This window comes from Acomys minous (genome assembly GCF_964271855.1).
Source record: "Acomys minous genome assembly, chromosome: 3".
NCBI classification, from domain to species: domain Eukaryota; kingdom Metazoa; phylum Chordata; class Mammalia; order Rodentia; family Muridae; genus Acomys; species Acomys minous.
In genome coordinates this window covers 116,031,373-116,103,461 of record NC_140485.1, presented here as the reverse complement: position 1 = coordinate 116,103,461, position 72,089 = coordinate 116,031,373, and the positions used below count along the sequence as shown (strand labels likewise).

At 41.0% G+C, this 72,089-nt stretch overlaps 5 protein-coding genes and 1 pseudogene across 6 annotated transcripts; 5 read left to right on the top strand and 1 right to left on the bottom strand.

Annotated features, from left to right (window-relative positions):
• Positions 1-6,368: 6,368 nt before the first annotated feature.
• On the top strand, positions 6,369-7,445 carry LOC311595104 (trace amine-associated receptor 7b; the record flags this gene model as incomplete). The annotated part of the gene is made up of 1 exon (XM_084777474.1): positions 6,369-7,445. The coding sequence occupies one exon, from the start codon at positions 6,369-6,371 to the stop codon at positions 7,443-7,445; it is 1,077 nt and encodes a 358-aa protein (XP_084633600.1).
• A 13,201-nt stretch (positions 7,446-20,646) lies between these two features.
• LOC311595099 (trace amine-associated receptor 7e-like) lies at positions 20,647-21,723 on the top strand (the record flags this gene model as incomplete). Its single annotated transcript, XM_084777469.1, has 1 exon — positions 20,647-21,723. The coding sequence occupies one exon, from the start codon at positions 20,647-20,649 to the stop codon at positions 21,721-21,723; it is 1,077 nt and encodes a 358-aa protein (XP_084633595.1).
• Positions 21,724-31,443: 9,720 nt separating this feature from the next.
• On the top strand, positions 31,444-32,520 carry LOC311595098 (trace amine-associated receptor 7c-like; the record flags this gene model as incomplete). Its single annotated transcript, XM_084777468.1, has 1 exon — positions 31,444-32,520. The coding sequence occupies one exon, from the start codon at positions 31,444-31,446 to the stop codon at positions 32,518-32,520; it is 1,077 nt and encodes a 358-aa protein (XP_084633594.1).
• Positions 32,521-44,186: 11,666 nt separating this feature from the next.
• LOC311593834 (trace amine-associated receptor 9-like) lies at positions 44,187-44,751 on the top strand (annotated as a pseudogene). Its single transcript has one exon. The product of its transcript is annotated as a trace amine-associated receptor 9-like (transcript).
• A 5,742-nt stretch (positions 44,752-50,493) lies between these two features.
• Positions 50,494-51,528, top strand: LOC311595107 (trace amine-associated receptor 8b-like; the record flags this gene model as incomplete). Its single annotated transcript, XM_084777477.1, has 1 exon — positions 50,494-51,528. The coding sequence occupies one exon, from the start codon at positions 50,494-50,496 to the stop codon at positions 51,526-51,528; it is 1,035 nt and encodes a 344-aa protein (XP_084633603.1).
• A 13,689-nt stretch (positions 51,529-65,217) lies between these two features.
• LOC311595108 (trace amine-associated receptor 8b) lies at positions 65,218-66,552 on the bottom strand (the record flags this gene model as incomplete). Its single annotated transcript, XM_084777478.1, has 2 exons — positions 66,546-66,552; positions 65,218-66,314 (listed from the first exon to the last, which is right to left on the bottom strand). Exon 2 carries the CDS (start codon positions 66,250-66,252, stop codon positions 65,218-65,220), a length of 1,035 nt encoding a protein of 344 aa, XP_084633604.1. The 5' UTR covers positions 66,253-66,314; positions 66,546-66,552.
• Positions 66,553-72,089: the final 5,537 nt, after the last annotated feature.

The window sequence follows — 72,089 nt, the reverse complement described above, 5'->3', positions numbered from 1 at the left end:
CCTGGATTCATGGCCCAGCATCTATGGCATCTCACAGCCATAGGTCACTATAGTCCTGTGTGTAACTCTGGCGCCCTCGGGCACTTCAGTCTCATGGTATACAAACATACATGCAAGGAAACCATTGCTATAAACAGTACAGAAATAGAGAAAAATATTGAGACTTGTTGAATGGAGCGCCCTTTGAGGCATTTTTTTCCTTAGCCTCAGTTCTTCAGAGCTCTTGGGAAGCAAGCTGGGGAAGGCTTGTCCCAAGAACCTGGTGACATAGAAGGCTGAGATTTGTGTTGGGGTGGATGTGGCCACCTGTGAGTTCTTGGGCAGAGAGCAGCCAGGTCCTCAAGTTCTCCTCTGCAGGGAGGGCACTCTTTGTTTCTGAGTCCTTCTGTGAAGATTCCAAACCCTGGACTTGAGTAAGCACAGGGTAGCTGAGCATATTTAGCCAAAATAAGACAGCTGAGAGACAAACAACTAGGTTTTAATTCGCTATCTTCCTTGAGTTCCATCTACCAACAAGAGTTCAAAATAAACTCGTGTCTTTATAAAAGGGGCAAGGACAAGGGGCTAAAAGAAAAGAAGAGACAGGAGAGCATCCCTAACTCAGGGACCCCTGGTTTTTAAAGGCCTGGTATGTAAATTGCAGGAGGTGTGCCCAGGGCATCCAGGGGGAGGGGCAGGGTGGGGCCTGCCTCTGGGATGCATTCTGGGCAGCTTTGAAATGTTTCTCTGAAAGGAGGCAGCATCTTGACACCTTTTGGCCCTAGGCCTTTGTGGTCTTCTGGCAGCAGGAGAGAGGTGCTCTCCTTCTTCCAAGCCTAGAAAGCTGGCCTACCACAAGGATGAGCCTTGGACCTCTGCTGGCTGGCAATGGTCCACAATTCCCTCTCTCTTTTTTCCTAAGGGGGAAAAAAGTGTCATCATTGTGTTTCCAACCCTGGGGATTGTTTGGTATGGACCCAGGACCCAGCAGGCAGTGACCTCAGCAATATTCTTCATCTGTTGTTTTAAAAATTGGATAAGGCAGGGTGTGAGGAGAAACAGATTTGTGAGATGCAGAAAGATTATGTCAAGCTGAACTGGGAAAGTTATTCATGGGCTCAAAGAACTGCTTAGACCCACTAGTAGACAGCTTCTGCCTGTGCTCGGTGCCCACTGCTCTTTTTACAGTTTGGTACTTGGATCTACCTTGTGTTGGCTGTCTCCATTCTTTAACACACGGGCTCTCAACCTGTGTGTTGTGACTCCTTTGGGGGTCAAAGCACATTTTCATTGGGGGGGTCACATTGTCATACGTCCTACAAATTAGACACTTACATTACGATTCCTAACAGTGGAAGAGTTATAGGTAGGAAGTAGCAGCAAAATAGTTTTACAGTTTATCTCCACAAATGGGGAACTGTAGCAAACATGTGTCAATCTTCCTTGTGTGTCCTGCTCTTGCTTGTACATCTGTGCACCGCATGCATTTTGGTGCCCGTGGAGATCAGAACATGGTATCAGATCCCGTGGGACTGCAGTTACAGAGAGTGGAGAACTACCATGTGAGTAATGAGAACTGGACCGAGGTCCTCTGAAAGAGCCACGAGTGTTCTTAACCCCTGAGCCATCTCTCCACCACTTAGAGATTGTCTTTGGTGGAATTTTTTGTTTACATTTTCCCTGAAATTTTGTGTGTCCAATGTCATAATATGCAGTAATGCTGTCTTTATTTTCTACAAACAGCAATACTGATAAAAATACCTCAAGGTAGAATAAGATATGGAGAAAAAAATAGATTATTTAAGAAATGATATTGTAGTATAGTGCTGTTTAAAAACTTAGGAAGTTACCTATATCTTTCACACAATTACAATTAATTCCATTGGATGTCAAATATTAGAAGAAAATGTTGGTTTTATTTCTTAAACAAAATGTTAATTTATATTATGAAGTATAAACAGATTTATGATACTAGTCACAGAAATGGAAACTAAGGAGATATACAAATATGGAAAATTATGACCTATAGAAATGGCACATGAAAAATCCAACACCCATGCATGTTTAAAGATTTGGAGAGATCAAGCATACAAGGCACTTACTTAAACATAATAAAGGCCATATACAGCAAGCCAATAGCCAACATCAAATTAAATGGGAAGAAACTCAAGGAAATTCCTCAAAAATCTGGGACGAGACAAGGGTGCCACTTTTTTTCATAGCCTTTCAATATAGTTCTTGAAATTCTAGCCAGAGCAATAAGGAGATTAAGGGATCCAAAATTAACTCAAAAAGTCAGTAGCCTTTCTATATACAAATGGCAATCATGCTGAAAAAAAAATTAGGGAAACTATACCCTTCACAATAACCACAGCCAATATAGTATCTAGGAGTAACCCTAACCAAGCAAGTGAAAGACTTGTTTGAAAAAAACTTCAAATCTCTGAAGAAGAAGATTGAAGATGACATCAGAAGATGGAAAGATCTCCCTTGTTCATGGATCAGGAGAATTAACATAGTAAAAATGGCCATCTTACCAAAAGCAATTCACAGATTCAATGCAATTCCTATCAAAATACCTACACATTTTTAAAGACATTGAAAGATTAATTCTCAATTTCATATGGAAAAACAAAAACAAAAACAAAACAGAATAGCTAAAACAATGCTGTACAATAAAAGATCCTCCGGAGGAATCTTCATACCTGATCTCAAGCTGTTCTATAGAGCAACAGTAATTAAAACAGCATGATACTGGCATAGCAATAGGCTGTTTGACGAATGGAATTGAATAAAAGACCCAGAAATAAATCCACAAACATATGGACACTTGATTTTTGACAAAGAAGCCAAATCCACTCAATGGAAAAGGATAGCATCTTCAACCAATGGTGCTGGTCTAACTGGATGTCTACATGTAGAAAGATGCAAGTAGATCCATATTTATCACCATGCACAAAACTCTAGCCCAAGTGGTTTAAAGACCTCAACATAAAACCAGAGACACTAAATCTGTTAGAAGAAAAAGTGGGGAAGAGCCTGGAACTCATTGACACAGGAGACAACTTCCTAAACAGAACACCAACAGCCCAGGCTCTAAGGTCAACAATTAACAAATGGAACCTCATGAGGCTTAGAATCTTCTGTAAGGCAGAAGACACTGTCAACAGAACACAGCGACAACCTACAGACTGGGAAAAGATCTTCACCAGGCCTACATCTGACAAAGGACTAATATTAAAAAAAAATATAAAGACCTCAAGAAATTAAACACCACCAAACCAAATAACTCAATTAAGAAATGGGGGCCTGGAGAGTGGCTCAGTTAAGAGTGCTTCCCTCTCTTCCAAAGGTCCTGAGTTCAATTCTCAGCAACCACATGGTGGCTCACAACTATCTACAGCGACATCTGGTGCCCTCTTCTGGTGGGCAGGCATACATGAAGGTGAAACACTGTATACTTAAATAAATAAATCTTAAAAAAAAAAAAGAAAGAAAGAAAAGAAAACGAAGAAGAAAAAAAGAGAGAGAGAGAGAAAGAAATGGGGCTCAGAACTAAAGAGAGAATTCTCAACAGAGGAATATCGAATGGCTGAGAAACACTTAAAGAAATACTCAACACCCTTAGTCATCAGAGAAATGCAAATCAAAATGACTCTGAGATTCCGTCTTATACCCACCAGAATGGCTAAGATCAAAAACTCAAGTGACAGCACATTCTAGGGAGGATGTAGAGAACGGAGGAAACTCCTTCATTGCTGGTGTGAGTGCAAACTTGCACAACCACTTTGGAAATCAATCTGGCACTTTCTCAGAATACTGGAAATAGGGCTACCTCAAGACCCAGCTATTCCACTCCTTTGAATATACCCCAAAGATGCTCCATGACACAACAAGGACATATGCTCAACCATGCTCATAGCCACATTGATCATAATAGCCAGAACCTGGAAACTACCTAGATGTCCTTCAATCATAGAATGAATAAAGAAACTTGTACATTTACACTATGGAATACTGCTTAGCTATTAAAAACAAGGAAAATCCTGAATTTTACACGCAAATGGATGGAACTAGAAATCATCATGCTGAGTGACTTAACCCAGGGCCAGAAAGATACACACGGTACATTCTCACTTATAGTTGGATACTAGCCCAACAGAGATGTCCCCTGAAAGTCTTCACTTCGGTCCAGATAGGGATAGATACTGGGACTTCCTACTGGGACTCTAGGTGAGAGAGGTATGGAAGAATGGGGAGATAGAAGAACCCAGGGGTCCAAGAAACCTACAAGAATACCATTAAGGCTGGTGGTTCTGGACCCAGGCAGGTCAGCTCAAACTACTGTACCAACCAAGGACAATGCATGTAGTAAACCTAGAACCCCTAACCAGATCTAACCAATGGACAATAGTGTGGAGAGCAAGGACTGACTCAGACATGAACTCTGGTGCCCCCTATTAGACTACTTCTCCTTGCTTGGGAGACCTGGTGACACTCAGAGGAAGGGTAAGCAGGCTACCAGGAAGAGAACTGATATACTGTGATCTTATAGTGGGGGAAGAGGTCCCTTTCTGTCACAGACCTAGGGAAGGGCAATAGGATGAAAGAGCGAGGGAGTGGAACAGGAAGATACAAGTGAGGTGTTAACAACTGAGATGTAATCTGAATAAATTACTTAAATAAAAATTAGAAGAAGAAAAAAGAAAAAGAAATGGTACATGATCCCTGAGATGTATATTAAAAGAAAGTGGTATGTCTCTAAAATTCATACAATGAAAACAAAATAAATGCTGCCCAATCATAAATTATAAGCAAAATATCTCCAATAATAAGATGGACAGTTTACAATTAAACAGATGTTGGAATATTACTTCTTATCATCATGCTTAGCATGTGCATGCATGACAGCATATGTGCCCATGGAAACCCGAAGAGGACATTGTGAGGTTTCAACAATTACTATCCCTTGTTCTTTGAGAAAAGGTCTCCCGGCTGAGCCTATAGCTTGCTAACACTTCTGGTCTAGCTAGGCCACTTGTTCTGGGCATCCACTGAATCTTCCTTCTGCACTTTGGAATTAAAGGAGAGTAGCCATGTGCACCAGGCATTTACAAGGGTCTGAGGGCCCACACTCCCATCCCCACATATACCCTACCAGCACCTAATTTTCTAGCATCTCCTAGCCATGTAAGCATGGTTTTATTTTGAGTAAGTCATAAATGTAAGTCAGAGTGCACAGCTGTTTTCTTGTTAAGGTAGGCAAATATGAATGATATTATTTTGTGTATAATAATGATTATGAGGATAATGGTGATGATGATGATGATGATGATGTTGTAAATAGTAATGCCAGTGAGACTACAATTAGTTTAAGGGAGTTTCATGTTAGTATGTGCTATAAATGAAAAATTGCTTAACATTCTTTAAATTTTTATGTGAAATATTTAAAGTGTATTTTATAATTACATACCCAAAACTAGTACTAAGACTGTCCAGACATTGAAAGGAAAAACCTTTTCTGCTCTTACCCAGATTCTATAACAGTATTCTGGGAGGGAAACACACATTTTACAAGTAAGAAGGAAGCACACACTAGTAGCCCACACTCTGAGATTCCTGCCACATCGGATCTGTGCAGTGTCTTCCAGTGATTCCAACCGCTAGAAAGAAAACACAAAGAGAGGAAACTCCTACTTGTTTTAACATCCTGCTTGCTTCATTCCATCAACAAATTCTGGCAGTAGATGCACGCACTATTCCAAACAAAAAAGATTAAAGCTGAAAGTGGGGGAAAGTATGTGTCAGGACTCTGCATTTATTTCTTTAACACAAACTAGTGCTTGAAAACAGAAGGAACTGTATGAAGGGATTGTGACTCCTTTCTCTACAGAGTCATTGATAACATTTCTCACAAAGGGGAAAGGCCGTCTCTAGTAAAATAACAAAACCTCAACTTCTGAGCAAAGTTCTGTTGGGACAGGAATCACATCCACCTACATTACAGGGAAAGGTTATTAGATCCATCAAATTAGAAGGTAGAGGGTGGTTGTGCATTAACAACCTGCTATTGACAAACTCTCACTTACCTCACCTTACACCAGGGGATTTCAGTCCCAGGGACACTGTATTTGTCATCATTAGGCCAGAGTGCTTAGGGTACTAATGTAGGTTAGCTAAATAATACTGAAAATTCAAAGGTGAGATTCAAATTTGCATCAAAGAACACACTGGTGCTTTTGAGATGCGAAGAAATGAATGAAGGAGAGAAAACAGATTTAAAAAATTAGGAGGGGGTTAGTGTGAATTAGAAAGATCATTTTAGGATGTGAAAATGCACTAGCAATGACAATCTGTATTTTAATTCTGAAGATTTTGGAATAGCACACATGGCAGCAGAAGATGACAGTTTTCCCTGGGATCAAGGCAGCATCCTGAGCAGAGACCTGCTCTCTGCCACATCTGCCCAGCTGTGCTATGAGAAGCTGAACACTTCCTGTGTCAGAATCCCATACTCCACAGGCCCTCGCCTCATCCTCTATGCAGTCTTTGGCTTTGGGACTGTGCTGGCTGTGTGTGGAAACCTCCTGGTGATGACATCAATTCTTCATTTCAGGCAGCTGCACTCTCCTGCCAACTTCCTGGTGGCATCCCTGGCCTGTGCTGACTTCCTGGTGGGACTGACAGTGATGCCCTTCAGCACAGTGAGGTCTGTGGAGGGATGCTGGTACTTTGGGGAGAATTACTGTAAATTACACACTTGCTTTGATGTATCATTTTGTTACTCTTCTATCTTCCACTTGAGCTTCATCTCTGTGGACAGATATATTGCAGTCAGTGACCCCCTGACCTACCCCACCAGGTTCACTATATCTGTATCTGGCAAGTGCATCCTGTTCTCCTGGCTCCTGTCCATCATCTATGGATTTTCCCTCCTTTACTCAGGAGCAAATGAAGCAGGGCTAGAGGATCTAGTCAGTGCCCTCACCTGTGTGGGCGGTTGTCAATTTACTCTAAATCAAACCTGGGTTTTCATCCATTTTACATTATTTTTCATTCCTTCACTTGTGATGATAACTGTCTACTCTAAGATTTTCCTCATTGCTAAACAGCAGGCTCAGAAGATTGAGAAGATGAGTGACCAGACTGCCAATGCAGCAGAGAGCTACAAGGACAGGGTGGCCAAGAGGGAGAGGAAGGCTGCCAAAACCCTGGGAATCGCAGTGGCTGCCTTCCTCCTTTCCTGGCTCCCATACTTCATTGACACCATCATTGATGCCTTCCTAGACTTCATCACTCCCACGTATGTGTATGAAATACTAATTTGGATTGCTTATTATAACTCAGCCATGAACCCTTTGATTTATGCATTTTTTTATCCTTGGTTTCGTAAGGCCATCAGAATGATAGTCACTGGCCAAATCCTGAGAGAGAATTCCTCCACCACCAACTTGTTTCCTGAGTAGATTCTTGGTTGAGTTGGGGAGTGAAAAGAGATTCACAAAAGAACATAATTTAATTACTGGGGGAAGTGTGTACCCAGAATGCTTCTGTAAAGTGATGAATTATGCTTTGCTGTGACTCAAGTGTGTAAATTCAGGTGATAGTTTTTATTTATTAAATGTAAGATTAATTTCTAAGTGTAATGGAGTCAGAGGACCCTAGCTCTAAGCATTTTCCACTGTGTTTTGTGTTGGTTAGTCTTGCTTGGTTTCCGTGGATCCATGCCTACTTGCCAGTTTTCCTGACTTTGTACAATTCTAATCGTTGGCTCTTGTAAAACATATTAAATCTCAAAAATGAATATATATTCTTTAAATCCTTTCACAGTATGTTTCTAATAAACACAAATGAACCAGTGAGACTCAGGGGCCCTTCTTGCTCATAGAAGAGAGATATATTGGTCTCTGTTATCTGAGGCCTAGATTTGTGCATACAAAAATGTGTTGTGTAAGGTCAGGATATATAAACCAAGATATCTATGCATTAACTAACATCTACTCAGTTGCTTACAGAGGAAAAGAAAAGCTTTGTTACAGATAGAAGCATCTGTTCAGTGACCTGCTCTCTAGGGAGGAAGCACACAGAGGAATGGTCTCAGTCCCTTTACAAGTTATAAAATGTTTAAATCAAGGATTTTAAGTTGGTCCTTAGTTAATCACTATGATTTATACATGAGCTGATCCTTTACTCCTTTTGTAATGACTTTAAAGATTTATACAGTTTTCAAAAGATGTGCATAAAAGTGAAATTAATAGTGTGTTCAAGAAGAAGAAAACATGAAGATAAAGGGAAAACTATGCTGTTGCTCAGAGTCTGAAAAACACATCTTATTCAGGTTTGCAGATATCTTTTTAATGCTTCCTCCTGTAAAGATTTGAATTCCTTGTATAATTTACTCTGGATAAAGCCAATAGGCTATGTTTGCAATGTTTTTCTTTATTATAAACTAGAGGTCAGGATATAGCAGAGGAATAATCAACGCCCACATTCCACTCTTTATTAGTTTGTTTGATAAATGAAATTACAAAACTCCAAACCTTATGCTGGAGAGATGGCTGGGCAGTTAAGTGCATTGACAGATCCTCCTGATGATCAGGATTCATGGCCCAGCATCCATGGCATCTCACAGCCATAGGTCACTATAGTCCTGTGTGTAACTCTGGCTTCCTCAGGCACTTCAGTCACATGGTTCACAAACATACATGCAAGGGAACCATTGTTATATATAGTACAGAAATAAAGAAAAATAATGAGACTTGTTGAATGAAGCGCCCTTTGAGGCATTTTTTCCCTCAGCCTCAGTTCTTCAGAGCTCTTGGGAAGCAGGCTGGGGAAAGCTTGTCCCAAGAACCTGGTGACACAGAGGGCTGAGATTTATCTGGGGGTGAATGTGGCCACCTGTGAGTTCTTAGGCAGAGGGCAGGCATGTTCTCAAGCTGTCCTCTGAGGAGAGGGCACTCTTTATTTCTGGGTCTTCTGGGAAGGGTCCAAACCCTGGACTTGAGTAAGCACAGGGTAGCTGAGCATATTTAGCCAAAATAAGACAGCTGAGGGACAAACAACTAGGTTTTAAAAAATATTTTATTAATTTATTAATATTAAATTTCAATTGTTATCTCATCCCTTGTATCCTTGCATTACTCCCTCCCCCAACTTTCCCCCTACTCCCCTCCCCTATGACTGTGACTGAGGGGGACCTCCTCCCCCTATGTATGCTCATTGGGTATCAAGTCTTATGAGGGGTGGATCTGGGCCCAGGGGTCCTGCTCAAACTATGGCACCAGCCATGGACAATACGTGCAGTAAACTTCACACCCCTACCCGGATCTAGTCAATGGACAGGACATTCTCCACAGTTGAGTGGAGAGTGGGGACTGACTTTCACATGAACTCTGGTGCCCCATATTTGACCATGTCCCTTGGAAGGGGAGGCCTGGTGGTGCTCAGAGGAAGGATAGGAGGTTACCAAGAAAACAACTAGGTTTTAATTCGTTATCTTCCTTGAGTTCCATCTACCAACAAGAGTTCAAAATAAACTCGTGTCTTTATAAAAGAGACAAGGACAAAGGGCTAAAAGAAAAGAAGAGACAGGAGAGCATCCCTAACTCAGGGACCCCTGGTTTTTAAAGGCCTGGTATGTAAATTGCAGGAGGTGTACCCAGGGCATCCAGGGGGAGGCGGTGGGGGCGGGACCTGCCTCTGGGATGCATTCTGGGCAGCTTTGAAATGTTTCTCTGAAAGGAGGCAGCATCTTGACACCTTTTGGCCCTAGGCCTTTGTGGTCTTCTGGCAGCAGGAGAGAGGTGCTCTCCTTCTTCCAAGCCTAGAAAGCTGGCCTACCACAAGGATGAGCCTCTGGACCTCTGCTGGCTAGCAATGGTCCACAATTCCCTCTCTCTTTTTCTTAAGGAAAAAAAAGTGTCGCCGTTGTGTTTCCAACCCTGGGGATTGTTTGGTATCAACCAGGATCCAGCAGACAGTGACCTCGGCAATATTCTTCATCTGTTGTTTTAAAAATTGGATAAGGCAGGGAGCGAGGAGGAGCAGGGTTCCAATGCCTGGTCATGGCCGAGGCGGTGAGGGGGCAGCATCAGGTTACAAAAGGGTCTGAATACCATGTGGTGGGGAAGTAGGAAACATAAAATGTGTCGCGGAGTCCCGCTGGAGATCTCTGAGCACCTTACACTTTGCTCTACCAGTCCAGATTCACTGACATAAAAACAGCATTCTTTTCTTTAATATCATGCAGGTTCCAGACTGCTATGCGGCGGTCATCGGTCCAGCGCTCTCCTTATGGAGGGCAATTCCTGCCAGGGACGGACGTAGTCTGGCATTGAAGTGATTCTGAACTGGCTGTGGTGGAAGCCATTGCCTGATCGAATCTGTCCTGGAAGTCATTGGCCAGATGATGACGGGTTTGGGCGAGGGCCACTCCAGCAGTCCCAGTGGCAACCAGGGAAACTGCAAAGCCCAATCCAAAGAGGAGGGGGTAAAGCTCTCTCTCCTCTGTTGGCTCCCATCCAGTTGTAAGGCATGTTCTTCAGGCTCATAGAGATAAGCCTGGGGAACATGCGTTACAGGGCTCAGAAGCCCTGAAAATAGGATTAAGGCAGGACCTGGTGGTCTCTTTACACCAAAGCATGGCAGGAGGGTTAACACCGATAGGCTCGGTGACTGTGATGCTGCTGGAGCACGTAGGATGACGGTCTGAGGAGGTGCCCTACAAAGCAGAGGGGCGGAGGTAGGTTGAAGAAAGGGATGCCTTGTGCCTTTTTAGTGGATAGGTATCTCTGGGCTTCATAAAAGGAGGAGTTAATTGAATCAGCTGCTAATAACAACCGGGTAATAGAAATACAGAGAAAGCACTGAGACTAGTTGGGGTGAACGTTAAGGGAAGGAGCTCAGCGGCATATTGAATATACTGTGTCTGGAAAGCGTGGTCTGAAGCTCCTTCTGGGATTGACCTTCCTGCTTGAGAATGTTATCGCAGCTTAGGCCTGATTGGGAGGTGGAGACAAGCTGGTGAGACACATGAAGGTCAGCTATAGGTTGTTTGGCATAGCCATCAGTGTCGGGCTAGCCCATGACACCCAGCCGCCACCGTTCATCCCAAGGGTCACCGATAGGAAGCTGGAAATGAGTGTTAAGATTGGTGAACACCCTGTCATCCTGACCGGACGACTCAAACCTGCAACTCCAACATCTGCAACCTCCACATGTGGAGACTTCCTGGAGGCGGGGAAAGCAGAGGAAACTGCCGCAGGAAGTGGAGGGGATGGATCTGAGGTGTAGAGGAATTTTAACCCAGGTTTGGCATCTTTCCAGTGGGCAGTCAAGTCACAGATATCTTTACAGAAGACTTTATTGTTTCGTGGAAGGTGACATCTCTGTTTTGTTTTTCATCTTTCATCCATCAGAGAGAGCCGGGCCATCTTCTCAGTTGGAGGGCTGGTGTCGGGCATTTCTGGCAAGTAGGTCTAAGCAGGTCCTGTGGAAAAACGCAAGCAAAACCCCTTCCGGTTTTAAGGAGTGGGTCTGGTCCCTTCTAGATCCCATCTAAGGGATCTGGCCATCTTACTAATATTGGAGGGGCTATGTCTGGTGTACGCCAACGGATGGAGAGAAGGCGTGTGGTTAGCTCCCTACTTTAGGGGAGGGATCTTTAGTCTCCATCTTGTGTGTGAGTAGAAAAATATCTGTGCAGGACCCCAGGCAGCTGGGTGTCTATATAGGAGGTTGTTTAAGACAAGAAGGTAATGCACAGGCTGGTTGCATAAGCATCTGATTGGCACTGCATTATGTAGACTTGGAAGAAAGGCAAGACAGAGGGTCTGGCAAACCATCAAAGCATCTGTTTAGTTAAAGGGCAGCGGGATTTTTTTCTTTGGCCTAGGTTTTTATAAAAATATAAAAATGTAAGATATAAAGAACCATCAATACTTTGTTACATCTAATTGTACGGTTCTAGTTTTATTTTAATATAAATTTGATCTATCACAAATACAAAATGGCTTTATCATTTTATCTCTCCTCTCTGTTTAGTTACCCGCCATCAATTCACTACCTTTGATAAATCCGCTAAATAGAATCCATAGCCTATCACTTGGGTTATGAATGGACTGTTTTAGCATCACTTTCCCGTAACTAGGCAGCCTTGTCTGGCCTCAGTGGTAGAAGAAATGCTTATGAGACTAAAGCTGTTAGTACATGCACAGACTTGGGGGGGGACACCCCCTTTTCTGAGGAAAAGGAGAGGGGGGAAAGGAAGAAGAAGGGGGAAGGGAGGGACCTGGAGGAGAGGAGGGAGGGGGCTGTGAACAGGGTATAAAGTGAATAATTTAATAAAGTTAATAATAAAAAAGACTTCCTAAAAAGTTAGTATTCAAAGGTTACTTGTTCTAGATTGTAGAATAGAAACAATTGCATAACTTAGGGACTTTCCAGTGAGCATCTCTTCTTAATTTAAGTTTACTGTGAGATGTGGGAACTGAGCTTACAAAGGCAAACTCTAAGAACCTACCTGAAACTATAGACTTTCATGAATCATATGCTTTATGATACTGTATAGTTTTAAGTTCTGAGAAATGTAGTAATTGTAATTAAACAGACTTACCTTTGTGAAAGGTTTAATAGGCTAGGTCTGTATAATGTGTTCCAATATTATTAATAAATTCTAATATTTTTAAAGTCAAATAAAAGATATCATTAAATTACTGAAACACAAAATTATTATTTTTGTAATATTTTTTATTTTTCTAAATATACATTTATATTATTATACATATATAAACTACATGGAGCAAGAAGAACCACCAAACAATCAGGAATTATATGAATGTTACATTCATAGTGTTCTGGTTATTTGTATTTGGCAACCTTTAGAGAACATTTTCCTATCTTGGTGAGTATAAAATTCTGAATGTATTCAATATCTATCATATCTCATCTCTATCAACTTAAAACATCTATCTAGAGGTAAAAACATCTTAACCCCTAAACAATTAAGCTTAATTGTGAAACTAAACTATTTGATCTTCAAGTCCATCAAAGACTTGAGAAGAAATAAAATTAATTACCTGAGTAAACAGGAAGTTCAGGTTAGCAGCTTCCAAAATGAAAAAAAAAAAAAAGACAGAGACAGTTTGCTGCCTGAACGTCAGCCTTAACTCTCTGTAACATTAGAACATCATCTTCAGCCTTCTGGACTAATGTATAGACAGACATATTTGTGAGGCAGGAACTATTGAGGACTTGCTTACCCTGTCTTGCCAGAGTTTGGCCATCAATTCTACCTGCATGCAAACTTGCCTATTTTTAGGCAGCATTCTGTCAGTGGTTGAAATGAGGACATTTTCCCCAGAGGCTTGTTTGTCACATTTGATGCCATTTTTATAAGGAGGTTCTTTGATGTTCATCATCTTCTTTGAGGTAGGCTTGGTGTTGTCAAGAGTTAACCTGTTGTATTGTCAAAGAATCCTTAAAAGAATAAAAACATCTTTCTGACATATTTTGTAGGACTCTGAGGTTTTTGAAGGCCTTATCTATTTTACCTTGTTCGTCTAGGGACTCATACCTATCTGTTACATCTAGGATGTGTATTCTCATGATATAAAAAGACTAGTAATTGACATAACCATGATTTGATCAACTGACAATTAACTTGTCGAACTCACTTGTTCTAAACAGCCTGCAATAGTACTCTCAAGGCATTGGAGGTAAACCTTGTATTCTACTTGGGTGGTATGGGAGCAATACCGCATATTAGAGTAGAGATATATCTAATGTGTGTGAAAAATAATCTTAAATTTGAATTCCATACCAATGTATTAAAATTAAACTTATTCTGCCTCAAATACAAATTTCTATACCAATGACATAAAAATAACCTTATGAGTAACAGTTAAGGCCTTATGTTGAGGAGTCGACTCAATAATCTACTTTTTGTCCTATCATCCCTGTATATTTCTATATTCCCCCTTCTTTCTTTTCAGCCCCTATCTCCAAACCTAGGAAAGAAAGATACTGGAAAAGAGAGACATCCCTGAATCCAACCTCATTTTCTCTCTGGTTAAGACCAATAGTAACTTATAACCAACACCCAATGAAAATAAACATCTATAGCCCAAGAAAGCGACCAAAAACCTACCCAATCCCTCTGATGGGAAATGGGGCATCATTCTCTTAGGGTTTCGTTGTGATGATTTGAGACAAAAAATACTTTGTAGGGGCCCAAATAAAATTAGGGAAAGTGGTTAAACAAGCTAGGAATAGCATTTGTGGCCCAGTTTCTAAATGTTGTGTAATTCCAAGCTTAATAGAAGTCCTGGAAACACAAAATTTATAAAGTGTTTGCATAAATGTAATATAATTTAATTTAAAACTTCAAAGTCATTTACATTATAAAGCATTATCTTTCATGTGTATGCTATCCACTTCCAGACCAGGGAATCATATCTCTTAGTTTCAATCTCTTCAGTTCCTCTCTTTATAATCCCACTCAATGTCCAGAATTGAGTAGAATGAAACAAAAGAAATATTGTTACTATGAAAATGACATCCTCTTGCCTACAAGTCATGTGGTGAGATGTATGGACATCTCAATGTGGTGTCAAAACAAGTGTAAGCTCTGTGGTGTGGTACATATCGGATTCCACTGGGAGAATCCTGCCCTACTTGACCCCAAGGCAAGTGGGTGAGCCTTTTTAGTGGCTCTCCATCAATTCCTGTTGGCAGTTGATGACAGAAAACTTTGTGGGATTTCCATATGGTCATGCTGTATAAAGAACTATGCCTTTGAAGATTTTTTTTTTTGACAAGAGGGTATGAGTTTTGGCTCTAACAATGACTCCTTGTTCAGTAATATGCCTTAGTTTTCCCTGTGTGTATTTGGAGCAGAAGGAAGATAAACCTGGAAAGGACATTTGAGTGATGGGAAGAAGCCTACCCTAGCCCTCTCTGACATGTCCTTGCATGTATGTCTGTGCACCACTTGCATTTTGGTTTCCATGGAGATCAGAAGAAAGTATAAGATCCCTTGGAACTGGAGTTAAAGAGAGTTTTGAACCATCATAGGTCATAACTGAACCTAAGTCCTCTGCAAGACCAACAAGCATTCTTAACCACAGAGCCATCTCTCCAACACCTAGACATTGTCTTTTGTCAAGTTCTTTGACATTTTGTATATCCCATGTCACAATCTATAGTGATGTTGTCTTTATTTTCTACAAACAACAATATTCTGCAATGTTGGAAATAAAAAACCCACAATGTGGAATAAGACATGGAAAAATAGTAGATTATTTATGAAATGATATTGGAGTATAGAGTTGTCTAAAAGTCACTAAGTTACCCATATCCCTCATAAAACTATAATTAATTCATTTGGATATCAAGTATTAAAAGAAAATGTTTTTTCTTGGACAAAATATTAATATTATAAAATATAAATACAGATTTTGGGATAATTGTCACAAGAATGGAAACTAATAAGATGTATAAAATTTTGAAATTATGGCCTATAGAAATTACACATGACTCCTGAGATATATATTAAAAGATAACAACGTGCCATATAAAATCCATTGAATTAAAACTAAATAAATGCCCCCAACCATAAACTATAAGCAAAATATCTCCAACAATAAAATGGACAGATTATAATTAAACAGAGAATGAAACATTACTTTTATCCAAGTGGATTAAAGACCTCAACATAAAACCAGAGACACTAAGTCACTTAGAAGAAAAAGTGGGGAAGAGCCTGGAACATATTGGCACAGGAGACAACTTCCTGAACAGAACACCAACAGCGCAAACATTAATGTCAACAATTAATAAATGGGACCTCATGAGGCTGAGAAGCTTCTGTAAGGCAGGAGACACTGTCAAGAGAACAAAGCGACAGCCTACAGACTGGGAAAAGATCTTCACCAACCCTACATCTGACAAAGGTCTAATATCCAAAATATATAAAGAAGTCAAGAAATTAAACACCACCAAACCAAATAACCCAATTGAGAAATGGGGCTTGGAACTAAACAGAGAATTCTCAACAGAGGAATATCAAATGGCTGAGAAACACTTAAAGAAATGCTCAACCTCCTTAATCATCAGGGAAATGCAAATCAAAACAACTCTGAGATTCCATCTTACACCCATCAGAATGGCTAAGATCAAAAATTCAAGCGACACCACATGCTGGCGAAGATGTGGGGAGAGAGGAACACTCCTTCATTGCTAGTGGGAATGCAAACTAGTACAACCACTTTGGAAATCTATCTGGTGTTATCTCAGAAAACTGGGAATAGGGCTTCCTCAATACCCAGCTATTCCACTCCTTGGAATATACCCAGAAGATGCTCCAGCACACAACAAGAAAATTTGCTCAACCATGTTTATAGCAGCCTTATTCATAATAGCCAGAACATGGAAACAGCCTAAGTGTCCATCAGTAGAAGAATGGATAAAGAAACCGTGGTACATATACACTATGGAATACTACTCAGCTATTAAAAACAATTTAATAGCTGTCCTGAAATTTGTGGACAAATGGATTGAACTAGAAATGATCATAATGAGTGAGTTAACCCAGAAGCAGAAAGACTCAAATGGTATATACTCACTTATATCTGCATATTAGCCCAAGGGGCATGTCCCACAAAAGCCTTCACTTACCAGGAAACTGAGACAGAGGGGAGGACATTCTATTGGGACTCTAGATGAGAGAAGCATGGGAGAATGGCAAAGTAGAAGGATCCAGAGGGTCCTAGGAACCTACAAGTAGAACATTACGATAGGCAGATTTGGGCCCAGGAGTCCCGCTCAAACTAAGGCACCAGCCAAGGACAATACAGGCGGTAAACCTTAAACCCCTACCCAGATCTAGCCAATGGACAGAACACTCTCCACAGTAGAGTGGAGAGTGGGATATTACTTTCTCACATACTCTGGTGCCTCACCTTTGACCATGTCCCCTGGAGGGGGAGACCTGGTGGCACTCAGAGGAAAGACAGCAGGTTACCAAGAAGAGACTTGATACCCTATGATCATATAGAGGGGGAGATAATCCCCCTCAGGAACAGTCATAGGGGAGGGGAATAAGGGGAAAATGGGAGGGAGGGAAGAATGGGAGGATACAAGGGATGGGATAACCATTGAGATGTAACAAGAATAAATTAATAAAGAAAGAAAAAATAAATAAAAATAAAAATAATAAATAATAAATAAAAAATAAAATAAACATTACTCTAAGAAAAACATTACTTCTTATCATTATGCTTAGCATGTGTATGCATGTCAGAACATGTGTCTGTGAAAACCAGAAGGGGCCATTGTGAGGCTTCAAAAATTACTATGCTTTTTCTTTGAGGCAAGGTCTCTTAGCTGAGCCTGTAGCTTGGTAACACTTCTACTCTAGATAGCCCATTTGCTCTGGGAATTGACAGTCTCCTCCTTGTGATCTCTGGAATTATGGGTGGGCAGCCATGTCCACCTGGCATTTACAAGGGTCTGAGGGTCCACACACCCATCTCCACGCGTGCACTGCCAGCACCTTATTTTATAGCATCTACCAGCTATGAAAGCATGGTTTTATTTGGAGTAGAATCATAATTTAATGCGAAGAATGTTTCCCTTTTGCTCTTCTGGTAGGCAAATATGAATACTCTATTCTGTAGATGATGATGATGATGGTGGTGGCGGTGATGATGAAGATGAAAGTAATGCATGATGGCTGCAGTTGTCTATGGCGAAGTTTCATGTTAGTGTGAGCTAATGAAAGCAAAATGTTTCAGAAATTCTTTAAATTTTAATGTGAAGAATTTAAAGCATAATTTACAAGTCAATACCAAAAAACAAAGGAAAAAAAGAACCAGTACTAACAATGTTCAGACATTCAAAGGAAAACCCTTTTCCAAGCTTAGGCAGATTCTTTAACAGTATTCTGGGAGAGAAACAGAGCACAGGGAGAAGAAACTCCTACTTATTTTAACATCCTCCTCGCTTCATTCCATGAGCAAATCTGGTAGTAGTCCCACTCAGTCTTCCAAACCAAAAAGATTAAAGATGAAAGTAGGTAAAAGTAAATGTCAGGACTCTGCATCTTACTTCTTTTTTTTATTATTTTGTTTCTTTTTTTGACATATACATTTATATTATTACACATGGGTAAAATAAACTATATATAGCAGGAAGAACCACGAGACAATCAGGAATTATATGTTACATTCATAGTGATTTGGCTATTTGTATTTGGCAAACTTGAAGTAAAAATCTTTCCTATCTTATTAGGTCTAAAATTCTGAATGGAGTTAATATCTATCATATTTCATCTCTATTAACTTAAAACATCGATCTTGATCTAAACAATCTTAACCCCTAACCTACTAAGCTTAATTGAAAGACTAAACTATCTGGTCTTCAAACCCATCAGAGACTTGAGAAGGGATAAAGCTTAAATACTTGAGTGAACATGGAGTTCAGGTTAGCAGCTTCCAAAATGAAAAAATGACTGAGACAGTTTACTACCTGAACAGTCACCCAACACTCTCTATAACGTTGGAGCATCATCTTCAGCCTTCTGGTCCAATATATCTGACAGACGTATTTGCGAGGCAGGAACTATTGAGGACTTGCTTACCCTGATCTTGGCAGAGTTCGGCCGTCGACTCTACCTGCATCTTAACTTGCCCATTTTTAGGCAGAATTCTGCCTGACAGAAACAAGGGAGGGGATGGGATTAGGAGGGGATGAGGGAGGAGCTGGGATCTGGAGGTGATGAGGGAGAGGGCTTCAATCGTGATGTAAAGAATTCAAACTGCAGAACAAGCAGGTAACTAATATTGCTAATCCCACTACAGCTCTGAGACTGGCTGAGATATGAAGGTTTATAGATAAGGTTTTGTGTTGGTCGCAGATTCTTTGTGACTTATAATTAGAGGCCATTCTTAGTATGGCATGAAGGAAGATTTGCAAATGTCTTACTTCTGCTCATACAATGAACAGAGAACCAGCCTTAATTGCTCTGTACATCCTGCACACCTCATACTATCACAATGTTAGAACTGTTTAATGCCTGTGAGAAATTATGTTTTCAGAACAAAAGGACTGGACACCGACCCTGGATCAGATCTGACAGGATTCATTCCTCTCAGCATGCTGGATGCTGCCATCCTGCATCCTCCATGTTCCAGCCCCAGGCGCTTCAGTTGCTGTTAAACATCAGAATAGGAAAGGACAGCTTTCAGGACAGTGCTGTAGAAAGCTTCTGATCCCAATTGGTCCAGCAGTTCAGACTGTCCAACACAGGACTCCTAGTAGGCCTGGAATTTCACTTCTTTTGAAAAAAATGGATAAAAAAAATGCTACTGCTGGCTTACTTAACCATTTCTCCAATTTTTGTGGGCCCTCAAAGGAAGTATTTGCCACAAATCAGCCTGAAGAAAACTTAAGAGAATGATGTCCCACTTCCTCTAAGGTGGATTGGATAGGTTTTGGTTTACTCTTTTGGTCTATGGATGCTTATTTTCATTGGGAGTTGGTTATAAGTATTATTGGTCCTTTACAGAGAGGAAAGTAGGTTTGACTCAGGGACATATCTCTTTTCCTTTATCTTTCTTTTGTAGCTAAGGACATAGGAGCTGAAAAGAAAGAGGGGCATATAGAAATATAGGGGGAGGATAGAACAAAAGGTAAATTATTGAATCTACCCCTCATCTCAAGGCCCTAATTGTTACTCACAAATAAGGTTAGTTTTAATTCATTGGTATTGAATTTTGTATATTAGTGCCAATCATAAACTAGTCTAATTTTATCACAAGAATATATATTCTAGGTCTAATAGGTAGATATGAGTCTATAGACATATGAAGATAAATAATTAAAGAAGGTCTTCAAAAACATTAGAGACCTACAAAATATGGCACTTAAAGATCTTTTTTATTACACTAAATATTTTTCTGACAACAAGACAAGTTAACTCCTGGCAATACCCAGCCTGCCTCAAAGAAGACGACTTGCATCTTGTTTCTTTAACACAAACCAGTGCTTGAAAACAGAAGGAAGTATATGCAGGAATTTTGACCACTTTCAATGTAGAGTCATTGATAACATCTCTCACTAAGAGGAAAGGCCATCTCTAATAAAAGAACAAAACTTCAACTTCTGAGTAAAGTTCTGTTGGACAAGTATCACATCCACCTACATTATAGGGAAAGCTCATTAGATCCATCAAATTAGAAGGGAAAATGTGGTTGTGCATTAACAACATGTCACTGACAAGCTCTCACTTACCTCACTTTACACCAGGGGAATTCAGTCTCAGGGAAACACTGTATTTGTCATCATTAGGCCACTTTCCTGAGGGTTAGGAGTGCTTGGGGCATTAATGTAGGTTAGCTAAATAAGGCTGAGAATGATAATAAAAGGTGAGATTCAAATGTGCATCACAGAATACACTGGTGCTTATGAGATGTGAAGAAATGAATGAAGAGGAAATTTTACTTGAATTTAAATTTAAGTAGAAAAATCTATTTAAAACAGAGTTAAACAGCATTCTTGTAATTAGGAAGGTTACCGTAAATTAGGAAGATCATTTTAGGATATGAAAATGCACTAGCAATGACACATTATCTTTTTTTTTCTCCTTAGGATTTGGGAATAGCACACATGGCAGCAGAAGATGACAGTTTTCCCTGGGATCAAGGCAGCATCCTGAGCAGAGACCTGCTCTCTGCCACATCTGCCCAGCTGTGCTATGAGAAGCTGAACACATCCTGTGTCAGGGTCCCATACTCCACAGGCCCTCGCCTCATCCTCTATGCAGTCTTTGGCTTTGGGACTGTGCTGGCTGTGTGTGGAAACCTCCTGGTGATGACATCAATTCTTCATTTCAGGCAGCTGCACTCTCCTGCCAACTTCCTGGTGGCATCCCTGGCCTGTGCTGACTTCTTGGTGGGACTGACAGTGATGCCCTTCAGCACAGTGAGGTCTGTGGAGGGATGCTGGTACTTTGGGGAGATTTACTGTAAATTACACACTTGTTTTGATATGTCTTTCAGTACTTCTTCTATCTTCCACTTGAGCTTCATCTCTGTGGACAGATATATTGCAGTCAGCGACCCATTGATCTACCCCACCAGGTTCACTATATCTGTCTCTGGCAAGTGCATCCTGTTCTCCTGGCTCCTGCCCATCATCTATTGCTTTTCCCTCCTTTACTCAGGAGCAAATGAAGTAGGGCTGGAGGATCTAGTCAGTGCCCTCACCTGTGTGGGGGGTTGTCAACTTGCAGTGAATCAAAACTGGGTCTTCATCAATATTGTAATATTTTTAATCCCCACGCTTGTGATGATAACTGTCTACTCTAAGATTTTCCTCATTGCTAAACAGCAGGCTCAGAAGATTGAGAAGATGAGTGACCAGACTGCCAATGCAGCAGAGAGCTACAAGGACAGGGTAGCCAAGAGGGAGAGAAAGGCAGCCAAAACCCTGGGAATCGCAGTGGCTGCCTTCCTCCTTTCCTGGCTGCCATACTTCACTGACTCCATCATTGATGCCTTCCTAGGCTTCATCACGCCCACGCATGTGTATGAAATACTGGTTTGGATTGGTTACTATAACTCAGCCATGAATCCTTTGATTTATGCATTTTTTTATCCTTGGTTTCGAAAAGCCATCAGAATGATTGTCACTGGCCAAATCCTGAGAGAGAATTCCTCCACTACCAATTTGTTTCCTGATTAGATGTTTGGTTTAGTTGGGGATTGAAGAGAGACCCACAGCAGAACATCATCACTGGAAAAACTGAGTTCCCAGAATGCTCCAGCAAAGTGATGATTTATGCTTCAGCGGTGACCCAGATTCGTAAATTCAGTGTCTGTCCTCTTCAGCAAATGTGAAATTGATATCTAGATGTAACAGAATCAGATGACCCTGGATTCAACCATTTTTCACTGATGTGTGCTGGTTAATGTAGCTTCATTTCCCTGACTCCTTAGCCAGTAGCTCTCGTTCCTGCTTTTTTTAAATTCTAAACTGTTGACTCATGTTAAACTTTCTAACCCTCATATTTGAACATATAGTCTTTAAATCCCTTCATAATATGTGTTTAATATAATTCAAGTTAAACAGAGTTCCTTGGAGGCCCTTTTTGCTCACAGAAGGGGGATAGATGGCTTTCTGTTAACTGAGGCCCAGATTTGCACATTTAAAAAATGTGATTTTTGACGTCAGGTAGTAAAAGCCAAGATGCTTATATATTAACTAATATATATACTCAGTTGCTTATAGAGGAATATGAAAATGGATAGTAACTTCTGCTCAGTGACCTGCTTTTTAGGGAGGAAACACACAAAGGAATGGTCACAGTCCTAAAGCTTTCCAAGGTGTAATGTGTTCAAAGCAAGGATTTTAAGATGCTCCTTCTTTATTTACTACGATTTATAAATTAGCTGATTTTCACTTACTTGTTAAGCTTCTTAAGATTTATTCAGGTTTTCCTACATTTGCACTAAAGCAAAATTAATCATGTATTCAGAGGAAAGCTGGCTGAGCAAGCAAGCAGGTACCACGGTCTCTGCATCAGCTCACGGTTCTCGGAGGTTCCTGGCCTGTGTGAGTGCCTGCCCTGCTCTACCTCACTGATGGACTATTCACCACAAGTGCAAACTGATGACAAGTCTTTCCTCCTGAAGTTGCCTTGGTCATGTGACTCACCATATCAGTGATGACTGAGGATTTAGTGATCGCCGAAGCAGTGAAGACCCTGACCAAGACACCTTTCAGACACTATCAAACACTAGGCGTGGCATTTCCCCATGTCCCTTCCTCGATCACCATACTTTTCTGAATATTTTTATTCACACTGGAAAGCAGAGCATGAGTCTGAACGTGCTAATGCATAATTAATCTCTAACAGTCTCTCACCTGTGCTGGCTTCTTGTACATGAGCCCTTATTTCAGTGAACAGGTGCTGAGCTGCCCAGTATCAAACACACCAACTCTGGAAACACGAGACTGAGGGAACCTAAGCCTTCAGAAGACTGCATGTAAAGTTGCAGCATGTTTACTCTGTGTTGTGCACTGCTTTAATCACAAACAGCTCATTTACTTTCACCACAAACCGGTAAATCAGTAGGGCTGTTCCTCCGTTAGTGAGTGTGTTTAGGTCAGAAGAGGTCAAGTCTCAAGCCGAATACCACCATACTCAGTGTGAGCCCTCACCACCCAGGACTCAGAGAGTAAGGGGTCTGCTCCTATATATTCCTTCCATCACAGAGGAGACGAGGCCCTGTCAGTGATGACAAGTTCTTTATAGGACAAATTTTAGACCACATGAATTTCACATTATTTCAAGGGAATATATGATTTTAACCAAGAAAATCACAATTAAAGATCTATATGTGTGTATGTATGTGTGTGAATATGAGCATATGCATGTGTATGTGTTCATGTGTATATTTACATATGTATATATGTGTGCCTTTGTGTGTATGTGTGTGTGTGTGTGTGCGCATGTGTGTGTGTGTGTGTGAGTGTCTGTGTGCTATTCTGTTTTTTCCATTAATTTGAGCACCTTTGCTCTTTTTGATCCTACAAGTTCAATTATTAGGGCGTTTCAGTGAGAATATAAGGACGTAAGTAAATTAAAGGACGTAAGAATGTAAGTGAAACTTTGCATTTAGTCCATGTGATATTTAGGTAGTGCACACTGACTCAACAATTTGAGTGTTAAGATGAGAAATAGCTCCATCGCTTATTTGAAAGTGTCTAGGCCTTGAGCCCCCACATGATCTGACTCCTGCCTCCATATTTCTTAGGCTACTGCCTGGTCCAGAAACTCACAGGATCTGAGGGCCACGCTGTGAAATATCATAGATTTGGCCTGGTCATCGCCTATGTTTTGCTCTTCCCATTTCGGAATATGGAGTCTGCATATAACATCTGCAATCAAGTGATGATATTTTTATTGGACATTTTCATTACAATAAACTTAAGTTTTCATAATGAAAGCCCAAATATATAATTTAAGCCCAAGTATAATATTTAAGATGTATTTTTAAAACCCTAAAGCATCTGTTATTATTTCTTATGTTAAATAAAGAAATGAGATATCTCAAAGCCTATGATAGTATGCAGTGGAATATTTAAATTACTAAGAGAATGAGCAAAGAACAAGTTTTAACCATCAAAATCTTTTTTGCCTCTAGTTGTACCATGAACCTGACCGGGCATATGTATCTCTGGTTTTATATTAATCTAAATTTGATCTATCATAAACATAAATGACTTTGTCATTTTATTTCTCTGCTCTGTTTACACTCCCTCCACCTATTCACCATCTTTTATTAATCCATTAGATAGATCCCAAATCCTATCAATTAGTTCATATATGTAGAAGTCTATTCAAGATATAACTTAAATTAAAATTTCAAAATCATGTGCATTTATCACATTTGAAGTAAAAAAAAAAAAACCAAATAATGTGAATTTTTACACTCTCTTTCCTGCACATGCCATCCGGTTCCAGATAAGAGAATGATATCTTGTATTTTTTTCATTCTATCCACTCTGTCTCCTTTTTTCCAACATAATATTTTTTATTGATTCTTTGGGGATTTCACATCATACACCCCCATCCCATTTGTTTCCCAGTCTTTCCCAGCCCATCACTCCTGCCACCAGTCCTTGCAACCTCCTCCCAAATGACAGAGAGAGAGAGAGAGAGAGAGAGAGAGAGAGAGAGAGAGAGAGAGAGGGAGAGAATTTGTATTATTTATATATTCAATGAAGCATGACCGTATTCTCAGCAGCCTGTCCCTTCAGTAGAGCTACAAATTGTGATAGGAAACTGTGTGTCCCTCTCCACAGTAAATGGCTTCCACCAGTGGTGCTGCAGGATCCTACCCCCCAAATAGACATGTATGTCAGCCTTTTCAGCGGATCTTTCCCAAATGTGGTTGGCAATAAGGCCAAGACAGAAAACTTTATGGGATTTACATAAGGTCGTGTTGTCTGACGGTTCAAGCTTTCTTCGGTAATGACACCTCCTTAGTCAATGATATTTCTCCACTTTCCCTGTGTATATCCGAAGCAGAAGGGAGGGAAAACTTGGAAGGAAATTTGACTGACAGGGAGAAACCACCACTAGTCCTCTCCGTCATGTCACAGAGAAGAGTGAACTCCATATGATGTGGAAGGCAGGGAGCCTTGGGAAGGCTTGCATGGATTCGGTATGTGAGCTGACGCCACAGGAAGAGGTCAACTTGATGCTTTTATAACAGGAGAGTTATTGTGCTTCCATTGTGTGTGGAAGATGAGACCAACATGATTTGAGGTGTAATGCAGAAATGAAGTCCACGACATGAGGCCCATGACAAAATAGTTATAAAATTATTTCATTCATTTTCATCTTCCCTTTTACTCCTCCTTATGGGACAGCAGCAGAAAAGGCTACAGTAAAAATGACTGTAAAGACAGACAATCATTTTCCTCAAGCCCACTGAAGAAAGGATGACAGAGACACTCCAATGTGAACTGACAATTTGAACTGAAGTTGAAAGAAACCCAAGTTGTCAGTGCTCATGGTGACTGACAGTTGACTTTACCAAAGGAGGAAAAGGGAAGACTGGCTGCAGAACATTTGCTGACTGTTGTTGGAGCAAGCATGATGTCACACTGTCTCACACATGTCTCCAAGAATTCCTCAGTCAATTATAAGAAATGTTTGAGAGATGCAGAAAGATTATGTAGTAAATCAAGCTGAACTGGAACAGTTATTCACGGGCTCAAAGAACTGCTTAGACCCATTAGTAATAGACAACTGCTGCCTGTGGTCGGTGCCCACTGCTCTTCTTACACAGCTTGGTACTTGGATCTACCTTGTGTTGATTGTCTCCATCCCATAATCCAGTGCATCTCAACCCGTGTGTTGTGACTCCTTTGAAGGTCAAAGTACTTTTTCATTGGGCGTCACATGCCAGATAGCCTGCAGATATTTATAGTATGATTCTCACAGTAGCAAAATTACAAGTAGGAAGTAGCGACAAAACCTTTTTATGGATTGGAGTCTCCACAACACGATGAACTGTATTAAATAGTCATAGCATTAGGAAGGTGGAGAATCACTTTATTAGGGTCTAATTCATAAGGTGGGGGAAAAACTTTCTCTAATTCCTCACACTATCTTCTTAATTTGCACTGTGCTATGACCACAGACCATTATTACCACACAGTTGTCTAAACAGGAACGGTTCACACTCTCCATTACTTGGATGATTTCAAGTTAGTAAATTTTTACTAATGTATTTCAGGAGCCAAAAAACATGTAAACTAACGCTCCATGTGCAGACATGAGCATGAAAATTAAGTTCACCCCAGAGCCGTGTGTTGCAGGAGAATTGTGCTTTCAGCATTAGAAACTTAACCCCCAAGGCAACAAAACTGCTGTCTCATCTTCATCTGACTCTTTGCAGGCCTATTTACTGAAAAGGCTTTTGCAAACAACTGTTGGAGTCACATTTCTGTAAGACTTTTTACAGGCCTTGGGCATATCTCCCAATTACATCCTGCCTCTGTACTAGGTGACGTGCTCTTCATTGAGCTAGTCTAAAAGCGAAGGTCAAATGAACCTAGATGCCCCTACTGATGTTAGACTGTGCAGTGAAAGTGCAGAGGAGTTGCATTATAAAAGCATTGAAGTGATGTTTTGCCTTGCCTGTACCTGACCATCCTTGTGTTTAGTACACTGTCAAAGGCATTGGCTTTCCCTTCTCTAGTGCCTACTGCATCTGTCATCACTACCACATGATGCAGTTACATCATTCCTTACAGTGTACCCAAATGAATCAAGTCATCATGCAATGAATCTGCCTGCATTCTTGTGTTTATTAATGCACTGTTCACAGTATGCTAGCCTGGGATCAGCCTGCTTACCAAAGACTTGAAGAGTGAATTAAGAAAGCAATATATCTATATCATCTATCTATACCTATACCTTTACCTATACCTATACATATACCTATATCTATACCTATTCTATCTATCTATCTATCTATCTATCTATCTATCTATCTATCTAGTCAGGTATAATTCAGTGGCAAAAATAAAATGAAATTACTTGTGATTCCAACTCTTGGAAGGTGGAGACAGAAGTGTCATCTTCAGGTTGTAAGACTGTTTTAGATAGATTACGCACCATGAAGCTTTGCATCAAATACAAACATTATCTTACAGTAGTTAAAATATATGGAAAGCTTTTGCAGAAGACTGAGCTCAGCTTTTTGCACCAACATCAGGCAGCTCCCAACTGTCTGTAGCTCAAGACCCAGTGGATTCTGGCTTCCTTGAGCACCTACATGCACACGCATGCACCCATGCATATATGCATATGTAAAGGCCAGGTATGGGTCTTCCACTTCAGCACTGTGGGACAGAGACAGGTGGATGTAAAGGGTTCACTGGCTAGCCAGTCTAGTACATGAGGGAATGGAAAGCTCCAGGTTTAGTCAGAGACTCTCTCAAAAGTAAAGGGAAGAGCCTTATGGTCAACATGTGTCTCCGGCCTTCACACCACACCTGCCCACATGGAGAGAGGTTCCGATGATGAGACAAGACCTTTCTTTTTGGGATGGTCTCACTCTAGCCCTGGCTAGTCAGGAACTTGCTATGTAGACCAGACCAATGTTGAACTTGGAGAAATGCACATCCCTCTGCCTCCTTGGTATTGGGATTAAAGGTATGTGCAGCCATGATTGGCTGTGTTGCATTATTTGTGAGGGTGTATATATATGCTTGTTTTAACTTTCTGTGCTTTATTTTAAAGTGAGAAGGTCCCTAATTTCCCCTTTTCAATTATCTCTACAAGGGTTTGTCACCAAGGCTATTCCCTGTTAAGCACTAAGTCTTATAAAGAGATCAATGCACATTACTTCTCGTTGTTCATATCTAACCGTTTGGGGTCTCACATTGTCATTGTGTTTCTGATGTGAGAGATTTGTCTGTGTTTCCTGGGAGATTTTCTCTGTCTTTACTGAACACAAGGGTTGGAAGTTGTGAAAAGTGAAAAGTGAATAACCCATGTCAAACCCTCATCAAATTTCAAGGTTTTGACAAGGTTTGACAATGAGGAAGGTGGTAGACACACAGATACTGGAAATGATTGGTTGAACTCCAAATTCAGAGACCACCCATGTCAGCAGAAGGCTTGGCTGCACATCTTATGAGGACTAACTGTTGCTGAATTTGGAGGGTATTTCTCAGAACACACCAAGAAATGCATCATGAACTTAACAATGACATTCACGGAGCACACGGATATCAGTAGGATTTACAGCTGCCTTACGGGTATAAAGACTGATGCTGAAGTCAAAGTGTGACAGGCCATGACGACAACATTTGGCAATGGCACCTTGGATATGCAAGTTTATGAGGGTCTTTCCACCCTTGCAGCAAATGTTAAGCTATCTGTCTCATGCAGTTGCTAAACTTGTGAACAGCAGTGCCAAGAGCACCCACGTGACACACATGCTCACCTTCTACAAGGACCCAAAGAAGAACTCTGTGAAACTCTATTCACCTGTGGCCTCCCCACTTATCTCCTACACAGTACTTGGCTTCAGGGTTATGCTAGCCATGTTTGGGGATGTGCTGGGCAGGATGTCCATCTTCCATCTCAAGCACCTGGACTTTAGCATGTATTTCTGGGCTCTTCTGACATCTGGGTGGGGTTCTCTGTGAGGCCCTTCAGCATAGTGAGGTCCATCGAGAGCTGCTGGTGCTTTTGAAGAAGTTTTTGCACTTCCCACACCTGCTGTATTGTGTTTCATTACTCTTTACTCTTCAATCAGAGCTTCATCTCCATTAATAGGTACATCGCTATCACAGACCCTCTGGTTTATCTCACCAAGTTGATGGTGTCTCTGTCAGGAATTTGCATCAGCATCTCCTGGATTCTGCCCCAGGTGTACAGTGGTGCCGTGTTCTATATTAGGGTCTATGATGGCCTGGAGCAATCATCCAGTGCTCTCAATTGCACTGAAGGATTTCCATTATGTTATAAATCATTGCTGAGTATTCATAGATTGTCTGTCACTTCTCAGATGTGTCTCTATTATGCTAATTGTATATAGTCATATTTTATAAGGACTAGAAAGTACGATAAAAGGTAGAAAATATCAGTCACAAGGTAAATCATTATTTCATTAATTAATTTATTTACTTTATTTCCCGATCACAGCCCCAACCCTTCCTTTCAGTCCCTATCTCTCACCTCTTTTTCCTATTCCCTCTACATTTCTCCTTGGAGAAGGAGAGGCCTCCTATGGATATCAACTTGCCTTGGCCTACCAAGTTGCAGTAGGACTATGTGCATCTTCTCCCCTTGAGGCCAGATGAAGCAGCCCTGTTACGGGAGAGGGATCCAAAGGCAGGTGACAGAGTCAGAGACAGTGCTGCTCCTGCTGTTAGGAGACCCACATGAAGACCAAGCTGCAAACCTGTCACTTATGTGTAGATGGTATACATCTACTCCACGCATGCTCTCTGGTTTGGTTTAGTCTCTGTGAGCCCTTATGGGTCCAGGTGAGTTGATTCTGTAGGTTTTCTTGTGGTGTCCTTGATCTCTCTGGCTCCTTCCATCCTTCCTCTCCATCTTCTACAAGATTCTCTGAGCTCCATCTAATGTTTGGCTATGGGTCTCTGTATCTGTTTCCATTAGCTGCTAGGAAGCCTCTCAGATGATAGTTATACTAGGCTCCTGTTTGCAAGTGTAGCACAATATTATTATCAACGTGAAGGGTGGTCTCTCTCTCTCATGGTATGAGTCTCAAGTTAGGCAAATCTATCGTTGGCCATTTCCTCAATTTTGGATCCAATATTATCTTTGCAAGTCTTGGACAACATATAGTTTTATAAAATATAAGCATGGATTTTGGAATACTTGTTACAGAAATGGAAACTAAGAAGATAATAAATTCTTGAAATTATGGCCTAAAGAAATTGCACATGATCCCTGAGATGTATACTACAAGATAATACTGTGACATCTAAAATTCATACAATGAAAACTAAATAAATGTTTCCCAATAATAAACAATGAGCAATATATATAATAATAAAATGCAGAGTTTACAATAAAAAGAGAAAAATATTACTTCTTATCATTATGTTTAGCTTATGTATGCATGTCAGCATATGTGCCTATGAAAGCCTGAAGGGGACATAGTGAGGCTTCCTCAACTACTATCCCTTTTCTATGTGGCAAAATCTCTCAGCTGAGCCTATAGCTTGCTAACACTTCTATTCTAGCTAGACCACTTGTTCTGGTAATCCACAGTCTCTTCCTTCTGAGCTCTTGTGATGATGATGATGATGATGAAGAAGAAAAATGATAATACAGTGCTGCCTACAGTTAAGCTACATGGAAATTTCATGTTAGTATGTGCTAATAAAATAAAAATTGTGTAAATTTTAATGTGAAGAATTTAAAGTATAGTTTAAAAATAAATACAAACAAAAACAAAACAAAACATAACTACTAACAATGTCCAGACATTGAAAGGGAAAACCTTTTCCGAGCTTAGACACATTCTGTAACAGCAATCTGGGAGGGAAACACACATTTCTCAAGTAAAAAGGAAGCATACACTAGCAGCCCACACTCTGAGAGTCCTGCCACATCGGATCTGTGCAGTGTCTTCCAGTGATTTCACCACAACAAACAGAGCACACAGAAAAGAGACTCCTACTTGTTTTAACACCCTGTTTGCTTCATTCCATGAGCAAAGTCTGGCAGTGGATGTATTCACTATTTCAAACGAAAAAGATTAAAGCAGAAAGTAGGGGAAAGTAGGTGTTGTCAGGACTCTGCATCTTATTTCTTTAACACAAACCAGTACTTGAAAACAGAAGGAATTATAAGCAGGAATTTTGACACCTTTAAAAGTAGAATCATTGATAACATTTCTCACAAAGGAAAATGGCCAACTCTAGTAAAAGAACAAAACTTCAACTTGTGAGCAATGTTCTGTTGGGACAGGTATCACGTCCACCTACATTATAGGGAAAGCTCATTAGATCCATCAAATTAGAAGGGAGAATGTAGTGTGGCATTAACAACATGTCACTGACAAGCTCTCACTTACCTCACCTTACACCAGGGGAATTTAGTCCTAGGGACACACTGTATTTGTCATCATTAGGCCACTTTCCTGAGGGTTAGGAGTGCTTGGGGCATTAATGTAGGTTAGCTAAATAAGGCTGAGAATGCTAATAAAAGGTGAGATTCAAATGTGCATCACAGAACACACTGGTGTTTTAAGGTGTGAGGATATGGGTGATGGAGAGAAAAAACAGACTTTAACAGCATTCATGTAATTAGGAAGATAATAATTTTACGAAATGAAAATGCATTGGTGATGACACATTATGTGTTTTTTCTCTCCTTAGGATTTTGTAATAACATACATGGCAGCAGAAGATGACAGTTTTCCCTGGGATCAAGACAGCATCCTGAGCAGAGACCTGCTCTCTGCCACATCTGCCCAGCTGTGCTATGAGAAGCTGAACACTTCCTGTGTCAGAATCCCATACTCCACAGGCCCTCGCCTCATCCTCTATGTAGTCTTTGGCTTTGGGACTGTGCTGGCGGTGTGTGGAAACCTCCTGGTGATGACATCAATTCTTCATTTCAGGCAGCTGCACTCTCCTGCCAACTTCCTGGTGGCATCCCTGGCCTGTGCTGATTTCTTGGTGGGATTGACTGTGATGCCCTTCAGCACAGTGAGGACTGTAGAAGGATGCTGGTACTTTGGGGAGAATTACTGCAAATTGCACAGTTGTTTTGATGTATCTTTCTGTTATTCTTCTCTCTTCCACTTGACCTTCATCTCCATAGACAGATATATTGCAGTCAGTGACCCTCTGATCTATCCCTCCAAGTTCACTGCATCGGTGTCCGGCAAGTGCATCCTGTTCTCCTGGTCCATGCCAATCATCTATGGCTTTTCTCTCCTTTACTCAGGAGCAAATGAAGTAGGGCTGGAGGATCTAGTCAGTGCCCTTACCTGTGTGGGGGGTTGTCAAGTCGCTGTGAATCAAACCTGGGTCTTCATCGAGTTTTTATTATTTTTCATCCCCTCACTTGTGATGATAACTGTCTATTCTAAGATTTTCCTCATTGCTAAACGGCAGGCTCAGAAGATTGAGAAGATGAGTGACCAGACTGCCAATGCAGCAGAGAGCTACAAGGACAGGGTAGCCAAGAGGGAGAGGAAAGCAGCCAAAACCCTGGGAATCGCAGTGGCTGCCTTCCTCCTTTCCTGGCTGCCATACTTCATTGACTCCATCATTGATGCCTTCCTAGGCTTCATCACTCCCACGTATGTGTTTGAAATACTAGTTTGGATTGTTTACTATAACTCAGCCATGAATCCTTTGATTTATGCTTTATTTTATCCTTTGTTTAGAAAAGCTTTCAAATTGATTATCACTGGCCAGATTTTGAGAGAGAATTCCTCCACCACCAACTTGTTTTCTGACTAGATTCTTGGTTTAGTTGAGAATTAAAAAGAGACTCACAGAATAACAATACTGAGAAAATTTAGTGCCCAGAATGGTCCTGTAATGTGATGAATTATGCTTCAGCTCTGTCAAATGGGTAAATCCAGCTGACAGGTTTTTTTTATGTAAAATTAATTTCTAGGTGTAATGGAGTCAGAGGACCCTAGATCTAAGCATTTCCCATTGTGTTTTGTGCTGGTTAGTCTTGCTTGGCTTCTGTAGATCCATGGCTAGTTGGCCCCTTTTTCTGCCTTTCAAAAGTTAAACCTTTTAAACTGAATATTTGAACACATAGTCTTTAAATCCCTTTGTAGTATGTTTCTAACACAATGCAAATGAAACAATTGGACCCTCAGGGACCCCTCTTGCTCAGAGAAGGGGGATATATCAGTCTCTGTTAACTGAGGCCTAGATTTGAGCACTCAAAAATGTGACTTTTAAGGTCAAGATGCCTAAACCAAGATGTTTATACAGTAACTAACATCTACTCAGTCGCTTACAGAAGAAAAGAAAAGTTTTGCCACAGATAGTAGCATCTGTTTAGTGACCTGCTCTCTAGGGAGGAAGCACACAGAGGAATGATGTCAATCCTAAAGCTTTACAAGTTTTAAAATGTTTAAATCAAAGATTTTAAGATGGTCCTTCATTTTTCACTATGACTTATACATGAGCTGATCTTTCCCTTATTTTGCAATGTTTCTAAAGATTTACCCAGTTTTCAAAAGATGTGCATAAAAGTGAAATTAATGGTGTGTTCTGAAGTAGAAAACATGAAAATAAAAGGCAAAATTTGCAGTCACACAGAGTATGGAAAACACATCTTATTCAGGTTTGCGGATGTATTTTTATGCTTCCTCCTGTAAAGATTTCAATTCCTTGTATAATTTACTCTGGATAAAGCCAATTGGGTATATTTGCAATGCTTTTTCTTTCTTTATTATGTATTAGAGGGCAGGATATAGCAGCGGGATCATCAACCCCTACATCCCACTCTTTATTATTTTGTTTGATATACAAAATTACAAAGCTCCAAGCCTTAGGCTGGAGAGATGGCTGTGCAGTTAAGAGCACTGGTTGTTCTTTCTGACAACCAGGATTTATGGCCCAGCATCTATGACATCTGACATCCATAGACCACTGTAGCTGTGTGATAACTTCCTCAGGCACTTCAGTCATGTGGTACACAGACATACATGCAAGCAAAATATTGTTACATATAGTAGAAAAATAAAGAAAAATCTGAGTCTACTATGTGTAGCAAAGCTATTGATGAATATTGAAGTGTTTCTGCTTGATATTGTTTTCTAATTTCTATGTTGACAAACATCAGGACTATTTATTATTTCTGTACCTTGTCTTTTACTTCCTGTCTGATTTTAAGCTGGTAAAGCTTGCCCTTAGCCGTGATACTGTTTCTGATTTTTACTTGAGATGTGGAGATGTTCTCTGTAGCTCAGACTAACTGTAGGCAATCCCCTGCTTCAGCTTTCTGAATCTTGTGATTAGAGCTTGGCTTATTTCCTATTTCAATGTTTTTGAGGAAGCCTGTCTTTGTGTGACTGACAGGTGACTAATGGCACCTTAGACTCTTTAATATCCCCTGCTGTAGCTCTTCTGTTCAGACCTTAAACATCCCCAGTTTGTGTTGTCTTCAGCCGTTTGACTAAGAGCGGCTTCTCCTGCAGCCACAGAGCTGTACGTGTTAAGCTTCAGAGGAGCTGATGCTTACTGGAATCCTCTGCACTCAAAGGTAACTCTGATGGTTAGCTCAATTCAAAGCAACAGTTCCCTTTCCAGTAGCATTTTGTGCTGTCTAGTCTTATATCAACTGGACACAAGTTAGAGTTATCTGAAATAGAAAAAGGATGCTCATTTGGGAAAAGGTCTCCATAAGATCAGGGCATAAGGAACTTTCTTAGCAGGGGACAGTGTGAATGGTCCAAGCCCTGGGCTGGTGGTCCTGGTTCTATAAGAAGGCAGGTTGAGCAAGACAAGTTGATGAAGTCAGTATGCAGTGCCCCTCCTTGACTTCTGCATCAGCTCCTGCTTTAGGTCTCTGGCCTGTTTCAGTTTCTATCCAGACTTCCTTAAGTGAAAGCCTGTTAGCTGAACGTGTTCTCTGAAATAAACTATTTCCTCCACAAGTTGCCTTGGCTCTGGTTCTTTATCACAATTGATGGGAGCACCTGGAGGTGTCATAGGAGGAACAAAAGTGAACCTTGAAGAGGTGAAAATAACAACTTGATTCTGATAGACTTCATCAACCTGCATGAAAGTTTTGAGAGTCTGATGCCAGTTGGTTTAATTTTAAGCCTATCCAAACACAATCGAATTTGGAAAAGGTTTCCAGGAAACAATCATTGCGATTCCAGCTGCACAATAAAGCTTAAGATGGGAGTAAGTATAGTAACACCTTTGTAAATGTTCATGTGACCATGAAGGTGTATTGTGTTGGGGAAAGGCCTAGAATCTAGTGTGGTTTCTGACCAAGAAAGCATAGTGATTGATCCACAGGCCATAAAAACCATGGGACAGTCATACTAAGGTGGGGTCTAGGAACTGAGAACTAGAGATAATGGCCCAGGTAAAGGAGAGTCTGGAATAGACATTCTGTTGTATTTGGGTGAGGTCTGTCACTACTAATAGCAAAAAGTTCACTGGGACAATAACAGCATCCTTTCACAGCTGTTCATGTGGACTGCAGGCATCTTATTTTATCTCCTGCACTGAGATGGTTCCCTGTGTGTTTATCAATCCTGGTTTCCCTAGTGCTTATCTGAGAAGACAGAACCTTTGTGCCCCCAACACACAACAATAGTTATCCTGACTAAGACACCGTTTAAACACCCTTGACACATAATTTTCCCATGTCCCCTCCTCGATCATCATACTTTCCTGAATATTTTTATAGACACTGGAAAACTGAGTATAAATCTGAACGTGCTAACGTGTCATAAATCTCCAACAATCTCACTCCTTGTGCATGAGCCTTGATTTCAGCAACAAGATATTGAGCTGCCCACTAGCAAACAACCTAGCTCTGGAAGTGGAGGCACATGCCATGGAGGGACCCTAAATCTTCAGAAGACTGCATGTAAAGTTGCGCATGTTTATTCTGTGTTGTGTACTGCTTTAATTACAAACAGCTCATTTACTTTCACCACAAACCGGTAAATCAGGCAGGGTGGTTCCTCTGTTAGTGAGTGTATTTAGGTCAGAAGAGGTCAAGTCGCAAGCCTAATGTCTTCATACTTAGTGTGAGCCCTCATCACCGTGGACTCAGAGTGTAAGGGACTCTGCTCCTAAATATTTCTTCCATCACAGGAGCTGAGTCCCAGTCAGTGCTGCCAAGTTGTTTAGTACAGTTTTGAAGCACATAAATTTTATATAATTATTTCATGGGAAAACAAATTTCATTAAGAAAATTAAATTTTTTTTGTTTTTTTTTTGTTTTTTTTAAAATTAATTTATTCTTGTTACATCTCAATGGTTATCTCCTCCCTTGTATCCTCCCATTCTTCCCTCCCTCCCATTTTCCCCCTACTCCCCTCCCCTATGACTGTTCCTGAGGGGGATTACCTCCCCCTCTATATGTTCATAGGGTATCAAGTCTCTTCTTGGTAACCTGCTGTCCTTCCTCTGAGTGCCATCAGGTCTCCCCCTCCAGGGGACCCGGTCACAACCTCCTAATGGAGATGGTTTCAAATGTGGCAAACAAGCCACTGGACAAAAGATCCTCATTTCTACCACAGACAGAATTCTGCCTAAAAAAAGGGCAACCTTGGATGCAGGCAGAGTCGACTGCCAAACTCTGCCAAGACAGGGTAAACAAGTTCTCAGTAGTTCCTGCCTCACAAATATGTCTGTCAGATATATTGGGCCAGAAGGCTAAAGAAGATGCTCCAACATTATAAAGAGTTTTGGGTGGCTATTCAGCTAGCAAATTGTCTCTGTCATCTTCTCATTTGGAAAGCTACTAGCCTGCACTCCTGGCATACTCAAGTAATCAAGTTCATTCCTTACAATGAAGCTTATTTGTTTAAGGGTTAAGATGATTTTAGGTCTAGACAGGTGTTTTAAGTTGATAATGACAATATGTCATGGAGATTGATTTACATTCAGAAATGTAGATACACCAAGATAGGAAAGATGTTTTCTTCAAGACTGTCAAATACAAATAGCCAAAACACTAAGAATGTAACATTTATATAATTCCTGATCGTGTCATGGTTCTTCTTGCTATAGGCAATCTATTGTATATATATATGTAATAATATAAATGTATACATTAAAATTTTTTTAAAAAGAAAAGCAAAAAAATCAACTTGAAATTATTTTCAATATGCCAGAAGTAAAAGAAAAACATAAAAAAATTAAAATTAAAGGTCTATACATGTGTGTGTGTGTGTGTGTGTGTATGTATGAGTATGTGCACAGGTATGTATTATTGTTGTTTGGAGTTGGCCTCCCTTCCTGATCCTGTGGGAAGGGGTCCAGAAAACCCACAAATCGGAGTCTGGAAAAGTACCCCACCTCCAAAGTGGGGCAGTATCTCAAAGGAGGGAGATCTGTGTCAAGGCACCAAAGATTGTTTTTTCATTGGCTTTTCTGGTACTTGGATGGAAGAGAATCCTGGGTCTCAGAAGCCTAACTTCTGAGGAAAGGTATCCTGAGACCTGGAAGTGCAGGAACCACACAGCTCAGGGGGCGGGACAGTGTCCTAAGTGTACCCTGAGAGACAAGGAGCTCAGGAACCACACAGCTCTGAGAGGACGCCTCCTGTGCAGAGACACTGCAGCTCCCACGGGAAGATTAGTCCAACCCCTGATAATATGAGGATTTTAGAAGCTTGAGCTGCACTCTTTCCCTGGCATATGTTCTCTTCTTCTCTTCTTCTTCCAAGAAGAGAGTTACACCAGCCAGTAATTCTCTTAAAAGAGATTTATTAGAGAGGCAAATACAGGAGATGGGGATGAATCCAGGGATGGCTGCCTGTGCTTCAGGGAGAAGGCAGCAGAGAACTAGGCAGACACCACCTTTATAAAGGATTTTTTTTAGTGGGTGGAGCTTTCTGGTCAACAATTTCCAGAGTGAGGATTGGTGGGATTGCAAGTCCTGGTCTTGGGGAGCTCAAGAACTGGTGGGCTTTCCTGTCTGGACATTGGTTGGTTCTCCTATTCAGAGATTTCTAGGTTTTAGTGCGAAGGTCGGGGATTGGTCAGTTTTCTTGCTCAGAGATGGGTGGAACTTTTTTTATTTCCAAACTTTTCACCACAAATTAGCACAACCTGGGATGGGCCCTACTAAGGGATTGGAGATGACAGTTTCAGAGGTCTGGAGGAGGAGCTTTCTTAGGCAGGGCTCTGAACACTTTTTTTCCTTGAGGGGGCTATAATGTTTACAAAGTAGCTAATTTATAAGGAGTCCATGGCTCGGAAGCCTTTCCCTGCAACATGCATTGCAGACAAAGACTGAAGAGGAGGTGCTGCCATTGTGGGCAGCTCCCCTGAAGGTAGTAGGCTGAAGCAAGAAAAGTTGTCTTCATTATAGACAGCTCTCATGGCAACAGTAGGCATTCGGAGGCAGGAAAGGTGCTAGCTTCCGTTACAGCAATAGGCTGAGGCAGGAAATGTCACCGTGGACAGCTCCACTGATTAGGAGCTGCCATTTTGTCTCCTGTGTCCACAGCCACAGGGATGCCAGCCCTTAGGTGGGAAGAAGAGTCTGTCAGAGTTGAGTCAGGAAAGAGGGGATGGCAGATTGCTGCTTAACGTTTTGGTTGCCTGCAGCTTGAGGACTAGATATAGGTCTTGGTGAAAGGTGCATTGGGGTGCATCAGACTGCTACATCTTGGGGCTATGGGCTGCCCTGGTGGTTCCCTAGACTGAGGGTAGATTAACATTATCAGCAGCCACCTTAGCTGGGAGGGATGGGCTGCTGTGGCTGCTAATACCAGCTGCTATCTCAGCTTCAGCTGCAGCCTGGGTTGCTATTTCCAAGGTGACAGAACTACAGGACAAGGGGATAGCTTGGGGATGCTGTCATTGCTGGGGCAGCCACTTTGATCATGTATGTATGTAAGTATGTATGTATGTATGTATGTGTATATAAATATATATTTTTGTATGTGTATATATATACATAAATGTGTGTATAGCTTTATATGAATGTTTATGTGTTTGTATGTGGATATATGTTTATGTGCTAATCCATTTTTTCCATCAATTTGTCCACTTCTGTTTTCTATCATTCAGAAACATGTTTTAACGAATTTCAGAGAGAATTCATGAATAATGCAATCAAAGCTTTCTATTCGTTTAGTGTGAAGTTAGGTAGTGATCACTGATTCAACAGCTTGATTATTACAATGTGGAAGTGCTCACTCATTTATTAGAAAATACCTAGGCCTTGGACATACGTGTGACCTGACCTCTTCCTCCATGCTTGTCATGCTGCTGCATGGTCCCGAGGTTACTTGATCTCAGGGCCATGTTCTACTCTAGAATATTACGAACTCTGGTTGGTTGCTGCCTTATCCTTGCTCTTCTGCTTTTAGAATATGGAGTATGGATATAAACTCAGGAACGTAGTGTTAACATCTTGTTAAACATTTTCACTACAATACATTTAAATTTTGATAAAGTTAGCCAACATATAAAAATTTAAGATATAAAGAACCACTAAATTCTTTCTTACATATAATTTCCACCAACAGTTCTAGTTTTATTTTAATCTAAATTTGCTCTATCACAAATACTAAATGGCTTTATCATTTCATCTCTCTGCTCTGTTCACTATCCTCCATCCATTCATTGGCTTTAATAAATCCAGTATATAGATTTTATAACTTATTACTTAGGTTCTGAATGGACTCTGTTGCCTGCCCTTGGATCCCTGTCCCCTATCTGAGCTGCCTGGAAGAGGATGTGCTTAGTCCTGATGCCAGTTGATGTGCCCAAGTGGGTTAGTACATGTGCAGAGGTGGATGGGGGGAGCTTTTCTGAGGATCAGGGGATGGGAAGAGGGGGGACATGGTGGGAGGGCAGGACTTGGAGGAGTGGAGGGAGGGGGCTGTGATCAGGATGTAAAGTTAACAATTCAATAAAGTTAATAATAATAAAAAGATTTTGCAAAGAAGTATCCAAAGGTTAGTTATTGTAGATCATAGAATAGAAACAATTGCATAACAGAGACTTTTCAGTGAGCATCTCTTCTTAATATAAGTTTGCTGTGAGATGCGGAAACTGAGCTTACAAATGCAAACTCTAAGAACCTACCTGAAAATTATAGACTGTCTTGAGTCATATGCTTTATGATACTGTATAGTTTTAAATTCCGAGAAATGTATTAATTGCAATTAAATAGACTTACCTTTGTGAAAGATATAATAGGCTAGGTCTGCATAATGTGTTACAATGTTATTGATTAAACTAATAATTCTGAAGTCAAACAAAAGTATTAAATTATTAAAACACAAACATTCATAAAACTACCTACAACAATGAAAAATGGAATAGTTTTTGCATAAATTTTTAATTTAATTTACAACTTCAAAATCATTTATGTTATTACTCCTGATCTTTTATGTCTGTGCTATGCACGCCCATACCAGAGACTGATTTCTCCATTCCCTCTCTTGATAATCCCACTCAATGTCCAGAATTGAGAAAAAAATGAAACAAAGAGAGTATTGTTACTATGAGGGTAACCCCCACTGTCTAGTTGTCAGGCGAGGAGTTGTATGGACGTCTCCATGTGCTGTCTAACCCATGTAAGCTCTGGGATGTGGTACACTCCTGATTCCATTGGGAGAATTCTGCCCTCCCCACCCGAAGACTTGTGGGTGAGCCTTTTCAGTGGCTCTCCCAACTCCTGTTGGCAGAAAACTTTGCGGGATTTTCATATGGTCATGTTGTGTAAAGGACTATGCCTTTGAAGAAGTCATTCACAGGAGAGTATGAGCTATAGTCCATAAGAATGCCTCCTTGTTCAGTAATATGCCTTAACTCTCCCTGTGTATATCTGAAGCATGAGGAAGGTAAGCTGGGAAGGAAATTTGAGTGATGGGGATAAACCTACCCTAGCCTTCTCTGACAGGAAACAAAGATGTGTGAGTTCCAGATGACACAGGGAGCTCGTGGAAAACATGGAGCCTTGTCAGACCCTGCATGGGGTCCATAGAGAAGATGAGACGAAGTAGAAAGAGGGCAGGCTAGCGGGATAGCAAGTCTTCTGTGTTTGGTGAGTTATGTGTTTCCCATGGAGTACTGAAGGTGAGGCCAACATATTAGAGGCTTTATACAGAGAGCTGGGGCCCACAAGGTGAGGCTGTGAGCAGATAAAATCAGTTATAAAATTATTTTATTCATTTTAATCTTCCCTATGCTTTTCCTTGTGAGATACCAGCAGAAAAGGCTATAATATAATGAATTTTTTCAATTTTAATTTTATTAGTTTACTCAGATTACAACTAAATTATTATCCCATCACTTGTATCCTCCCATTCCTCCCTCCTTCCTGCTTTCACCCTATTCCCCTCCCCTTGGTCTAAGACCAAGGAGGACCTCCTCCCCCACTATATGGTCATAGGCTATCAAGTCTCATCTTGGTAGCCGGCTTATTCTTTCTTTGAGTGCCATCAAGCCTCCCCACCAAGGGGAGGTGGTCAAATATGGGCACCAGAGTTCATGTCAGAGTCAGTCCCTGCTCTCCACATAACTGTGGAAAATGTCCTGTCCATTGGGTAGATCAGAGTAGGGGTTTGATGTTAACTGCTCCTATTGTCCTTGGTTAGTGCAATAGTTTGAGCAGACCCCCCTGGGCCCCAATCCACCCATCAAAATGTTCCTTTTGTAGGACATGCCTTTTAGGCTAGTGCACAATTATAAGTGAGTATATACCATATGAGTCTTTCTGCTTCTGGATTAACTCACTCATTATGATCATTTCTAGTTGTCATCCATTTGTCCACAAATTTTGGGATTTCCTTGTTTTTAATAGCTGAGTAGTATTCCATCATGTAAATGTACCACAGTTTCTTTATCCATTCTTCTACTGAGGGACATTTAGGTTGTTTCCAGGTTCTGGTTGTTATGAATAGCGTTGCTATGAACATGGTTGAGCATCAACCTAAAACCAGAGACACTAAATTGGTTAGAATAAAAAGTGGGGAAGAACCTGGAACACATTGGCACAGGAGACAACTTCCTGAACAGAACAGCGGCAGCCTACAGACTGGCTGCCATACTTCATTGACACCATTATTGAAGCCTTCCTAGGCTTCATCACTCCCATGTATGTGTTTGAAATACTAATTTGGATTGCTTACTATAACTCAGCCATGAATCCTTTGATTTATGCATTTTTTTATCCTTGGTTTCGAAAAGCCATCAGAATGATTGTCACTGGCCAAATCCTGAGAGAGAATTCCTCCACCACCCACTTGTTTCCTGAGTAGATTCTTGGTTTAGTTGGGGAGTGAAAGGTGATTCACAGAAGAACATCACCAGGGAAATTGAGTGCCCTGTGAAGTAACTAATTATGTTTCATGTCTATGAAGATCCAGCTTCTATCTTCAGTAAATACAAAATTGATATCCAGATGCCATATAATTAGATTGCCTGAATTTTAACCATTTTCCACTGTTTTTTTCCTGGTTCATATAGCTTGGTTTCCCTAGATCTGTCACTTTGTAAACATGTCATTGTCAGCTCTTGTTAAACTTTTAAGCTTTAAATTTGAATAACAGTCTTTAAGTAACTTCATAGTATGTTTCTAATACAATGCAAATGAAACAAAGAGACCCTTTGGGGCCTTCTCTTTCCCATAGAAGGAGGTATATCTATATTTATTTTAACTGATACCCAATTTGCCCATTAAAATGCAAATTTTAAGTTCAGAAAGTATAACCCAAGATATTTAAGTGTTAACTAACCTCCACTCAGTTGCTTACAGAGGAAAAGAAAAGCAGTGTCACAGATAGTAACAGTGACCTGCTTTCAATGGAGGAAGCACACAGAGGAATGCCAAAGTTGCCCAGAAAAAGATGGGAGAAGAGGAGGAGGAGGAGGAAGAGGAAGAAGAGAAGAAGGAAGAGGGATAAAATCTCTATCTCCTTGTGAATACCTTAGAGTAGGAGAGCATATCTACAGTTTGTAAAGACAACAAAACAACCTAGACAGATTCTCAAGGCTCCTTGTGTTGTTATGGAGGCTGTGATGGGAAGATGCCTTTTGGAGGGCTCTGGGCGCGCACTGTGAGCCTGGACCAGGTGATACTGCGTTGGACATCCTTAGCCTCAGGTTGTCTTGTTTTTGTATACGAGGCATAGCATAGCATTCTGCTGACGTTCTTAGCTGTGTTCTCATGTCAGCCAGTGTGAGAAGTTCTTGGATTTTTCTCTTTAGTTCATTGTGATTGATTTTAAACTGTTTTTAAAACAAACTGTAGGACTCATCCTCATCACCAAAGAACTATAGCATCCATGAAGGTTCAAGCACCCTCTGTACCTAAATGCAGTTTGCAACAGTTTGTTGGTTTTTGGTTTTTTTTTTTTTTTTTTTTTGGTATGTTTAGAATGCTAAAATGTTTCTAAAGTTAAATAAACTGTATTACTACATTAAGAAAGTAAGGTCCTTAGGTCTTGGTGTTTGTCACAGCAATTGAAAATAACTGTGACACTGAAGTGAGGCACTGCAAACACCAACAACCATGAGAGGCCACAAAAGGTAGGAAAAAACGTGATGTTCTAGACCTTTCACATGCTTTGCCCTTACTTACATTTTTAATTAAGTAGATTTTTATTTCATTCATTTTCATCATGTCCTAGGCCTTATGAAATTGGCAGGCCTTATAAAATTATGAACAAGGAAACATCAAAGTGGAGTCAAATACTGGGCTGGGCTCTTTCAAACCCTGTTTAACTGAGAGAGACCCCTGTGTGGTGAAAGTCAGAATCATCTGTACAAAATGGCTCAGTGCAGAGAAAGCGCTTCAGAGAAGAACTTCCTGGTTGTAATTATCACAGCAAATTTCCCTTTACACCTCGTGCCACAGGGACTCCCTGAGAGGAGTTATCATGGTTGAAGTGGGTTGGCTGGCTGCCTAAAAATTCTGTGAGGGAGAAATTCCTTAAAAGGTCCCTTCTCTAATATTTACACACACACACACACACACACACACACACACACGCACGCAGCACAGGCACACATACACACACAGCCTTTGCAAATTAGAGCATCAACTGGATTAACAAGTATTTAAATTAAAATTTTCTAAATTATTTAGATGATGTAATTTCTGGCCTGATGACAATTCTTAAGCCATTTGTTTTGGATTAATGAAGACATTTAGAGATAATTAAAAATTATTATGGGAGCTGGGCACAGCGGTGCACGCCTGTAATCTCAGTACTCAAGAGGAAGAGGCAGGTGAATCTGTGTGAATTCCAAACCAGTTTGGTTTACAGTGTAAGTTCCAGGACAGCCAGGGCTACACAGAGAAACTCTTGTCTTCGGGGGAAAAAAAAAAAGGAAAAGTATTATGTGACTATAAACACAGTATCATTTTATGAATTTTAAATGTCTTTTTTTTTTCATTATGTATAAAAGGATGTGACCTGGGGCAATCCTTAAAGTAAGCGATTAGATATGCAGTGTATAGAGGAGTCCCTGGAGCTCTGCTACGAGAATGTGAACGGATCCTGCATCAAAAGCGCCTATTCACCCTGGCCTCGAGCCATCCTCTATGCGGTCCTCGGCTTGGGAGCCGTGCTGGCAGTGTTTGGAAACTTACTGGTCATTATTGCTATCCTCCACTTTAGACAGTTGCACACACCTACGAACTTTCTGGTGGCGTCCCTGGCCTGCGCCGACTTCTTGGTGGGGGTGACAGTGATGCCCTTCAGCACGGTGCGGTCCGTGGAGAGCTGCTGGTACTTTGGGGAGAGCTACTGTAAGTTCCACACGTGTTTCGACACCTCCTTCTGCTTTGCCTCTCTCTTTCACTTGTGCTGCATCTCCATCGACAGGTACATCGCAGTTACGGACCCGCTGACCTACCCAACCAAGTTCACCATATCAGTGTCAGGAGTATGCATCGCTCTCTCTTGGCTCTTCTCTGTCACGTACAGCTTTTCTATCTTTTACACGGGGAGCCAGTGAAGAAGGGATCGAGGAATTAGTGGCTGCTCTGACCTGTGTGGGAGGCTGCTAGGCTCCACTGAACCAAAACTGGGTTTTACTTTGTTTCCTTTTATTCTCTCTGCCCACAGTTGTGTGGGTCGTGTCCTGAACTTGTTCTTTGAACCTAACGATCTGTAGGCCTTGAGTTATTTGTTTTGCCCAGTAAAGGGCTCCGGACTATTACAGAGAACAATTAATTCACTTAAGCCTTGGTGTAGCTATGGAAATACTATACCTTTCAAATACAAGGATTCTTATTAATATACAGGGTTTAAGTTTTGATCAATTATAAACCTGTTTTAAAAGCTTTTGTTCACATGTGTTTTCTCAGGTTATTACTTAATTTGACAGCCAAATTAAATAAAGCTCTGTGTATTTTTTAATAGTATTTAAAAGCACTCAGACATATTATAGAAAATACCATCCATCAGACAATTTCTCTCTGTGCTGTCAAGATGACAACAACTTTTCCAGTCACTTAGTGGAGTGATCAATTGTTCACCAGTAACAAAACATAGACACAGTAATAGTGGATTGGGGATACAGAACAGTGATAATGTGCTTGCCTTGTACATGTGCAGCCACAGATCTCATTCCCAGCACAGCTAACAATGGATGGATGGATGGATGGATGGATGGGTGGATGGATGGATAGGTAGATGGATGGGTGGATGGATGGATGGATGGATGGGTGGATGGATGGATGGGTGGATGGATGGATGGATGGATGGATGGATGGATGGATGGATGGGTGGATGGGTGGATGGATGGATGGGTGGATGGATGGATGGATGGATGGGTGGATGGATGGATGGATGGGTGGATGGATGGTTGGGTGGGTGGATGGATGGATGGATGGATGGATGGATGGGTGGATGGATAGATGGATGGGTGGATGGATGGATGGATGGATGGGTGGATGGATGGATGGGTGGGTGGATGAATGAATGAATGATAATAAATCATCATTCACACCTGAACCTCTGAGAACTAACAGTGCGATTGAGCCTTGCTGTAATACAGTGCCGCATCTGTAACAGAAGCCATAATAAATATTTAACTGGCTGGTTTCATGCCCTTTTTATTTTTACCACCTGTTGGTATGCCATATTTGTTTATATTTCAATCTAATGCCTTTGACTCAGTTTTAATCTTACACATTTAAGGACCCAACCATAAAGAATTAAATTTTTCACATTTGTATTTAGGAAAAAAAAAAGAACAAGAACAGAACAATCGTAGAAACACTAATTTCAATGTTAAATTGTTTTAAAAATAAGCATTAAAGGCAATATCCATGCCCCTAGATACCTTGATATTTTAGTCCATTAAAAATATTTTTATAGCTAGAACTCATTTATGTTAAAAAATAAATGTTAAATTTGAAGTTTATATACCATGATGCTAAGATGATGTGAATCAATATTATCTACCATCTCTTATATTTTTTGTTAAACGAGTAGCAAATATCTATGGTATTTAATAAAATTATACAATAAAGTATAATGGAATTGATAATGCTTGCTTCATATATTAGCCTCTAGGCCTGTTTGTATTTTAAAGCTGTCCTCTTATTTCTTGTTTCTGCACTTTCTTCACCCTCTTTATTGACACACACACACACACACACACACACACACACACACACACACACACGTCTGTCTATATGTCTGTCTGTGTAGATGTATGCCTTGAATGTAGGTGCCTGTGGAGGTAAAATTGCCCCTGGAGCAAGAGCTACAGGAGACTGTGAACTGCCCTGGTGTGTGCTAGGAGTGGGGCTCAGGTCCTCAGGAGGAGCAGCACACATTCTTACTGCTGAGAGACCTCTCTAGCTGTCATTTGCTCTACTGTAAAAACCATTTGTTACAACACTTAAGCAATACTGTGAAATACTTTTCACTTCTAGGTAGATATATTCCTCTCTTTATAAATCACGATATTGGATGGTTACAGAAAATGCTAAATTACCACAACTTTTGTTTGCTGGTAAAAATCTTGTTTATGTCATTTGAAATTTTTGAATATTGCCTTGCAAAATTTAAACAGATAAAAGTGTTTTTAAAGCAAACAAGTTAGCAATTTTAAAATTTTCAGCAATATAATGATAGTCCCTTAGACTTTTACTCTTAAAAACTTGCATCACTTTTCACCTTTATTTGGTTTTATAAAATGTTTAATGACCAATAGTTGAAGAGAACCAAGCATTAGTTTGTCTCTATTTACATTAACTGAGAACAAACAAAGCAATAGCTTAGAGACTGACAGTAACAGCTGCACATAGCAGGTTTGTTTTTGAAAGCAGGTTCTTTCTTTTGTCTGAACAGCCCATGCACAAGGCCAGGGTCCAGCGCGAGCTCCTCAGGCCGGACCGCCTGGGTTTCAAATGCTCAAGTCCAGCCACATCGTTCACTGGCTTCACTTGGGCTCAGTCATTTATAGTTTGTGTGGCTGAGTTCTCATCTGTAAACTGGGGGGTGAAGATGGAATGCTGTCCATGAAGTGCTGACTGCAAAGCAAAACAAGCCTGTAGAATCTAAAACCAAAACAATGATAGAAATGTTCTCTGCTAGAAAAAAAGCACCAAGATGTTTTATTCAAGAGACTTTTAATGCAAACCCAATAAAATAAGTTCACAAACAAGTCTGACATAAAGAAATATTGAGTCCAGCTCTCCACAGAAAGACCTAGAATCCAAATGTAAAAAATAAAGACAGCATAATTACAAATAAGATACTTGTATGAACAGCTTGCAGCCCTTCACCCCCACCCCCACTATTTCCAGAATGGTTCGTTTCTAAGATGGTAGTGATTGAAGGTGCAAGAGAAAAAATTGAAAACATGCAGAGCAAGTTGGTTTATACAATAAAGAAAATACCAACTGAAGTTCTAGGGAAGAAAGATTTAACGAGGTAGGTTTTCATTAGTATTTTGTTTTTCTTGTTATTTTAATATAACATAAAAACATTAATTAAGAAACCATATTTTGGAGAGGTTTTATATACTCAATTCTGAAGCTAGGATAGCTACAGCCATATCTGTTTTCAGACTCAATCCCATTGTGAATGGGTCAGAAAAAAAGAAAAGCACTACTCCAACTTTCCCAGAAGTATAAGGCAGAGACTATCTTCTCAAGAAATGCATAGGAAATGATTTGGATGTTTCATTTTGTCCAAAGCATACATACAAACGCACACTACACTAATGCCAGGAGACAATGTTGCATCATTTCTTAAGACAGTACTAAGTGAGCTTAGGATTGTATAACATATAGAAAAACCATAAATGTATGGGTCTCTGGTGTAACTTATGGTGGAGTAAATTTGTAAAGACAGCAAAGCCCACCTGAGAGGCCCCAACCCCAGGAGTGTCTCCTCTAGCCTTCATCCTTTTGACTCTCCCACCTCCTTGCCTGCATTCCAGGCGACTATGAACATGTCTGTGCTGTGTCCTTTCACCTCAGTGATATTAGCTTCTACACAATAACTATTTGCTACATGAATTAAGTTGTGACTATAAAATAAATTTTAATGCCCCACTATTTCCAGAGGGAATCCCTTCTGAGACAATAGTGAATGAAAGTGTAAGAGAAAAATTTGAAAACATTCAGAGTGAGTTATACAGGAAATAAAATACTGAGTGAAGTTCTAGAAAGGAAGGAATTAAGTAGGTAGGAAAGTCCTGATGCTGACGTCAGCTGAGCAAACCAGCACTCCACTACTGAGAAGAGTTGCCTTCTCTGTGTTCATCTGAGGCCATGCAGAGCAAGCTTACAACAGATCCATCCTTTCTGGTGCACATTGACACAAAATGGCAGCTCACCACTAGCTCACCTGGAGCTTTACTCGTGTTATCTGAGGTCTGAGGTAGAGGACACTGGGGAACAGCACCTGCACAACTTCTCTACAATGGATACCTCCATCCCCATAAAGTCACCAAATGTTCTGACTTTTACCAAAGTCCCATCTAACCACAGGGCATTTTCCCTGCTCCTAGCTCCACATGGAGCCTGCCAGAATGATGCTCCTAAGGGTGGGTGTGTCACCTTGAGACCATGAAGGAGGCCTACCACACACTGTGCCTCACTTTGATGGTGGAGATAGGAGATGCAGGCATTTGACCTTTCCCTTAAGTGAAGGACATCTTTGACCAGTGAAGTGTAAAAGCCCTCAGTCTTTACAGGGATGTCTATAACTTTACAGGAAACCTTCACCTTATTAAGGCTTTCCATGTTTGAGGTGCCATTTGCTAATTCCTCCCCAGGTGTCCTCAATGTAATGGAGCCACATGATCTTCTGTAAGACGCCTGGAGGGTGCTTCCTGTTTTGATCTTTATTGGTTCCAGTTTACTGTTACATTTCATCATGTGATTTGGAAATGTCATTGATCAAAGAGTCAGACACTGTGTGTCTCAGCCCAGCTGAGAGGTATGTACAGATGAGAGAGCGTGACCAAAGGACTTTGTGAATGAGCTGTGGATTCATCTATTTCCTGCCTTCTAACTAATGTGTGTTGATGCAAACTAATTGCAAAACATTTTAGTATCTTTGCCCTAAATAGTAGATCGCATTTCTCTTTCAAACTTTTGAATCTACTGCTCTAGCAAGAAGATAGGTTCTTTAAAACATCTCAACTGACACCTGTAGGTGATGGGCTATATGGCCAACGTTCAGCCATCTTGTCAGAGCCTAGGTTCCTATTTCTCTAGCAGTCTGCCATTTACCAGAAACCAGCTGACCCTGTGGTGGTTCGGCAGTTAGACGAAAGATAAGATTTAGACTGAGCCACTCTGTTGTAGTTTAGCAGTTAGATTAGATAAAGATAGCAAAATATTCGGTGTGGCAGGACGTTGTGGCCTGTTTGGAATTCCTAATTCCTGGCATCTTGAGATAGCCTGCAGCTGGGTTGCCATAGCAATATGCTTCCTTGCCCCCTGCCTTATAAAAACTCTGTGAAATTTTTCAATAAATGGGGTTTGATCAGAATCCAGACTTGCCCCCATTTCTTTGTGTCTTGTGTTCTGTCCCTATACAGGAGAATTCTTCTCCTGAGCATTAGTCGAACCCCGGCAGGCCAGGGCATATACCTGCTTCATCTGTCAGATAATAAATACGTATGTGTCAGGCTAAGAATATTTAACGTGTAATATAGTTGCCACATACTGAACTGGGCCATTTCAGGGCATTCAAAAAAATCTTAATTGTGACTGACAGTAGTATTTGCACAAATTAGAAGTGTACAGAGAAACATAATTGAAGAACTTACTAATTATAATTACAGTAGTGTGTATGTGTGTGTGCTTTGAAGATTCACACCTAGCACGGTAGGGATTTCTCCTGTGGAGTGTATAATGGAGAAAGTGGATTGGCTGGCTTCTCCAAACATCACAGGCTTTGGGATGCTATTAAATGCTTTGAAAATGCAATTTTATTTTAAGCCATCATCTTTTGCAAGAAAGGAATCTACCTTAAATTACTCAGGTAATATGCTTCCTGGACAGATGAAAATCATTATTAAATTTGCCTGGGGTAAACAGTAGTGTTTGGCATAGCTACAGGAATAATTTTGTGACTAGAGATGGGAAATCGACTTTCTGACTTTTTAAATGGCTTCATTTCTTTATAATTAAAATAGAAAAAAGGGTGTTATAATCTTAGGCAATACTTAAATTCAATTATTCAGAAATAGAGTTTTATTCATTTAATTTTTAGGTCTCACAATTACTGCTTCTCCTACCAAGACAGAAATCCCTCAGGCATCAACTGACAGAATCATGAACAGCGACTTTTCCCAACCAGCCCCACAGCTCTGCTATGAGAACACGAATGGGTCCTGCATTAAAACTCCCTACTCGCCAGGGGCCAGGGTCATCCTGTACATGGTCTTTGGCTTTGGGGCTGTGCTGGCAGTGTGTGGGAACATCCTGGTGGTGATCTCAGTTCTGCATTTCAAGCAGCTGCACTCTCCAGCCAACTTTCTCATCGCCTCTCTGGCCAGCGCTGACTTCTTGGTGGGTCTCTCCGTGATGCCCTTCAGCATGGTGAGGTCCATCGAGAGCTGCTGGTACTTTGGAGACAAATTCTGTAGCCTTCACAGCTGCTGTGATGTGGCATTTTGTTACTCTTCTGCCCTCCACCTGTGCTTCATCTCCATTGACAGGTACATCGCTGTCACCGACCCTCTGGTCTATCCCACCAAGTTCACGGCGCCTGTGGCAGGAATTTGCATCAGCGTCTCCTGGATTCTGCCCCTGGTGTACAGCGGTGCTGTGTTCTACACTGGCATCAGTGCCGCGGGGATGGAAAACTTAGTAAGTGCTCTCAACTGTGTAGGGGGCTGCCAAATCGTTGTCAATCAGGAGTGGGTTTTGCTAAGTTTTCTTTTATTCTTCATACCTACCCTCGTTATGATTATTCTTTACGGCAAAATTTTTTTGGTAGCTAAGCAGCAAGCTCTCAAAATTGAAACCACCACAGGTAGCAACAAAGGAGAATTGTCCTCAAAGAGTTACAAAGCCAGAGTGGCCAAGAGAGAGAGGAAGGCTGCAAAAACCTTGGGGATCACTGTGGTGGCATATGTGATCTCATGGTTACCATACACAACAGATACGTTGATCGATGCTTTTATGGGATTCATCACTCCTGCGTACATCTATGAAATTTGCTGCTGGGGTGCCTATTATAACTCAGCCATGAACCCTTTGATTTATGCCTTGTTTTATCCTTGGTTTAGAAAAGCCATAATGCTTATTCTAAGTGGGGAAGTTCTAAAAGGTCATTCATCTACCATGAGTTTGTTTTCAGAGTAAGTATTAATTCCAAATTCAGAAAATAACTTAAGGAACAAAATTATGAAATGGTGATGGAGCTAAACATAAAAAACAACCCTTTCACAATTCTGAAAATATAGCATTTTAAAAAAATTAATCAGCGGAAAAGTCATGGGAAAGTTAAACAATTAAATTGTCATAGAGATGGTTATTATACTATATGACAAACATGGCTTATGTACGTAGTCAATGTCAATGTTTTTCAACATGCACTTTTAGTGTCTATTAGTGCATTGAATTTTAGATCTATGTTTTGGGTGTGAAATCTCTAGTCAACTGATCTTTTTTCCTTTTTCTTTTGTAAGGCTGCATTAGATTTCTATAATTGTTAGAACAGAATATGAGAATACAGCTGGCTTACACTGAGAGTACACTGTCTCAAAGCTGAGAGCCTATAGTCTACCCTCAGCTTGCAGGTGTCTCTTGCCCCCTTACAGAATCATCAGACACACAGGATTAAGGTGCATCTTAAATTACCGATTGTGACTCAATTACCTCTTAAAGATGGAGGGCTGAGGGGCTAAGCTTCATCATCGAATGAATCTGGGATGACACAAAGCGGCCATTACAGACACACCCAGCCACGATGACACGTACAGGGCCAATCTTCTCACTGTTCCTCCATGACTATTCCTCCATCCTCCTCCATTATTTTTCACGTCTCAGGATATGAGGTGGTGTGGAACCCTCCTATGTCCACCAAGGGGTAGGAGGGTGCAGGATCTTGGAACAATCACAATGTCTTAGCACCAGTATTTTAGATATAATGTCAAACACTACCCAGAAAGTGGAAATTTTTCTCACCAAAAGGAAAAGCCAAGGAAGATAAAACAAGAGGGAGAGAATGTAAAGGAACAGGTATGATCTCAAAGCTGAGTGGGGCGGGACACGTGGAAGAAAGAGATTATTAGCAAGAGAGAGTGTGGTTGCCCAAAGCCATGTAATGCAATCACAAAGCTACCACAATAAAACCTGTCACTTTGTATGTTAACTTAAACTTTCTTAATGAAACATTGTATTTATAAATATATGCAGTTACTATTTGTCAATTAAGACAGAAATATTTTTCAAAATAATATAAAGCTAAAAACAAAAGCAGGGCCAGTGACCATAAGCAACTTTAAGACTGTAAATAAAGTATCAGTTATCACTGGAAAATGTCTTTTATCAAACATTTTTCACCTGAGTTCATGCACAATCCACTTCTGCAGATTTCTTAAGTATTTTTCTCATCTGAAAGGAGTTCATAGAGCAGCTGTCACCTTTGTAAGGTAAAATTTAAAGCAGACATCACAAATTGTGACAAGACTGATGTCTGCATCTAAATTTTCCATACACATTATATATGTTAACAAGTATATGTCTAGGACATGAAATGTAGTGAAGTGAGTGGCAAAGCACTTACCAGCCATTAGGGACATAGCTTTTGCCATTTAAAGTGTTGCACAAATAGTGTTTCTTTACTGTTCTTTAAATTTTCACACAAGGAAGCCTTGCTCTTACTGCAGATCTTTGCAACCTCAGCATGTGATTTTTTTAAAATTCCACAATAAAACATAGGATTGCTACATCTACACTTAGTGGAAGCAAGTTCTGGCTGCTCTTTAGCAGCCCTGTATTAATAGCATTGTTACCTTTGTGCCCCAAGTCATTAGGTAAAATGAGAGACGCTGATCTCAAGCCTTGCTCTCCCACAAGGGTGATTGTGAGCAAGACAGCTGCTGTGTGGCCACTGGGCAGCCCTCAGTGTGTGGAGAGAGGAGAAAGAGCAATTAAGGATGTACTCAGAATCATGTGTAATTTAAAATTTGACATTTAATGTTCACTCACTGTGGAGCCCAGGCAGGCTTTATTCTGAGGTGATCTTCTTCCCCAAAATCCTGGGTACTGGGGGCTCTTGGAGAGATGGTTTAGTGGGCTAAGTGCTTGCCAGGTAAGCCTAAGTCCCCTGGTTCAGATCTCCAGCGGCTATGTAAGAAGCAGGGCATGTGTGGACGCCCTTACAAACTGTGTGGATTCACACACGTAAGCACACATACATTCATATGTAACATGTACACACAGATGGTGGTCGTGGTGGTGGTGGTGATGAAAGAAAAAATTACTATGTCTGGGAAAATGTGATCATTTGAATTCTGGAATTTCCCAGAAAATTAACAGTGACAAGCTGAACTAAAGAAAGTAAAAAATGAGGGGCTTTTTGGGGGGAGCATTGGTCTTTAAGTTCCCATGCCCCACTCTTCCATTCACTGTATGATGAGGTACCTTTTCACCACATTCAGCACATACTTAGAGGAAGAACTGCAGCAGCAACCTCTTTAGGGCCAACATGACAGCAGGGTCTAATATTATCTAATATTACCACATTATCTGAATATTGTTTTAGAAATAATAGTTAATAATAATGAAACCAGAGAAAATAGATATGGGGATTCAAAACTAGGAAAAGAAACAATCATTATTTTGAGATGTGATGGCTGAAAATTGGTTTGTTTAAATTTACTTCTTACCGTTGAGTCTATTTCTGAACCCCGGTAAGTCTTTTCATGACAATGAAGCAGATTAAGCATCATCTGTCACACACAGAATTATCTGGTTTCCACGAGATATGAAAGTCCTTAGCCGCTTTAGATTATGCTACAGACAATACTTTATGTGATTTCCTTTCTGTGTGTTAATAATTTCACCCCTGGAACATCTTGTCGCGGTAATGGTTGCATGCATAATGCAGACCAATATTTCAAATGGGAACATTTTCTGGAGAAAACATTTTTAAAGAAACCCCTTAATATCAGAATGCACTTTATACATGTATGAAATTATCAAAGAACAAATTCAATTAACCAACAAGCAAAATACACTGGAGAGGTACAAAGGCAGTGATAAATTATTCAAGGTTCACTGGGGGGGAAGAAGAGATCAATTTAAATTTTAGGGTGACTTTTTCATTTCACCAGATATCAAGCAATTCCAGAAGAAATACTTGAGAGACTAAAGAGCCCGGCACAACTCTGCCTGTCTCACGGGGCAGTGAGAAAAGATTCCATGTTTTCATGCTCTCACCAGAAGGAGGAGCCCACCTCGTGCCCACACCCCAGCCAGTGCTTCTGGTAAAACCTAGGACCACAATATTTCCCGAAAGGGCAGGCTGTTCCCTCATTGTCTCGGGGTTTATGGTACAAACGGGCATGGGGAGATATTGCTGGGTCTCTTAGTGTCATGCTAGAAGCAAATGTTTCTGTCTCAGGGAAAGATCATATCACCCCACGCCTTAAAGTATACAAAAATTTCATAAGGAAAGTTTCCATCTCAATAGAAACATCAGTAACAAAGTGATATGAAACAACATTGTGGACATCAACAGAAAGAACGGATAATTTAAAATGTGTGGAAGTTCACGTTACTTTTTTTCACTAGATAAGCTGAATCCCACAGATAGTGTTAATACAATTATGCTGAGAGTATTCAGTGAAATAATAACCAAATTTGGAAAGTTCAGCAAAGGATTGTAAGCTGTTTTTATTTTGTTCGTGTTGAAAGTAGATTTTTTCCCCCATACAATATATTCTGATTACAGCTTCCCCTCTACTCCACCTCCCGTCCCGTCCGTATTCACTTACTTTCTGTCCCTTATTGGAAATCAAGCTGATGTGTAAGGTATAGTAGTAAAATAAGATAAAGATGATAAGGTAAAACAAATAAAGTCAAATCTGAATAGGACAAAAGAAACAAAGGAGAGAAAAGGAGCACAAGAGAAGTCACAAGAAACATACAGATGCAGAGAACCACTTGTTCTCACACCCAGGACTCCCATAGAAACACAAAACTGGAAGCTATAAAATGTGCACAAAGGCACTATAATGGTGGCAGGGGTGGGGGTGGGTGGGAGGGGAGATGTGGGGGGTGGGAAGGGAGGGGAGGTGGGGGGAGGGGAGGTGGGGGGGCGGCGTTAAAGCCCTGAAATGACACTGAGATGAGGAGACTCCAAGGGTGCCACTGAGTTTGTTTTCTGTGGCCGTCTACTGCCATCTACTGCTGGGCATGCAGCCTACCATTAAGAGTATGTGGAGACCGGGGACTGACTCTGACATGAGCTCAGGTGCCCCCTATTTGACCATTTCCCCTTGGTGGGGAGGCCTGATGGCCCTCAGAGAAAGGACCATATAGTGGGGAAGGAGGTCCCCCTCTGTCATAGACCTAGGGGAGGGGAATAGGGTGAAAGCGAGAGGGAGGGAGGGAGGGAGGAATGGGAGGATACAAGTGATGGGATAAAAATTGAGATGCAATCTGAATAAATTAATAATAAAAAAATTAAAAGAGTAGCTGTTTCCCCAGCGAGACTCCCTTGCAGAACACTGACTTTTCATCGGCAAGTAGTTATCAATTGGAGATAGCTTCTGGGTTAGGGAGGAGGGCATGTGCCCACTTCTACTCTCAGCTCCAGACCCCCACCAGGTACACACCTGTGCAGGCTTTGCACGCGCTGCCTCAGTCTCTGTGAGTTTATTATTTGTGTGATTCCCTCTGTGTTTAGAAGACATCGTTTCCTGAGCCATATGAGGCATCCTGTTTAGGGCTGAACATTCTCAAGTCTCTTCCTCTCTGCATACTGTCTGGCTGTGGGTCTCTGTTGTCTGTTTCCATCTGTTTCAGGAGGAAACTTCTCTGATGATGGCTGAGCAGAGCAAGGCACTGGTCTATGAGTAGAGCAGAATGTCCTTAGGAGATTTTCACAGAATGTTCTTTTAGTAGACCAGTAGAGTTTGAGTTTTCACTAGGTCCTTGGGCTATTCAGTCTCAAGCCTTTAGTCACCCAAGCAATGTACAGGAACAGGCTCCAGCTCATAGGGTGGACCTCAAGTCAACAGGATATGGGCTGGTTACCCCTACAAGGTTGGCACCACATTTGCACTAGCCTGTCTTTTGGCAGGTCACCGTTGTAGACTGCACGGTTTGTAGCTGGGTTGGTGTCTACTTTTCTCCTTTGGTAGCATGCAGAGTCCTTCCTGGGATCAATGCTAGTCTGTAGTTAAGTTAGCTCTGCAGGGATGAAGGCTCTAATCAGGCATCTGGTCTACCTCTCCATGTTCAGTAAGTTGTTCAGGTATTGTCGTCAGCAACAGGGCCTTGCTGCCAGTTTGTGGAGAGCAACCTATAGCCTTGCAACAGCCTGGATTGTTTGGGTGTCTTCCTGAGATCCCTTTGGCTAACAGCTCAATTAGATGAAACCCATTTCCAGAATTGGGAACTTCCTTTGTTGAGAAGAAATGTCCACTTGGGGCTTTGTCGCACCCTTATCTGGCACTTTCCTTTACATCACCTTCATAATGTATATATTTTAAAAAGCTGCTGCAATATCTCACTTCCATACTACTACTTAAATGGCCCTAGAATTTAGGCATCTCTCCCCATGTTCCCTCCCTCATCCCCTCTTCCCTCCCATTCCCTGCTTGACCCTCCTAGTCCAGCCCCACCCGTCCATCTATAGCTATCTATTCTAGTTTCCTTTCCCAGGGAGAGCTATCTGTTACGCCCCTGAAGTCATATTGACCATTCATGTCTCTCCGTCTATGCAAATGATTTGTCCATTTCTGGTTGAAATAATTGGTTTTCCCATTGTCAATTCATTTGCATTCCTACATATTCTAGATACTAAAAAGTTGTCAGATGAATATGTGGCAAAGACACCATCCTGTTCTGTAAGCTGCTTCTTATTTATGCATGTTTTGATGCATTTTTTAAAATGTGATCTCATCCGTCAAATGATTTCTCCTTCCTTTTCTTTCCCTTTCCTTCCCCTTTTCTCTCGTTTACTAACAGAATCTTTATGTTTATTTACCCCGTGTTGCTCTCAACTTACTGCCACAGCTGCCACATTGTTGTACCTCCAGGTGTGCCACAATACCCAGGTAGAATTTTTATACAACATTTATAAGTGAGAAAGTCTTTTCCTTGTTCTTTCTCATATTGCCTCTATTGGTTGTCTTATAGTGTCTCTATTGGATACTTCCAGTGAGGCTATTCTACTCAAAGCTTTACATTTTAAGTAAAAATTACTAAGTGTGAGCCAGGCACAGGTGGCACACGCCTGTAAATCCCAGCACTTGGGAGACAGAGGCAGGCAAATCTCTGTGAGTTAGAGGCCAGCCTGGTCTACAAAGTGAGTCCAGGACAGCCAAGGCTACACAGAGAAACCCTGTTTCTAAAAACCAAAAATAATAATTTTTTAAAAAGAAGAAGGGAAGAAATTATTAAGTGTGGATTCTCATTATTTACATTTTACAATTCAGAGACTGTGCTTTTATGTGGTTTAGGATACACAGTGGCTAGGCTTCCTAGGAGATTTTCAACAACTGCTAGGGTAGCCTTGTTGGTGTAAGCTGTACACAGTGAGCTGTACATATGAGACCTCATCAGATTTGTAAAAGTTAGACATCAAGTGCAGGCAGTAGAAGATCACTGGTGAGGGGAGGGGACCAACATAATTTGTAGCAGTAGAGAATTTGTGGCAGTAGATAATTTGTGGCTGATTTGCTTGAAGCTTAATTTTTACTGAATTTAAACATTTATTTCTCAGTTGCATTGTGACAAAGAAGAGTAATGATCATTGCTGTGGCCCAAGCACCTAGGCTTGTGACCCTGACTCAGGGCAACAGGAGACTAAGAAAGAAAGACAGACAGAAGTAAGACAAACAAATCTGAGACTCAGTGGACCATATGCTCTTGGGTGGGGATGAGCAGATAGCCTGGAAACACAGTGTGGAATATACACTGTAAGAATAAGTAGGCAGGTTAGCTGGTCTCCTAGGGTGGGGTTTCTGTAGGGAGTGGCCTCCAGCTGCAGTCATCTGGGACAAAGAGACTGCACTTGCTACAGCTGTGAGGAATTCCTTTCTCACATGATGTCAACATCCATTCTCACCAAGGCAAGGACTTTTATTTCCACGGGACTAAGCATTGGCCTCTGTGACATGGCTGTGCTCATGTTAACAGTGCACATTCACTGAAGATGTCATCTACTCTCCACGGATCATGATAATTAATAAAACAAAACCTTCTGCAGCATTTAAACTGAGCTTGTGATTATTGTATAGGTTCCAAGATCAAAACAGAAGTTGACAGGGTATAAGAACGTACTTGACAACTACAGCTTGATTAGTTCAAGAATGTTGCCTCTCCCTGCAGCCAATTTTAAGAGGCCTATCTCATACCTACACAACTGGTTGAACATGGAGGAGTCAAGCTGGAGCCACATAGAGGCTTCACCCCTATATTCTAGCATTTTTGGTATGGGACGGTACTCTCCATGGTACCAAAGGAGAAACAAATCAACCCAGCTATACACCTTTTGATCTACAACGGTGCCCTGCCTGTAAGATATGCTAGTGCAGGCTGGAGCGATGGCTCAGAGGTTAAGAGCAACTGGCTGCTCTTCCAGAGTTCCTGAGTTCAATTCCCAGCAACAACAGAGTGGCTTACAGCCATCTATAATGTGATCTGATGTCCTTTTCTGGACATCAGGTGTACATGCAAGCATATTTATTATGTAATAATAAATAAATTTTTTAAAAAAATACATTTATTTGGAAGATATACTAGTGCAATTGTGGCAAAAGACTTATGAGAGTAACCAAGCAATATCTGATTTGACTAAAGGCCTGCTTCATGAGATGGGAGCCATATCTGATGCTGCACAGATGACCAATAACCTGAGTCTAGCCAGGGACTTATGGTAAAACCAAGTACTACAGTTCTAAACTATTTTTTAAGCTGCCATAAAATGACTCCTAATGGCATTCTGCTGCTGCATTCATAGATCAGTGTCTTGTTCAACCGTTATCTGAGAAGCCTCCTCCTGAACAGTCAGCCCTACATGGGATGCTTCTATCAAAGCCCTTCCTGCAGGGCTCGGAGAAAGAGGAGGAGGAAAGAGTGTAGGAGCCAGCGGAGATGGGGACACAAAGAACACAACAGGACTAAGACAGATATGAACTCCCGAGACTAAGGCAGCGTGCACAGGACCTGCACAGATCTGAACCAGGTTGAGTCCCTAGGGCTGAAAGAGAAAAGGACACGCGCCTTCACCCGTAACACAGAAGCTATCTCGATTGATAACCACCTGCAGATCAAAATTTAGTTTTCCCCAAGGGAGTCCCACTGGGGCATAGGCTGCCTGCCCAACAGTAGGTGGCCTCAGAAAACGAACCCAAAGGTATCTTTGGAGGTTCCTTGTCTCATAATGTCCTGGCAGGGCCCTTCCTTTATTTTTTAATTTTTAAAAAGTTATCTCACTATTTTAAACTTTATTTTATTTATTTTCCCCTCTTTCTTCTTACCCTATAAGTCCTTTGCATATATTTTAAGGCTTCCAGTTTAGTGTTTTTTGTGGAGTTCTTGTGAACTTCCGGGTCTCTATTTCCTGTGCTTTTTCTAGGGCTCTTTTCCTTCTTTTTGTTTGTTTTTGCTCAATTCCAATGTGTTCGTATTTGTTATATCATATCATATTGCATTGCATTTTATTATTCTTTTATAGAAGTCTGTCATTTTCTAATGAGAGATGAAAGGAGGTGGATCCAGATGGAAAAGTGTATTCAGGATATATGAGGAAAAAATCTAATTTCAATAAAGAAAAAAATGCAATTCAAAGGTAAACAAAATTGGTGTTTTCCTTAAAAAAAAAACAAAACAAAAACAAAAACTCAAAGCATGTCTTATGTGGTTGGTAAAATAGCAGATTTCATGCCTATGCCAACGGCAGGGCAGACATAGCCATTCACCCCTGCCGGTGTCCTGCAGCTCTGCCGGGAGAGTGTGAAAGGGACCTGTGTGTGACATCTGAACTTCCTCAGGGCCTGACTTAGACAAATCTCTGACTGCCTACACTCAGCATCACTCACATGCAGCGTGGTCAGTCTGGGGAGCTGTTAAGGGTGAGGTACAAGATCCAGTCCCTCTGCGACTGGGCAACTGCATTTCACAGTAGGAATCCCCACCACTGTGAGTTTGGTATAACAGAGCCCTACAGGATTTGAAGAACAAAGGTTTGGGGTCTCAGTTAGGGAGTAAGGACAAGAGGCTTTCTGTTGAAGAGTGCAGACATTACCCTTTCAGAACAGAGGAAGGGACAAACAGGTGTACAGGAGCAGCAGCCGGCAGTGGTTTTAGCTTTGTTGTCTCAGACCAGAGAGTTTCTTATTCTGTTTTCTTATTCCCATGTAACCTAATATTTCTTAAGTAAGTTTGTTAATTGTATCTTATTCACATTAAAGCTTGCTATTTTCTTTTTTCCTTCATCATTATGGCTGAAAAGGGGGCTCTCTTCAGTTGGGGGATGGGGTATTAAATCTGCTTACTGGAGTTAGAAAATTACATGCCAGAAACCGACCATAGGGAGCAGACGCAGAATCAACAGGGGCCCATGGATGCCAGTGTGTAGACAAAGTGTGCATCCTAAACCTGCTGAGATGTGTTTCTTGTACTTCGTAACATGCAAGTCTATAAGCAATTTATGTGACTGCTGAAAGATGAGTTACAATGAGAGCAAACTGGAGTGTGACAGCCTGCGTGTGTCCCTGTCACCAGGTGTGCTTTCGCCTTTTCCCCTCTGTCGAACTGCTTGTGTGGAAATCCAAACTGCTTGTCATGACGCGTGTGTCATGAGATATGCTCAGCCTCTGTCCCTACGCAGTTCCCTCATTTATGCTGCTTCTGCTATGCATGAAGCCCAGGCTGCAGACCCTCAACAACTCATGTCAGTCCTGACGACCCCTTGTCACCAAGCATCACCCTCTCAAGGCTTGACACACACTGCTCTCCCTTTCTGGTTATCCTTGCCCCATTTTAACTAAGATGTTTATGGCATTGTTGCATTAACTTTTCTTGGAGAGACATGAACAAACGTCCTCTCATCTTTCATAGGTCACCAACAACAGAAAAAAAAAAAGAGGGTTTCAACCAAGTCTAGATGGGTGAACCAGCGAGGTAAATAAAGGCGACTTGTAGAAGCATGGATGAGAAACATCCTACGAGAATCCGGCCAAGTTGGAGGCTCCCACCAAGCTGCTCACCCCCAGCAGCCATTAACAGCTTATGTATTTCATAAGCATTATATGAACAATGCACTGTTTATGCTCTGCTCACGTGATGCCTCACAAGATTTTATGGGTGCTGCTTCATGAACTGCTCATCACCAACCACTGTACTACTCTGGGAGCCCCCCCCTCCTCTTCTCTGTGAAGAATGTTAGTTGGCCCAGGGCTTTGAGGGTATTGTGTAGATAATCACAGGTCCTCTGATTTCAAGGGAACTAAAGCCTCTGCATGCCCAGGGGATAAGATTCCACAACAAAGATAAAGGCAAACAGGCAGGTGAAAGCGGGGAGAGTGGCTTGTTTTGGTTATCTAGGAAAAGACCTGAGGCAGGAAAGTGGAGAGAGAGCAAGAGAGAGAGAGAGAGAGAGAGAGAGAGAGAGAGAGAGAGAGAGACAGACAGACAGACAGACAGACAGACAGACAGACAGACAGACAGAGAGAGACAGAGACACAGAGAGACAGAGAGAGAGACAGAGACAGAGACACAGAGAGACACAAACAGGCAGAGACAGAGCCATGCTGGGTGGGTTGAAGTTTTCACACCACTGGGAACTGCGATAGCTTTAGTACTGGGATCCACGCGACCTTTGCGGTTACCTCATCAACACTCCTGTCCTCCTCTATCATCCCTCTGCCTAAGCAATGTGCTCTATAAAATCCATTTTTATAACTCTACTTACAAAGTGGAAATCCTTAAGAGAAGTAAAAAGCTAATTTATTTTACCTAATTTTTAAACTGTGCTTAATTGTTGAATTATGTCCAGTACTGAACCTTTGAAGAGTGTGCCTCCAAAGGCCAGAAAATCATATCCATACCTATTGTTAAAAGACTTAATGACCTCTCTCTCTCTCTCTCTCTCTCTCTCTCTCTCTCTCTCTCTCTCTCTCTCTCTCACACACACACACACACACACACACACACACACACACACACACACACAAATCTAATTCTAAAATGTGCACTATCATCTCTACTTCAAAATCCCAACTGTGCTTCATACTCGCTCATTGTGAAATCCTCCTTCTTTGATAAAGATTGTATTTGCTGGCTGTGTATCAACTTGACACAAACTAGAGTCATCAGAGAGAAAGAACTCTCATTTGAGGAAATGCCTCCATGAGATCTACCTGTAAAGCACTTTCTCAATTAGTGATCAGTGTGGGAGGGCCCAACCCACTGTGGATGATGTCATACCTGGACTGGTGGTCTTGGGTTTTATAAGAAAGCAGGCTGAGCAAGTCATGTCAAGCAAGTCAGTAAACAGTACCCCTCCATGGCCTCTGCATCAGCTCCTGCCTCTGGGTTCTTCCCATGTTTGAGTTCCTGTCCTGACTTCCTTCAGTGATAAATAGCAATATAGAAGTGTAAGATGAATAAACTCTTTCTTCCCCAACTTTGCTTTTTGGTCCTGGTGTCTTGTCAAAGCCACCTAGGAACCCTAGCAGTGACAAAGATGCTCTCTTAACCCTAGTGCACTTGTGTAAATGGAAAGCCCCAAGGTACAGCTAGAAGCACTGGGATGCACTTGCTCTGCAGTCATTGGAGGAGCTCAGGCAAACATGGCAGCAACCAATGTTCATGCTGAAGTGAAACACAGTAGTATGGGTGGGGGAGAGTGAGCAGTGGACTGGAGAAGTCCATAGAACCAGCCCTAGCAGGGGAGGAGAGCCAAGAGTCCCTCTCCTGGGGTAAGCTGGAAAGGAGAGTTATCCAATGCACACAGCCTTTCCTACCAAGAGCAATTGTTTCTGCAGATCCAACTACTTGCATGTGAGTTGAATGATGGACAGACTCACAGTGGAAGACGGACAGACAGACAGACATTGGGCTGGAAACATTCCAGTGCTGGCAGTTGGGTGATCAGCAGAGGTGCACTGCAGCAGGAAAAGGATGGATGTGCAAGTGACAGTGGCAATCCTGACAAGTGGTCCTCCGAACCCAGGAAGGGATGATGAAACATCCCAACAAGACTCCCCACGGACAGTGAGGACAGAAGGATTGCCGAGCAAACAAACAGATCCACACCATTCAGCAGTGGCTCAGTCAGGCAGGCATGGTACTGAACACACGAGCGTGCAAGTCCTCTCAGTCTGCAGAAGGCTTTAAAAATCATCTTTTTACATTTATGCAAATCTGTTCCTACAACATAATTGTTACGTTGTTTGTTTATATCTGTGAGCGTGCAAACGGAAGTCAGAGGATAACTTGCAGGAGTTTGTTCTCTCTTTCCATTGTATGGGTCCTAGTGACCAAACTCAAGCCATTGGGTTTGATGGCCAGTACCTTAATCCTCTGAGCCATCTCTCTTGCCTTCCCATTTCTTTTGCTATGGTATATTGCTATAACTTTTCTAGTTACTAGTTATTGAATTTCCTGCTGTGCCTAATTTATACTTCATCCATAACTCAAAAGAGATACATAGGCGATAGGTAGATAAGATAGACAGACAGATGTACATGCAGACAGACAGACTGAACAGACAGATATACAGACAGACAGATAAGGTGATGGGAGAAACCAGTATCAATAGGATTCAGTGTCTATTATTTCAGTCATCCACTGGATATCTTTATCTTGAGAACAAAGAACTGTGATACACATTTGCGGGTGACAAAATCTACGTAGATATCATGGAGAAGTTGACTGTGCCAAGCATATGTGGTAGATCTTCTCCTTGCCAATTCTCTGGCAGTCTCTACAGTAATTGTATGATGACACCCGAGGCCTACTTACAGTTTCCATAATATTGTATGTGCTCCTAGATTCTTCCTCAATACTGAATACAAAAAAAAAAAAGTTTATCACCAGTCCTCTAAAATCCTGGCAGGTACAAACTCCGAAAAATGGAGGGGGAGAGGGGTTAGGATGGACAGAGAGGAGCAGGAAGTAGATAGCCACCTGATTACTAAAATCAAACTTTGATAGTTGAATTGTGTCACCTAAACTATACATGCTAAGGTATTAATTCCGAGGATTCCCTGTAGCAACGAAATAAATGATATACTTAGCACTCCACCAGAGCCAATATGACAGGTGTGCTTTCAAGACGAGAAGACCACAACACAGATTAAAAAGCCTGGGGGGTGGGGCGGGAAAGCCATATGTGAGACTAGTAGAGACCATGAAAGAGCCAATACTGACATCCCATGAACTGTGATTTCCAGAGAGAGTAGATTTCTGCTGTTCAACCCATATAGTCTTGGATTATTATGCCAACCCTAGCCACTCCAGCAGAATTTCAAAAGAAAAAGTTGACAATATGAGAACGAGTGACATCCCAGAATAAACCAGAAGCTTAGAAATTAGGCAAAAAAAAATTTTCAGATATCGAAAGCACAATTGCAAACACCTGGGATATATACAAAACATGGGTGAAGATGACATGCACTAAGCATTTACTATTAATTATCTAATACAATAAACATCTTTACAATAGTTTAATCTGCCTGTGACTTCATTCCCATTACACTGAACAATATTGTTTCTCCAACTCAGAATACGTTTTCCTCTTACACTGAAATTCATTCACATGAACTGAAAGTGAAAATATTCTTATAATTGACTTAGTGTTAATACTTAGTCTGAAAACAAACTCATGGTAGATGAATGACCCTTTAGAACTTCCCCACTTAGAATAAGCTTTATGACTTTTCTAAACCAAGGATAAAACAGAGCATAAATCAAAGGGTTCATGGCTGAGTTATAATAGGCACCCCAGCAGCAAATTTCATAGATGTACGCAGGAGTGATGAATCCCATAAAAGCGTCAATCAACGTGTCTGTTGTGTATGGTAACCATGAGACCATAAATGCCACCACGGTGACCCCCAAGGTTTTTGCAGCCTTCCTCTCTCTCTTGGCCACTCTGGCTTTGTAACCCTCTGAGGACAATTCTCCTTTGTTGCTACCTGTGGTGGTTTCAATTTTGAGAGCTTGCTGCTTAGCTACCAAAAAAATTTTGCCGTAGAGGATGATCATAACAAGGGTAGGTATGAAGAATAAAAGAAAATCTATCAAAACCCACTCCTGATTGACAACGATTTGGCAGCCCCCTACACAGTTGAGAGCACTTACTAAGTTTTCCATGCCTGCGGCACTGATGCCAGTGTAGAACACGGCACCGCTGTACACCAGGGGCAGAATCCAGGAGACGCTGATGCAAATTCCTGCCACAGGCGCCGTGAACTTGGTGGGATAGACCAGAGGGTCGGTGACGGCGATGTACCTGTCGATGGAGATGAAGCACAGGTGGAAGAGAGAAGCGTAACAAAATGCGGCGTCACAGCAGCTGTGAAGGCTACAGAATTTGTCTCCAAAGTACCAGCAGCTCTCGATGGACCTCACCATGCTGAAGGGCATCACGGAGAGACCCACCAAGAAGTCAGCGCTGGCCAGAGAGGCGATGAGAAAGTTGGCTGGAGAGTGCAGCTGCTTGAAATGCAGAACTGAGATCACCACCAGGAGGTTCCCACACACTGCCAGCACAGCCCCAAAGCCAAAGACCATGTACAGGATGACCCTGGCCCCTGGCGAGTAGGGAGTTTTAATGCAGGACCCATTCGTGTTCTCATAGCAGAGCTGTGGGGCTGGTTGGGAAAAGTCGCTGTTCATGATTCTGACAGTTGATGCCTGAGGGATTTCTGTCTTGGTAGGAGAAGCAGTAATTGTGAGACCTAAAAATTAAATCAATAAAACTCTATTTCTGAATAATTGAATTTAAATATTGCCTAAGATTATAACACCTTTTTTTCTATTTTAATTATAAAGAAACGAAGCCACTTAAAAACTCAGAAAGTTAATTTCCCATCTCTTGTCACAAATATATTCCTGTAACTCTGCTAAACTTTACTGTTTACCCCAGGCAAACCTAATAATGATTTTCATCTGTTCAGAAACCACATTACCTGAGTAATTAAGGATAGATTCCTTCCTTCAAAAGATGATGGCTTAAAATAAAATGACATATTCAAAGACTTGCCTTTAATAGCATCCCAAAGCCTGTGATGTTTGGAGAAGCCAGCCAATCCACTCCATTGATTGTACACTCCACAGGAGAAATCCCTACTGTGCTAGGTGTGAATCTTCAAAGCACACACACATACACACTACTGTAATTATAATTAGTAAGTTCTTCAATTATCTTTCTCTGTACACTTCTAATTTGTGCAAATACTGCTTACACTCACAACCAAGACTTTCTTTGACTGCCTTGAAATGGCCTAGTTAAGTATTTGGCAACTATACTGTGCATTTAATTTTCTTAGCCTGACACACAATTATTTATTATCTGACAAATGAAGCAATTATCAGTTGAGATGTTTTAAAGAACCTATTTTCTTGCTAGAGCACTAGATTCAAAAGTTTGACAGAGAAATGCGATCTACTATTTAGGGCAAAGATATTAAAATGTTTTGCAATTAGTTTGCATCAACACACATTAATTAGAAGGCAGGAAATAGATGAATCCATTGCTCATTCACAAAGTCCTTTGGTCACGCTCTCTCTTCTGGTACATACCTCTCAGCTGGGCTGAGACACATAGTGTCTGACTCTTTGGTCAATGACATTTCCAAATCACATGATGAAAAGTAATAGTAACTCCATTACATTAATGACACCTGGGGAGAAATTAGCAAATGGCACCTCAAACACTGAAAGCCTTAATAAGGTGAAGGTTTCCTGTAAAGTTATAGACATCCCTATAAAGACTGAGGGCTTTTACACTTCATTAGTCAAAGATGTCCTTCACTTAAGGGAAAGGTCAAATGCCTGCATCTCCTGTCTCCACCATCAAAGCGAGGCACAGTGTGTGGTAGGCCTCCTTCATGGTCTCAAGGTGACATACCCACACTTAGGAGCATCATTCTGGAAGGCTCCATGTGGAGCTAGGAGCAGGAAAAATGCCCCCATGGTTACATGGGACTTTGGTAAAAGTCAGAACATTTGGTGACTTTGTGGGGCTGAGGTATCAGTTGTAGAGAAGTTGTGCAGATGATTCACACTGGGACCAACGGGGGTCTCTCTCTCTCTCTCTCTCTCTCTCTCTCTCTCTCTCTCTCTCTCTCTCTCTCTCTCCCCTCTCTCTCTCTCTGTGAGCTTGACAGGTCTGAAGCAGAGCAATGTTATTTGTAGTGGTGCACTAGAACACTGGTTTGAAGGACAGCTCTATGCATGCTACTTAATTGAAATGGCGATAGAACCTTTGACCTTTGACATCAAGTGATCTGGTGGTGCCTGACCCTGTCCATTGTGCCCTAGGTCTTATTGGATCATCCAATGAAAGTGAGCCACTGAGGCCAGGGATAAGCAAACTGGTGGGCCCCATAGGAGTTTCATGAGCCCAGAGCTCATGGTCTCCCCTTCCCCAGTGTCCTCTACCTCAGACCACAGATAACATGAGTAAAAGCTCCAGGTGAGCTAGTGATGAGCTGCCTCTTTGTGTCCGTGTGCACCAAGAAGGATGGATGGATCTGTTGTAAGCTTGCTCTGTATGGCCTCAGATGAACACAGAGAAGGCAACTCTTCTCAGTAGTGGAGTGCTGGTTTGCTCAGCTGATATCAACACCAGGACTTTCCCACCTACTTAATTCCTTCCTTCCTAGAACTTCACTCAGTATTTTATTTCCTGTGTAGCTCACTCTGAATGTGTTCAAATTTTTCTCTTGTACTTTCATTCAGTATTTTCTCAGAAGGGAACCCTTCTTGAAATAGTTGGGGTTTTTATGAACATTTTAATTATATTAACAATTTAACTCATTTAGTCATTAGTTATTGGTTATATGCTCATATTGTGGAGGCAAAAGGACACATCACAGACATGCACATAGTAGCCTGGAATGCAGGCAAGGAGGTGGGAGAGCTGAGAGGATAAAGGTTAGAGGAGACACTCATGTTGGGGCCTCTCAAGTGGGCTTTGCTGTCTTTACAAATTTACTCCACCATAGGTTACTCCAGAGACCCATGCATTTATGTTTTATCTATATGGTATACAATCCTAAGCTCACTTAGTACTGTCTTAAGAAATGATGCAACATTGTCTCCTGGCATTAGTGTAGTGTGCATATTTATGTATGCTTGGACAAAATGAAACATCCAAGTCATTTCCTATGTATTTCTTGAGAAGATAGTGTCTGCCTTGCACTTCTGGAAAAGTTGGAGTAGTGCTTTTCTTTTTTCTGACCCATTCACAATGAGATTGAGTCTGAAAACAGATATGGCTGTAGCTATCCTAGTTTCAAAATTTAGTATATAAAATCTGTCCAAAATATGGTTTCTTAATTAATGTTTTTAAAAGTTATATTCAAACAACAAGAACAAAATACTAGTGAAATCCCACCTAGTTAAATCTTTCTTTATTGTGCAAACTTACTTGCTCTTCATGTTTTCAATTTTTTCTCTTGCATTTTCAATCACTACCATCTTAGAAATGAACCATTCTGGAAATAGTAGGGGCAGTAGAGATCTGCAAGCTGTTCATACAAGTATCTTATTTGTAATTATGCTGTCTTTAGTCTTTACATTTGGATTCCAGGTCTTTTTGTAGAGAGCTGGACTCAATATTTCTTTTTGCAAGACTTGTTGGTGAACTCACTTTATTGGGCTTGCATTAAAAGTCTCTTGAATAAAACATCTTGGTGCTTTTTTCTTGCAGAGAACATTTCTCTCATTGCTTTCGTTTTGGAATCTACAGGCCCATTTTGCTTTGTAGTCAGCACTTCATGGACAGCATTCCATCTTCACCCCCCAGTTTACAGATGAGAACTCACCCACACAAACGATAAATGACCGAGCCCAAGTGAAGCCAGTGAACGATACGGCTGGACTTGAGCATTAGAAACCCAGGCGGTCTGGCCTGAGGAGCACGCACTGGACCCTGGCCTTGTGCACAGGCTGTTCAGGCAAGAGAAAGAACCTCCTTTCAAAAACAAACCTGCCATGTGCAGTTATTACTGTCAGTCTCTAAGCTATTGCCTTGTTTGTTCTCAGTTAATGTAAGTAGAGACAAACTAACACTGGGTTCTCTTCAACTATTGGTCATTAAACATTTTACAAAACCAAATAAGGATGAAAAGCAAGGCAAGGTTTTAAGAGTAAAAGTCGAATGGACTATCATTATATGGCTGAAAATTTTAAAGTTGGATCCGGGTGTAGTGGCGCATGCCTTTAATCCCAGCATTGGGAGGCAGGGGCAGATGTATCACTGTGAGTTCAAGGCCAGCCTGTTCTACAAAGTGAGTCTAGGACAGCCACGGCTACACAGAGAAACCGTGTCTCAAAACAACAACAACAACAACAAAAATTGGTAATGTGTTTGCTTTAAAAATATTTTTAGATGTTTAAATTTTGCAAGACAATATTACAAATATTCAAATAGCATAAATGAGATTTTACCAGCAAACAAAAATTGTGATAATTTAGCATTTTCTGTAAACATCCAATATTGTGATTTATAAAGGCAGAAATATATCTACCTGGAAGTGAAAAATATTTCACTGTATTACTTAAGTGTTATAACAAATGGTTTTTACAGTAGAGCAAATGACAGCTGGGGAGGTCTCTCAGCAGTAAGAGTGCATGCTGCTCCTCCTGAGGACCTGAGCCTCATTCCTAGCACACACCAGGGCAGTTCACAGTCTCCTGTAGCTCAGTAAGAGTGTGTGCTGCTCCTCCTGAGGAACCGAGTTCAGTTCCTAGTGCACACACCAGGTGTGCAGTTCACCATCTCCTGAAACTCTTGCTCCAGGGGATCCAATAACCTTTTTTGGCTTCTACAGGACCTACTCACAAGCAGACATTCATACAGACAGACAGGCAGGGATGCACCCACATCCACACTGTATGTACGTATATATATATACGTATATATATATGGAAGAAACAGGAAAATGTAGGAAGAATGAATAAAGCAGCAGCTCTAGAATAGAAACAGGGCTAGAGTGCTAGTGTATGAATTATACTTTATTAAACACTTTTATTAAATAAGTACATATTAGCTATTTTTAATAGAAGTATGAGATGATAGATACGTTGATTCATATTACATTAGCACCACTGTATATAAAGCCCAAAATAACATTTATTTTTAAAATAAATGAATTCTAACAATAAAAGAAAATGTTATTATTGGATTACATTTTCAAGATAAGTATGGGTATTGTGGCCTTTAATGTTTACTTTAAATAATTTAATGCTGGAATTAGTATTTCTAGTATTGCTCTTTTCTTGGTTTATTTTTGTTTTGTTTTGTTTTAAATACAAATGTAGTGAGAAATGTAATTCTTTATGGCTGGGTCTTCAAATGTGTAAGAGTAAAAATGAATCAAAGGCATTAGATTGAAATAAAAACAAATATGCCATATCAGCTGTAAAAATAAAGAGGTCATGAAACCCAGCCACTTAAGCACTTATGATGGCCTCCTGACATTGTAAACTTCTACTACAGGAATGCACGATCACACTGATTGTGCATCTAAGGATGGTTCTTAGAAGGCTTAGGTGTGAAGGGTGATTTATCATCATTCATTCATTCATCCTTTCATCCATCCATCCATTCATTCATTCATTGTTAGCTGTGCTAGGAATGAGATCTGTGGCCTCACACATACAAGACAAGAACACTATCACTGTTCTATATCCCAAATCTAGTTACTGTGTCTATACTTTGCTACTGGTGAACAATTGATAATTCCACTAAATGATTGCAAAGGTTGCTATTGTCTTGACCAGCACTGAGGGAAATTGTTTGATGGATGGTATTTTGTATAATATGTCTGATCATTTCTTTTAAATACTATTTTTTTTAAATATGTAGAGTTTTAAATAATATAGTTGTTAATGTAAGTATCAACCTGAGAAAACATATGTGAACAAAAGCTATTGTGAATTAAGTAACACTTTAAAACAGATTTATATCTGATCAAAACTTTAGACTTGTATTTTAATAATAATCTCTGTGTTTGAGAGGCACAGTATTTCTAAAGGTACACCAAGGCTTAGGTCGATTAACTGGGTTTTTCGATACTCTGGATTTTTTTTTTTTGACAAAGCAAATAATTCAAGATCATGAGTTTAAAAGACCAAGTTCAGCCACATGTCCCAGACACAGTGAACATCAGAGAGCAGGGCTTACTTCCTTCTTCCTTGGGTCTGCTCTGAATATATCCATGGCTTTGCAGGGTCTTAATGTGTGGAGAGCAGAGGCTTTTGGCTGCTTTCTAAAAGTCAGGGTGTCATTGGAAAGAGAGTGGAGCTGTGCTAACAGTTGGCTTGATTTCAGGAAATAGGCACAAGTTTTAAGAGAAGGCATCTTTAGAAGGACATAAAGAGTGCAGAAATAAGCAAGACAGCTGATTGGGAGCATATTCCCCACTTAGTGATGCCGGGACAAACTTGAAAGCATCTCTGGTTAGGATTCATTACTCTCACGATCTGTTCCTCTAAGAATGTGC